Raw genomic sequence first — 60,948 nt, 5'->3', positions numbered from 1 at the left:
AGAACAGCTCTGTTCTTGAGCACATCTTGTGATGTTCTGTTCTATAGACCAGAGACATGGAAGAGTGAAAAGCACACAAGGCACAGGCAAGTAAACAAGATTTGGTACACAGCCTGGTGAAGAACGTGCACACAGAAAAGTTTATGGCACAGTTCAAATGCCAGATTGCCAGCTGACACCCTCAACACACACAGGGTAGGATTTAATGACAATCAAGTTCATTTATGAATTAAAAAAAAATAAAAAACAAACAAACAAAAAAAAACCCCAAGCACCACTCCAGACAAATCTGCCTTTTATATGTCCAGGATGTAATTAAGGATTAGTGATGGGGATGTGGAATTAAATGGATATTGGAGATCAAAAATGCTGACAGAAAACCATCCTCACTCGATGATCCCAAGTGCAGTTTGTTTAAATAAAAGAGTCATCTTGTTTTTACTGCACTGAAGAATGGAAAAACTTCTGCTGTGGGAATTGCTGCTGAGACTGGACACACCAGCAAGGCTGGCCTTGGAGTCTCCACACCATAAATGAAGCAGCATCTCCTGAGATTGCAGGTGGGATTGCAAGTAGGACTGCAGAGAAACAAGCATTTGGAAAAGGATGCTGTGGCCCTTGAGAGGCCAGGTCCTGTGCATTGTGCAGTCTTTGCTTTGTACCTTCCTGCCCATGGGCTGGGAGCCCTGTGTATCCCACGAATCTCACTTCTTATAGAGCTGTGTAAGAGACCAGCTCTGCTCTTGACCTCAGTTCTCACCAGGTCATCCCTGGAGAGTTCCAGGACATCCCCATTTCCCAATCTGACCTCATGTTTGAGCAAACCCGCCTGGTGCCTCAGTTCTGACAGACTGATGTCAGCAGTGGGGGTGGATGGTGAGGAAATGATGCTCCAAGGAGGTGAAAGTCTGCACTCTGACAAGGGGGGGTTAAGTTTTCTTTTCTTACACCACAAAGATGAAAAGCCCTGTTTTGCATATACCAAGGCTGCTTTTGGCTAATGTGCTTGCCAGAGATTTGGATGTTCCCCCAAGCACAATCCCTCCTGAACAGACATTGCTATAGATGAGTTCTCCACAATCACCAGTGCAGATCCTTAAAAGCAAAGAAATCTGTATTTTTCTGCTTGTAGGAATTTTTCTATCCCTTGTGGCTCTTGGTTTTGCAGTAATGTTACATGGAGGAGATTGAAGAAAAATGATTCCTGCCTCCAGAATTTCCCTTTGGGACCCCTGTTAACAAAAAAAGTCTTGTAGTTGTGAAACCTGTTGACTGGCTTTGCTGTGATATAAAACAGGCACCTTCAGTTCTCTGGGTATTCAGTAACAGTGTGAGTGCTTCTGAGATTTGAGATGCTGTCAGCAAAAGCTTTTTTTATATCTGAGCTTCATTTTTTTATAAGAGCTTGCAAAAGCAGCCTATGTATAAGAAGCAATATGGCTATCACCCCTTGAAATTTCAGGGTTAATGTTTACAACTTAAAAACCTAAAATAGCCCTTTGCTGTAAAAACTACATCCCTGGTAGAAGTAAACATTTCTCTGGCTGCGGTGTTCATCTTTGCAAATCTTCCCCTCTGCTGCTGGGGTGATGTACCCTGGACTGCCAAAGATTAATTTCACACTGACTGGAGATTTTCATAACAAACTCATCTTTTCTGTGGTGGATTTGCACCAAGTCTTACTTTGATTTGTTGGGTTGCTTCCCAGCCACAAGGTAAAATGGATGTGTGTCTAGCCATCAGCATTTGTGGGGCAGGGATTGCTTCTGGATTGGGGCTGCAAGCAATTACTGCATGAAGAATATATGTTTATGGTTATATCTAAAACTTTGTGCAGGTGGTCTGAAAGCTTCCTGGATTGTAACTATGGTCACTTCTGCAGTTTACATGCATTCCCAGTGATGCATTTTTCCAGGTTAGATATCAAAGGTTTCTATTTTAGGGAAGAACAAAGTCATTAAGAAAGATACAGGAAACTTCCATTGTTTGCAGTAAAGAATTTTCCTTTCCCCACTCTTTGTTAAATAAGCTTCTGGTGATAAATGGGAACAGTACAAAACTGATGCCTTCCTGAGAAATTGGATCTGTGTGCAGCGTCTGGGAATGCTGGGAGGCAGGGTGTGCACACCGTTGAGGGGAAATCCCGAGGGAAAACCAGCCCAGTCCTTCCACACCCCTTGGTGAGGCCGTGCCTGGCGAGCACCTCTGCCACTCACGGCTTCCTCACCATGCACTGTTCCAGGAAAAGGCTCCCAAAAACTGCCAAAGCCCTGATTTGCCTCGTTGTTGTAACACAGTTCTGCCTCTTCCTTGGCAATTCCAGCTCCTTGTTTGACTTGGCGAAGAAAGAGATTTTCAGGTAAGGGACCTGTTCCTTCACGGCATGCGCTGCCTGGTGCGCGTGCTTGTGCTCACTTTCTGTCTCTGTCTCTCTGTCTGTTTTACCCTGAAACTTGCACTTCTGATCAGAGTTGGGTGGCCACATTACTTTAGCAGAGTATGGTAAGAGTTGGAAGATCCACAGTCAAAAACCTGCCTCTCTTGGCTCAGTATTTTCCAGGGCTTGCTTTTGTAGCTGTCTAAAGCAGCTTTTGCTTCACTAATGCTACGTGTTTTCATACTTTGGCACTACATAGTATTTGATTTTGCTGTTGGCTCCCAGAAGGACCTTATTCAGCTCTAATCCAGATTGCATTGGTGGACAGTGAATTTGATGGGATGGCTTTGAATTTATGGCAAGTTCATCAGCTGATTCCTAACACAAAATATGCTGCAGATGGGGACACCAATGTCATGTAGGCATGATATCTTGATATCTATTTTATGTAAATGGTCAAGTAAATCCTACAGGGATGAGTGTGGCGGGAATTGCAGTGAAATGTCTCCAGCATCACTGGCAGGGAGCACTGCTCCTTGCATGAGCCCTTGCAGACACCTGAGCCTTTCCCAGTCCAGGTATAGCTCGTGGATGTGTTGGTGCTGTGTACAGCAGTCACCACTCCCCAGCCTCCCCAGCACCCTCACCTGCTCCCAGCCCTCCCAGGAAGCTCATATGGCTTGGCTGGCTTGGGCTGGCTCTCAGCTGAATGTCTGGGCTGGTGCTATGGGGGCAGGCAGGAGGTGTGGGGCTGGGAACATCTGCAGCTCTTCTGGAGGTGACGAGTTCAGCTCAGCTCTAGCAGCTTGAGACCATGCTTTGAGGACAGCTGTCAAATCTGGAGAGGTTGGAACCTGCACAAAGGAGGTGGGAGGGAAAGGAGAGAAGGAGGAGGCATAGAGAAGTGAGTTCTCCTTGATCCCAGAGCCCATCAGTGGCAGAGCTGGAACAAGAAGTGGCTCTCCACATTTAGCTGCTCGAAGCCATTTCCTTCTACTGCAGTTTCAGAGAATGGAAATGCCTGTATTTCTACAACTTAAGTAAAACACAACAAGATATGAGCTGTGTGTGGTTGTCTGTGTGGCAGTTCTATTTCTGTACCTTGTATGTCACGCAGAATACACAAAGCAGCATTTTCATGGCTTTATCCTCTATTTGTCCTTGGGCTTTGTAAAAGGGGAGGAAAATGACAGGAAATGTCATTGAGCTTCTGCAGTTGTTTGCCAGCTGGACTCTAGAGCCTGAAATCCACCGTGCTGCTTTGACAGTTTGTCAGGATTTAAGATGCTGGTCAGGACAGCAGGGTCCTGTGTAAGCACCATGAGGGCCTGGCCATGTGGGCCTGACTGCAGGGAGCAAGGCTGGGGATGTCAAGAGCCCTTGGTTTTACATTTTGGTCTCTGGCACAGCATTTGAAGTGTAACAGACTGAGGTGGAATCTGCCCTGCAAGATAGCACAGAGGGAAAGCCTGGAGTGGGGTATGGTTTCTCATATTGAAACTCCTGTTTCATTTGTTCTCTGCACTTTATTTCAAAGTTTTAAACATCATCTTAAAAATACAACAGAAATTCACCAAGAGATTTAAGATCTGCCTGAGCTATCTTACCAAATTTCTCTTTATTCAGAGTGTCCATATAAAATCTTTCCTCCAGTTGGGCAGTAATCAGTGACAGTAGGTTTATACATGAAGCACTATGACAGAAAGCACATGCTGCACACTTGGTTGAAGCTGGCTAATGACTGTGAGAGAGGCAGAGCTGATTGGCCATTCGCTACAAGCTCTCTTTTTTAGCCTCGCGAAGGTTCACCCATTTATCTGATACAAAACAATTTTTAAAAGCCTCCTTAGCTGATAATTTCCTGAACACTTTCAGAGTGGTACAACATCCATCACATTTCAGCAGCAACTGAGCTGCTGTCTGCAGCCTGTTGTCTGCAGAAGTGCTTCTCGTCCCATTTTTCACTTCGGAAGCGATCCGCAGCGCTCCCAAACAAGTGTGTCATGGAGAGGCTGAGCGTGAGGGTGGGATCAGAGAGCCACAGCCCTGGTTCATCCTCAACAGCTTTGCTGTACACAAAAGCTCAGCTGTGGATATTGTTCACCTTCCTTTTTCCTGTTCTACCCTCCAGCCATGTGCAGAGAAAGGGGAATGTTTAGGACAAAACTCCACCACTTCTGCCTTGCTATTTTTTCTGGGTTTCAGCACAGTCTTGTTGCAGGTGGCTCTTCTGCTGTTGGCAGATGTGTCCTCCTGTGACAACCTTGTACCCGCCTGTGCCTCTGAATCAGGCAACAGGGCAGCTGCAGTATTAGAGGCAAGTGCTAAATATGTAGAGATTTTGCATTTTAAAGCTGCACAGTGTCTGCCTTCAGGCACATGTGCCTGGTGAGTGCTGTGTGATGCCCTTGCACTACCTGACCAAGGCAGAGGAGGAGAGAAAGAAGTGCCCTGTGGCCCCAAAAGCTCAAGAGGTGATGTAGGGTAAAGAAGTGAGTTTCACTGTGGCATTCACATTCTCTGAACATGATCCTTTCACCCAGGGTTTTTCTCCTGGGAAGCTGAAAGGCAGCGAGAAGCCTCAGAGAACAACAATTCTTATCTCATTTGCTTCTCCTGTGTTGTGCTCATGTGGAATATGTTTGGAGATTGTTCATCCACAGGTAATTGATTGTTCCATTGCATTCTGCTGGGAGTTGTTTTCACTCAATGGCCAATCAGGCCAAGCTGTGTCAGGGCTCTGGAAAGAGTAAAGAGTTTTCATTATGTTTTTAGCATTCAGTATCTTTTCTGTATTCTTTAGTATAGTATAGTATTCTTTAATATAATATAGTATAATACAGTAATAAATTAGCCTTCTGATATGAATGGAGTCAGATGCATCATCTCTCCCCTTGTCAGGGTTGCCTGAATTTACAATATTTCACTCCTTCTCAGACTCCCTGAATTCTGGGAGATCTTCATGCTCTGTTGCTGAAGGACAGGGCTCTGCTGGCAGAGGGGAGAGGCAGATGGCTGCCTGCATGGTGGGGGCCAGTGCTGAGCCCAGATTCTCCAAACCAACCCTGCAGTGCTCTGGGAACACTGCCAGGGGCCTGCCCAGTGCGTGGCAAAGCTGGGCTGGACTGGTTGGCTGCTACTGCCAGCGTGAATGTTTCATGTGCCAAGTGCTGAGGAGGGAATGTGTGCCTCTGGGATTTGCCTAGTGGGGAGATAAGCAATATTCAGGCTAGAATGGTGCAGGAAGTTGAATAACATTTTGGCATGTTTAAAATGAAATTGCTCTCGAGCACAGAGAGAGGCCTCAGAGTCAAGAGCACTAGAAATGAGCTGAAGGGTGTTCAGTGTTAAGTGTGAGTGATGTATCTGCTTTTCCTTTGATTGCATTCAGGAAATTGAACATTTTCCAGCATGCCCCAGAGACACAACAAGTGAACCCCCAAGAGCAACAGGGCTTAAACTGTTCTGATAATGGGAACTCCAGGAGCATTTTAAAGGTGACTTTGGGAGGACACATCCCCAGACTCAATGATGTGCTGGAGAAGACACCGAAATGGAAAGGAAGGGAGGAGCAGAAGGAAACAATGACACCAGATATGAGCGTTAAGGAAGCAACAGAGAGCATGGCTGTGAAACCAACACCCCAGTTGGAGGGAATCAAGGGGACAACAGTGGAAACAACCCCTGTGGTGCAGGAAAACAAGGGGAAAACCACAGGGAGGCCAGCTCCATGGGTGGAAGAAGCCAAGGAAAAGACAACAGTGAAACCATCCTCTGGGGTGAAGGGAGCCCACAAGAACACATCTGAACACCAAGCAACACCCAAAGCCTCTCCTGAATCAATGAAAACTGTCAGACCTACTCCTCAGGCCACAGCTGTGGCACAGAAGAGGAACCTGAGCTCTGCTAGCTTCACATCTGAGCCCCAGTGGGATTTTGAGGACGAGTACCTGCTGGATAACTCATCCCCACCCTCGGTAGGTGGTTTGGTGCTGATGGTCACCAAGAATGGTGCCTCCCCACTGACCTCCTGGTCTGCTGGCCCCTGGGCATGTGCCCTTTGCAGCTGGGGATGATTTCAGAGCTGGTAGGTCACTCACTGGTGTATGCAGATGCTGGAGGAACCCAGACAAGAAGACCTCTATAAACAACATCTGCATTCACATGAAGACTCAGGTTAATTCAATTTGAGCATCTCTTAATTACTAATGTCCAGGAATGGGGCCTTTGAGAAAGTAGTGAACTCCAGCAAAGGTCTCAGCAAGCAGCTGGGAGAGGTTGTGGTGTCTCATACTGTCTCTGTCCCCCATCCTATGCTGGTAAGTCTTTGTAAAGCTTACCCAGAGCAGTTTTCCCTGGCACCCTTGTTTCTGGAAGGCTTGGAACAGGTGGGTGGGTCACCTTCTCACATGTTGTTCCTCACTCCCAAACCTGATCTGTAATTCTGCAGAGAGAGGGAGTCATTAGGAACATTCTCCTCCTCCTTAATTTCCTGCATGATCTGAGTTTTCCCTTGTTCCCCTGGCACTGATCCAGTCTAGCTCTGGAGGCACAAGGAGAACAAGCCTTGGGCAGTACCTGCTGGAGCAGGATGGGAATGTCCCTGTTTCTGGACATAAAATATGCTGTGAGTGAAATGGTGCCACCATGAAACCCTTGACAGTGTGCTCAGTGTGCTCCTGTGGTGACAGGCAGAATGAGGGCTGTCTCCTCGGGCTGTGACAGGGCTGTCATCCTCCTGCACTGCAGAGAGCCCAGTCCAGCCATGGAGCACTCAGCAAGGCTTTGGCAATGCAAGAGATTTGAGCTGGCCACGAGGGTCCATTTGCTCTCTGTTTTGTCTTTCAGCAGGTGTTTGGGGAAGGTGTCTAAAAAAGTATAGCCCAAATTGGCTCAGCAGAAAATTCAGTGTGGTGGAGCTGTTTGCTTTCCACCTGCACACACAGCCTCACTCTTGCCAGCTGCAGTGAGACCTCCCTTGTAGGATAAGCTGGTTTGGATTCCCTTCTCAGCTGCACATTTCACTGATTTATTTATGACATTGAACAAGTTGTTGCACATTTTTTCTTACCCTTAAGGGGAGTGGCAATGCTGATCTGATTTCATTTGTTCATCAGTGTTTCCTTGGGTGGACTCTTAGGACCTTGTGAGGTCATTATAGCATGTATATATTATTGCAGCATATTTCTCGTGCTTACAGCTTTATTTGATCCATTTAGGTTAGACCTATTACAAGTGTTAATTTGCATCAGCTAATGAGGCCTAAAGCCAGTAAAACATTTTAAACAGTAAAACATTTTAAACATTTAAAACAGTAAAACAGGCCTGTTGTTCTGAAGAGGAAAGTCTCAGAGACTTGGAGTCATCCTGGCTCCCTTGTAGGTGACTTTTCACCTGCTGGGTATGGATGTGGTGCTAAAATTGTGCTTCATGTTCCTGGTGGTGGGGATCACGAGGGAAATGGTACCACTGGAGTTTCTGTGTTTCCTTTTGGTCCTGCCACAGACAGGCACACAAGCACTGCAACTCAGGTTTATCACCTCTACTCATCATCGGTCATTACTGTTTCCTTTCTGTTTTTCTAGACCTGCTCTGAATCAGTGAGGGCCAAGGCTGCCAAGTCTGCCTGGCTGGGGGATCTTTTCCTGCCCAACATCACACTCTTCATGGACAGGAGATACTTCAGTGACAGTGAATGGAACCGCCTGGAGCATTTCATACCCCCCTTTGGCTTCATGGACCTGAATTATTCACGTGAGTCCCTCAGGGCTTCTCAGGATGGGACTTTCAGACTCCTGACAGGAGCCTTATGCTGAGTAGCTGGAGGTTTGCAGCATCTCCCCATCAAAGGCATCAGTCTAGGAGGACCTCATGGTGGAGACTCTGGTGGTTTCACTGTGTCCATCCCAAAGGCTCTTGATAACTCACCACTGTGTTTGCTTCACAGTGGTAAAGGAGGTCATATCCCTGCTGCCCCCAAAGCCCCACCAGCAGCTGCTCCTGGCCAGCCATGACAGCAGCATGCCCCCGTGCATCAGCTGTGCTGTCGTGGGGAATGGAGGAATACTGAATAACTCTGGGATGGGCCAGGAGATTGACTCCCATGACTATGTCTTCAGGTAAGGCTGCCTTCCTTCTCAGAAGGTGCACACTTACTGTGGAGTGGATCACTTCATCTCTTCTGGTATTCCACTCATTCCCAAGTGCCCAAATGATGGATGGCAGGAGATATAAGGCCAAAAATAATTGGAAAGTTACTCAATATCCAAAGCCTGTGGTCACAAATGAGCCTTAAAGAGCCATCTCCACAGCAGGGTGATCCTGCAGATCAGGGTGCCAATCAGATTGGGGCTAGTCTATCCTTCCTCCAGGCTAACACTATCTTTTCCTGTCAGGAATGTGCGTGGGAGGGGTTTCAGTGGTCACCTAACTCTGCTTCTCTGTGTGATTTCCTTCTCCAGGCTGAGCGGGGCTGTAATCAAGGGTTATGAAAAAGATGTGGGAACAAAAACCTCCTTTTATGGATTCACAGCCTACTCCCTGGTTTCCTCTCTTCAGATCTTGGGACACAGAGGGTTCAGCAGCATCCCACGGGATAAAGTGAGTGAGGTCCCTGCTGTGTGCAGGCACAGCTTTAACAGGATTCTGTGTGTCTGTGTGCTTCAGGATGCTGTGTGTCTGTGTGCTTCAGGATGCTGTGTGTCTGTGTGCTTCAGGATGCTGTTTGTCTGTGTGCTTCAGGATGCTGTGTGTCTGTGTGCTTCAGGATGCTGTTTGTCTGTGTGCTTCAGGATGCTGTTTGTCTGTGTGCTTCAGGATGCTGTTTGTCTGTGTGCTTCAGGATGCTGTGTGTCTGTGTGCTTCAGGATGCTGTTTGTCTGTGTGCTGCAGCTCTGCTCGTGCCACGAGGAGCAGAGGAGCTGAGGCAGCCCCTCAGCATCACCCTCAGGGAGGGAACCTGCTCTGCCCTGGCTCAGAGCGAGTGTTTGCAGGGGCAAATTGTGTCAATGCCACCCCAGCCTTGTGTCCCCTTTGAGTCAGGAGCAGGAGTGAAGGCAACACATTAATTCTCTTCAGCAGGCTAATCTGAGTTTATTAGAAACCCATTCTTTTCATACAACGTTCTGATACAGGTGGACTTGACTGGTCACTTAATTAACACCCCTTCAAACCATTGGCTGATTAAGCAGACACCCTTTGGTAAACATCTTATGAGAAAACAACTGTTCAAAACACCAGCTGCAAGATTGTTTTAATTCTTTCTCTCAGCCTTCTCAAAACTCCCCAGAACAATTCCTGGGAAAGTTTATCTGGCTTTCTCTCTGTCACATCCACAGCCTCGTGGCATGGAGCTGCACATCAGATGTCTTCTCCATTCTGCTGCTGTGGGCTGGTTGAGAGCTGCAGACTGAAGATGTGTGCCCAAGAAACTCAGTGAGCCAGGATGTCTGCTTGCATTTTTTTGGAAGGGCTGTTCACTAATGCTCACTTATTTTCTTAGCACGTCAGATACATTCACTTCCTGGAGGGAGCAAGAGACTATGAGTGGCTGGAGGCTCTTCTGCTCAACAAGGACATCAGGAAAGGATTCTTGAACCTCAGTGGGTAAAGCCAGCTACAGCCCCCTCTGCCCTGCAGTGATGAGCTCTCTGTGGGCTCCTTTCCTCTGCCAGTGCCAGGGTAAATCCTCCCTCCCCTGGCAGACTTGCAGGCAGAAATCTCCCCTTTCCTGCACAGCTCTGAGCGCTGCTGTAGTCAATACACCTCCTTTGCAGAGGAAGCTGATTTCAGTGCTGTGTGGCCAGAGCTTAGAGGAAGCTTTGTGACTTCTGGGGATGAACACATGCTGCTGGTGTGGCCTGTTCATGGATGAAGGCCTGGTTTCACTAATTTTTGCCTATACAAACACATGCTTTTGATATTCCTGTCTCTTTTTGTTGCCTTTCCTCCCTGATTTCTTTCTCTGCAATGCACACAGGCTATGGAGGCTTTGTCATAATGTGGGAAATGTTACAGAGTACCTTCACAGCGCTTGTGGTTCTTCTCTTACCACCAAGTGCATCAGGGCTGATCCCTTCCAGCTGGGATGAGCTGTAGGAGCTCCTTTTGAGTCTCCCCACTCCTGTCCTTAGGCAGAAGCCCCGGCAGAAATTTGATGAAGATTTCACAATGGACAAATACCTGGTGACTCACCCTGATTTCCTCAGATACATGAAAAACAGGTGAGCTGTGGGTTGTGTGCTCTAACAGCCTTGTTTCTCCTAGCCAGCACCATCTGTCTGTGTCTCTGGCCTCTCCTCCCAGCTCAGCCCCACCAGCAGCCTGAGCTCAGCTGAAACTCTCTGTGGTGGGTGAACATCCAGAACCTGTGAGCTGGAGAAGCAACAACCATCACACTGTTTGGTTTTCTGCATCCAAAAGAGACCCAGGGCCAATTGCAACTTTAGGTGTAGGAAGAATGTTGCTGAAGTGCCAGAGTAGTTGATCTCTAGTTCAGGACCAGCCTTTCATGTTCCCCCTTGCTTGGCACCTTGGAGGGAGGCTCTGTAAGAGATTTTTCTCTCCAGAGAGTCCTTCTAGAGCTCCTTCAGGAGGTTGGTTGTGCTCTCAAGCACAACAGGCTCTTCTTCAGCATCCCCTTTGCCTGGCCTGCTGCTGCTCTTCTGTGCCTCTCCAATCCTTTCCTCAGCCTGCTGGCCCCTGCCACCATGAGATCTGCCCATCATGGGCCACGGATGACCAAGAGATGGAGGCACAGGAGCTCCTGTAGGGCCCTGCTTTGGCTGCCTGTACCTTTCAGTGTCCTTGAGAGCTGCTGCCTTCCCTGCCAGATGGCCAGCACTCCCTGCCTGCTCTGCCTTGGGCCCCCCCTGACTTGGGCCCTTTCCAGCACCAAGAGGACTCCATGCTATTTTTTCCCAGTGTTTACTCCTACTTTCCTAACAACTCCTGCCATGACCCAGTGCAGCTCCTGGCAGGTTTTGTGACTCCTCTGCACCTTCCCTGTGTCTCCTTTCACTCCTAGATGTGGGTGGGGAGAAGGATATACCAGGAAGCCTCAAAGTCACTTCTGGACGGCAAAGCAAAGAGCAGATCTAAGAGAAGTGGGCTTTTACCTACAAGATCCTTTAATTCATCCCCTCTTTACCCCCCTGGGCTTAGGTTGCAGTGCAGGTGGTGGAGAGTTGTGGGCACACTCGTGGCTTCTCTGAAATGCCTCATATGGTCCCAAGCTGCTGCAAGGAGGGGAGATGTCACATGAGGCACAAGGTGTGCCCTGCTAGAAACACCACAGCCAGCAACTCCTCAGTGCTCTCCTCTCTCCTGCTGCAGGTTTTTAAAGTCTAAAAATTTGGAGAAGCACTACTGGAGGCTGTACAGACCCACAACAGGGGCCTTCCTGCTGCTGACTGCCCTCCACCTCTGTGACCAGGTAAGGGCACAGTGATTCTTGCACCCAGAACTGCCTGGAAGTGAGAACAGGGGACAGAGGAGAGCAAGGGTGGCTGCTGTCTACCTGCAGGGTGTATGGGCCAATGTCAGCTGTGGAGGAGCAGACTGAAGATGAGGAACAGCCCCAAAGTAGCTCCCATAGAGGTGGTGAAGCCTGCTGTGCCAGGGAGGCAGTGAGGGCACAGCAGGATCTCTGGAGCCAGTGCTCACAGTCTGGTCCCTCTGGACCCCACACAGGGTCACCAGAGAAGCCCCAGCTGGCACCTCTGTCCTGTATTTCCCCTGCTCCCTCCATCCCTGGTAGCCCTGCCCAGTGAGCCCTGCATCTTTCCCAGGTCAGTGCCTATGGCTACATCACAGAGGGGCACGAGAAGTACTCGGATCACTACTATGACAAGGACTGGAAAAAGCTGATTTTCTACATTAACCATGACTTCAACCTGGAGAAGCAGCTGTGGAAAAGGCTTCACGATGAGAGTATAATGAAACTTTATCTGAGAACTTGACTGCAGCAAGGGCCACTGCCTGGGAAACCTCAACACCACCTCACTGGGAACAGAAGAGGATCACCAGAGCCAAGGTTAGCTCTGCACTGCCAAGCACATTTCATCCCCACAAAGACATTTCCCTCCTTCAGCAGCTCTGATATTTCACAACACTTCCACAAATGTGTGAATGCTGCAGGCCCAAAGACCAACAAGAAAATGCAGCCTGCCAACAAAATCCCACCTGGCTGTGCTGCAGGACTCTGGCTGGTTGTTGTAGGCATGGGTATTAAAAGAGCAGAATCCAGGATGGATGTGGTCCTTTGTGTAATTTCTCTCTTTGCAAAGAGATGCTCCTCAGGCTGGGGCCACTTCTCTTGTGGGTGGATCCTCTCCATTTGCAGTGCCCATTTTGGAGCTAGGTATTGCCTAAACAAACTCCCTGAAGAGCTGGAATGGATGGAGGTGGAAACACAGATTCTGTTTCAGTTTGACTTAATTTCTTGGGAGGGAGCTGCACTCACTCTGCTCCCTGGAGATAAAAAGGATGGACTGGACACTTCCAGGTGACCAATTTGAGAGAGAATGAATTTCACTTCTGCTACCTAGAGTGGCCTTGCTATGACACTTGCAGAGGAGCACTGCCATCAACTCCAGGGCAGGTAGCTGCTCTCCATGGAGCAGCAGCCCTCCTGTACCTGCTGCCTCTTGCCCCAGGGCTCCCCTGGCTGCACAAAATGTGAATTTCGTGGCATGGACCTGATGTGCCAAGTCCTTGCATAGCTGGACTTTGTCATGCTTGGCTCCCAGCTGTGTTTGTCCTGTTGGGAGGAGAGGTGGAAGCTCTCCAAGCCCAGGGATGGATGCCATGTGTCCTTGCTGCTGAAGGGCCTGTCCCCCACGGTGCTGAGAGGGGCCCAGCTGCAGCCAGCACACCTGGAGTGTGTTGGGCTCCTGGAGGGGGTTTTGTAAGCAAAATAAATGGCACTGCTTTGGCCAAGCTGATCTTTCAGCAGCCCTGTGGGTTGTGGTTATTTAGTGCACCCAGAATTGATGCTTCAAAGGCTCAGATACAGCAGATGGCAAAGTCAGGGAAGTAGAGGAGTGAGGGATAATGAGATTATCTCCACCTGAGGTAATCCACTCTGCACCTGAGGTAATCCACTCTGCAGCTTGTGTGGACACACCTGAGCATCCCCCACCCGTTCACCTTGCAGGGCAGGGATCAGCACCAGCCCAACACCTCCCTGAGGAAGTGGGTGAACACCTGATGAGTCTGCCCCTTGTCCCAGCAACTGCTCTCCAAGTGTATCAGATATTCAAGAGAAATGCATGAAGGGCTGGATGTTTCCCCCATGGCACTGTGCAAAAAGCCACCTCCAGGCTCCCAGCAGGTCCAGAGCAAGTCCCTGGGGTTAACCAGCTGCACACCCACCAGACCTGCTTTGGGTGGGAGTGTTTTTCCATTTTTCTTGGGGCAGCTGTGTCTCCAGGGACTCTCTGGGCTCCAAGGAAGACATTCCAGCCGGGATTGCCAGCAGGGTTGGTCAGGCTTGATTTCCCTTTTCCCTTTTTCCCTGGGCTGCAGAGAGGCCGGGCAGTTTCTCATGTCTCACTGAGCTTGTTTGTGAAGGACAACCACCCACACTGAGAATCTAACTGCAGAATTCAGCTTCTCTGGAGAGGGGGTAGCCTGTGCCTGGCTGCTGTGCCCGCAGCAGCCCAAGGTGCCCATGGGAGCAGGGACTGTCCCCAATGCCTGTAGGAGCAGGGAGCTGTCCCCAAATACCTGTGGAGGCAGGGACTGTCCCAAATGTCTGTAGGAGCAGGGAGCTGTCCCAAATGCCCGTGGGAGCAGGGACTGTCCCCAATGCACGCTGCCTCTGTTGGGAATGATGCAGCCCTGTGGGAATGTCAGGCCCAGAGGGAGCCACGGGCTTTGCAGGTCAGAAATCCTTCCTGAGCAGCAAACAGCCTGGGTGAGGCTGGTCACCATGCAGAGCTGCCTGAGGAGGAACTCCTGCACCAGGAGCTGCGGACCTGCCGGATGCTCAGCTGCTCGCGGTGGCTGTGCTCTCTGTCCCCAGGTGGCCCTGGTGCTGTCCCCTGTCCCCAGGCCCTGCTGGCTCTCCCTGATGGGCTGTGGGTGGGCAGTGAGGCAGTTTTGTTCCTTGCCTGTCCCTCAGGCCACGCCACATTGCTGAGGGTTGCTTAGTGACCGGCTCCACCGGGTATTCTTCCTGCCTGAATAGGGCTTTTCTCTCCCCGACAAGTTGGAAGAAGTTTCTCTTAGACCTTTCCCTTCCCCCTCCTCCTCTTTTGTTCCTCTGTGCTTTGGGAAGCAGGAAGGAGCTGAGTCCCCTGAGCAAGGGTTCCCCAGTGGGTGAGGGGCTTTGGGATGGGCTGGCAGCCCCCAGCCCACGCCTTTCCCTGGAGTTGAGGCTTCCCAGAGGCGAGGGAAGGCAACTCCCCAGGAGGCTTTACCCCAGAGCCTGTTTCCTCCAGCACAGCTGAGTCTGATGTTATCAGGGATAATCTTGGCTGGAGAAGGGCCTTTGCTGTGGCCTGAAGTTTCCCATCCAGCCCAAAGCCACATCCTTCCTGATCCCAGGAAAGTGGCTCTGACCTGATGGTCCCCCCCACTGTGAAATACAAAGCTGTGTTTGTGTCAGGTACACACGGGCAATGTGTGTATTTGTGATTGTGATAGGTGTGGAAATCGACCATGGGACAGTGATAAAGACAAATTCTAATAACAACTGAGAAAAGTAAAGCATGGAAGAAGGCCTTTGAACCTATCCTTTGTTTGCAATTAACCTTTCTAAGTCTTAAGTTGATTTAAGAGCATTTGAATTAAAGCTTTAAGAGTGTTGGTTTTTTTTGACAGGAACTTTCTGCTTGTAGTTAAGCCTTAAAGAGTTTTGCAATAATAACCATTTGAAGTGTAATTTTAGAATATTGCTTTTAGTAAGGATCTTTGAAACTATAGCTTTAGAATGTATAAAAAGGAAACATGCAGCTTGAGAAAGGAAGATGGACATCAACTCAAGGACTAATAGGTTCGACCAAAGGAAGCTGGACATCACTGTTATGAGATTTATAGTCCTTGCAATCAAAAGGTGGACCCACATCTGGAAGCTGGACTTCACCAGATGAAATACTCCTTCCTTCTTTCGGAAACCAGACCACCACCACCTGGGATACATCCTGAGAAAAACTAAATCACAATAGTGTATAGAATTGTGACGTAAAAATTGGGAATAGAAACTGCTGATGAGTAAAAATTGGGAATAGAAACTGCTGAGAAAGCTTATGAGTACCCCTATAAATACCTGTAACCCTCAACTATTGGTGTGCAGTTGGAGGGAAAACTTCCCCCACTGTACCCAGCGCTGTGTTGCTCATACTTTACCATATTAATTAATAAATTGATTGCTGCTTGAATATTGGCCTAGTCAAGCTTCTTACTTATAACCCCACCTCCTCACTCTGCTCCTGTCCCCCTGTGGGCTGGCTGAGGTGTGGCACACACTGGGACACATCCCCTGGGGCACAAGTCCAGCTGTGCCACACCAGAGCCACCTGATCTCGTGCCATCAGGTCCAGCGTGGCCACAGGAAGGTGGCAAGGTTGGAGGTGGCATTTCCCTGCCAACTTCCAGCCTGGCACAAACACGTGGAACAAAGCCTGTGGAGAGCAGCTACAGCTGGAGCACCCTTGGCAAGAGCCAGGATTCAGGAAAGCTCCGAGCAGGGTGAGTGTCCCAGGGTGAGAGCAGCACAGCCAGTGCCACGGCGCAGGGACACCCCAAACCCCAGGTGTCCGTGGTTGGCACGGCACCAAGATTGTCCCCGTGCCACCAGGTGGCAGCTCCTGTTCAGGGATCTGTCCTTGTGCCGGGCTGGCACATCCTGCTGTGCCGCCGTGTCGGTGCTGGGCACAGCCCCGCAGCTCCCTGGGCTGGAAGGGGACCCACGGAGGGGAGCAGAGGTTTGGTCCCTCGCAGTCACAAGGTGAGTGCAAAGGTGTGGCCTCTGCTCCTGCAGCATGGCAGGGAGCTGAAGGCTGCACGAGCAGAGGGGCTGTGGTGGGATCAGGTCTGACATCCCGAGGGATGCTCAGGTGCAGCCACTCCTCCTCCTGCACGGACACAACACCCACAGCCAGCGACCAGGGGATTCCCCACTGCCAGCCAGGAGCTCTGGGGGCTGCAGGATTTAAACAGAGACATTTGATTTGGGGGATAAATAAACCATGGGCCTCAGCATGTGCAGAAGTTGCTGTTTTGTCAGCCCCGCTTTTTTCAAAAGCTCTTGGTGAGTACCATGAACTGTTATTACAGCTGTGCCAGACTCCTCCTGGGGTTCCTCAAGCGTTAACAGCCTTTAAATATTCCCCCCCAGATTGTAGAAACCAAAACCAGTTGTCACCCAGAAGTTCTCATGATGTCACCTTCCTGGCAGGGCTTCAGATTTATTGCTTCATTTCCACCTCTTTCCTCTTTCAGTGTGACTGCTCACCTGTAGAGCAGAGACCACCCTGTGCTGCTGTGTGTTCACAGCTCCTTGGCTGCAGATGAAGCAGGAGGAAGCAGACATGGGGACAGGGATGCATCCTGGGGACAAGTGAGTGGTGCAGAGCCCTTCTGGTCCCTGCTCCTGGTCAGTGCAGCCCTGCTCTCTGGATCCTCTCCGGGCTTGGCCTCGCCAGGAGCTGGGACAAGGTGAGCTCTGCACCATGTCCTGGGGTTTGAGGTACCTTCTAAAGGCGGCAGCCAGCCCCAAACCCAGCCAGGTGCTGGAGGGAGTCACTGTGTGTGCCACACATGGCTCCAAGGCTGCCTCGTGCCAGGGTGCCACATCCATATTGTCACTCCTGTCTAGGGGGGAGCAGAGGCACAGAGCTGGATAACAGCACCCAGCTTTCCCAAGGGACTTGCTCCTCTGGATGTGTGACTCTCCAGCCTCTGTGGCTGGTGGGATGCTGTGGGAGCGTGGCAGAGCTGTGTGCCTGCTCCAGGTCAGCACAAAAAGCTCTGTGCTGGGGCCTCAGCAGGTGCTGTGAATGTTCCTAAGTTGCTGAGAGGTTTGGGGCAGGCCTTGGGGCAGAGGGTGGGAGGTTTGCCCTCCTCGCCTCCTCTGTGTGGACCTTCTCCCTTTCTTGGGGATGTGGTAGCAGGTAAATCCAGTTGGACCAGAAAAACTATTGATAACAGGGGAGGGAGAACAAGATAAAGGAGCAGCCCATGGCTTTGTTGTGGGAAAAGCACCGGCTGACCTGCCAGCAGCCCTCACCTGCAGGTGCTGGAGCAGGGCCCTGCAGGTACACAGCTCCAGGGGCTGCAGCAGGGCTCCTCTGCCAGGCTGAGCAACAGGACCTTGGGTGCTGCAGGGCTTTCCCAGCTTGGTCTGGCCAGCCCTTGGGGTGGGAAATTCTGGAAAGACACTGCTGAGTCCTGGGGACATCCCAAGGCTCCCTCCATCCCTCCCATGGCAGCCACGCAGTGTCAGATGGGGCACACAGGTGGCTGGACAGGGGGCTGGCTCACCCACCCGCAGTCACACATGGTGTCCCCTCTCCCCAGCTTTGGGGACAGAGCCTGGCCTGACTGCAGGGACATGTGGCCTTGAGCAGACCTCAGGGACTGGTTGCTCTGCTAAGAGCAGGGCAGGATGAACTGATATCTGCTCTGCTTGGTCCAGAGATGACATCTTGGTGCAAGACATCTTCTTGGCCCCCCAAGAAGGGGGAAGGCAGTGGTTTGCATCATCACCCTAATTTCTCAGAGGCGTTTCCCAGCTCTGCACCCCTCCTGGCATCGCTCAGAGCCTCCCAGGTTGCCCCCTGCCCCTGGAGAGGGGGTGGCCTTTGAGCTGTGTGTTTGGCTGATCTGGGCCCTGGTCGGTGGCCCAGGGCTGACCAAGGGCTCTGCCATGCTCAGGCACCTGAGGCAAAAGCCAGGCTGGGCCAGCAGGGCCAAGGGCAGTGAGCCAGCACGAGCCAGCCTAAGCCACATCTGCCACTGCTGGTGAGGTCCCAACCTGCCACCTCAGCCTTACCCCAAGAGCCTTCCTGCTTTGGAGAAGGGCAGGAGGGGACTATAGGGTGCCACATCCTGCCACACTGCCACAAAGATCATGGAATCACAGAATCCCTTTGGTTGGGAAAGGCCTCTGGCATCGATTGCAACCTTTGACTGAACACCCCCTTGTCAACTAGACCATGGCAGTGAGTGCCACATCCAGCCTTTCCTTAAACCCCTTCAGGGACAGTGACTCCACTGGGCAGCCCATTCCAATGCCTGACAACCCTTTCTGAGAAGAAATCCAACCTAGACCTCCCCTGGCACAGGACTGTGTCCTCTCATCCTGTCACTGTTTGCCAGGGAGGAGAGATGGATCCCCAGCCGGCTACACCCTCCTGTCAGGGACTTGTAGAGAGTGACAGAGCCTCCTCTTCTCCAGGCTAAACAACTCCCTCAGCTTCTCCTCATAGCATTTGTGTTCCTCTACCAGCTTCGTTGCCCTTCTCTGAGCAGTTTGGCTGCACCCCCGAGCCCCTTTCCCCCCCTGCAGCCTGGGGGTGCGGGCAGGAGGGCAGAGCCCAGTCCTGAGCATCTCTGGTCCCGCAGCCAGCGCCCTGCTGTCACCCTGCTGTCACCCTGCTGTCACCCCCATCTCCAGGCACCCTCCGTGGGGTCACCTCTCCTGCCTTTGGTTGTAGAAACGCCTCAAATCCCCCCCAAAGCGGAGCAGAGGGTGTCAGGGCTGTGCCTGGCCCGTTCCCCGGGCAGGGGAGCTGTGGCCGAGCCGCTCCCGCTGCCCTCCCGCCCCCGGGCCGGGGCCGTGCGTCACCTCCCGGGACATCTGCTGATGAATTTTTCATGCTGCCACGGCCGTGCCCCCGCAGCAGCCATATGGCCCCGTTCTCGGCAGGGACGCAGCTCTGCAATCAGGGACCTGCTCTGTGAGCGCGTTTTTGGCGCTTTCTTAAATGTGCCTCTGACCCGTGCTGAATGAATTTGGATTTATAAATCCTCCAGGCGATTTTTGGAGATCTCATTCTCCCACCTGCACAGTTCATCGTGGCAAAGACCATGAGATTTTCCTCCACCAACCTGTGGCTGGCGGCCAGCTGGTGCAAAATATGTTTATTCTCCTCTTGTGCTCTCTAGCCACGGGGAGGGATTGGGTTCTGTTTCCAAGAAGTAATCACTGGAATAAAAAGCCCAGGCTAAAAATGATACTTGCTGGTTTCCATTGTAATTTCTTTTATGTTCTTTTCCTAATCTTTATTTGGCAACTACCATCCTAAAAGGTTTTTCACACTTATTTAACTTCTAAATTAAGCACCACTTAATTTTGGGGCATAGTCCAAAATGCATTGTAGCTCAAAACAAGTAGAGCAGATGAAGAACTGTGCATCTCATTTTCACCCCGCTGAAAATAAAACCAACAGTAGAAAACCATATATCATGGAAACAGTGAGATGTGAAGAAACCAGCTCCTCCAGCCCTTGAAGCTGCCACTCCACCAGCATTTGCATGATTGGGCCATAAGTGTTTCCAAATGGCGAATTCCTGACTTTCCCCAGGTCATTTCCCCCGGACCACTGGTCATCCATCTGGAGCCAAGCCCTGCCGTGTCCCTTGTGACTGGCTCGAGCAGTTGGTAATAATTAGCTGTGGTTAACGAAGGGCCAGAGTCAAGAGCACGTGAGCCAAGGCTCCGGCTCGCAGGGAGCGCATCCAGCCATGGGCAAGGCAGAGCAAGGCAGACCCTGGGTCACACAGGGTGGGGACAGCTCCAGGCTGGGGGACTCAGAGCAGGACCCCAGACTCAACCACACTCTGCTGGCTCTGTCTTCCAGAAAATGCCTGTAGCCTGAGGACTGGGAGCAGCTGTTAGTGAGAGAGGCAAAAAGCATCAAACCCCTCCATTGATGCACCCCCATTTCTCTGAGCTGCCTTTTGCTACTGGGGTATGTGTGACCCCCTCTCCCTGCCTGTCCTTCCTCAGTTTTAGCTCCAGCTGGGCTCTAAGCCTGATCTCATCCCTGTGTGTCCAAGTGGTCATGGTCTGTCCTGTCCTTCCCTGAGACAGCCCGTGCCCAGCCAGCCTTCCTGCCACAGCTCCCCTGCACAACAGCAGGGAGGGCTCCCTGCAAGTTTGCTTTGAAATCAGCCTGGCCACGATCCCTTTGTGGTGTCCCTGGTCCAGTGTCCTCTGTCCCAGGGGGACAAGGCCAGCAGTGACAGCACTTCCAGCCTCAGGCACTGAGCTGCTCCCATGTTCACACCACAGCCTGGGCACTTCGTGGATTCCAACGTGGTGCCATCCCCAGACAGCCAAAATTCCCAGAGGACCAGGGCTGACAATGGAGGGATCTGCAGTAATGGAAGCAAGTGGAGATTGAAGCAAACTCCTGGTAAAATGTGCTTTGCTTTTATCTTCCTTTGAACCTGTCTGGGCAGGCTGGAAAGGAAGTGGGGAGTGGTTGGAGCTGAGGGAATAAAGGAGTGTTGGGGAAAATGCAGGCACAGTGGGACTCAGGGAGAGGGACAGGGTTTGGGCCCAGGGTTTGGGGCTGAATAATGCAAGAGGGTATTTGTGGAGGGGCTGGAGGTGTGTGAGAGCTTGGACAACACATGAGTGCTCAGGGAGCCACGGGCAAAGGGTTTGGATGGATCAGGGCTCACCAAGTGCTGCTCCCCGAGTCTGGTGACTTCCTAAAAATCCAACCCCCCAAAATCCCTACAGCTCAACTGAAAAGGCTTGTTTGCCTGCTGAGTCCCTTCCCCCACTGCAACAAACATTTTGGTATGCATATCCTTCAGTTCACAGGCTGGTTCTTTCAGAGTTGAACTAAAATAACACCAAGATATTCTTTCAAAAAAGAAACTGGAGCACATCCTCTCTGAAAATACCAAAATAATTCATGCAAAATTTCCCCCAAACCCATTTCTCCTTTCCTCCAACCCAAACTCTTTGTCGAGCTTGCCACAAAACCCTGAAAGGTTTTTTTTGCTGCAAATGCAGGCGATCCATTCAGCCAGAACGTGGCCAGGGACCCAGGGGCAGCACCCCAGCCATGTCCCCCTCCTCTTTAGTGGCAGCCCCCCATCAGTGTCCCCCCTTTTCCCCCACATTTGTCCCCCCTCCTGGCGGGTTCACCGGGGAGCTGTGACACGGTGCTGCTGCCGGGGTACCGACTTCAGAGCCTGCAGTTTCGGAGGAGCACAAAATAAGAATAATAATAAGAAGAAGAAGAAGAAGCATGTCCGGGGACATGCTCGGGGGTGGCACCGCGGGGCCGCCGGGTGTCCGTGCGGTGCAGCCCAAACACGCACGTGTTTGGGTCGGACAAGAAAGTTACAAAAAGGGGAGCCCTGCTTATGAGCCGTGGGTGGGTGGCATGCAAAGGAGGTAAAAAAATAAATAAATAAAAAGAAAGAAAAAAAAAAGAGAAAATCTCAGTTCCCTTCTGGTCTGGGTAAATGTTTAATCCCCAGCTCGGAGAAAATGCAGCTCAAAAGTGCTTTTTTTCTCAGCAAGTCTGAACCAGTCAGCCTGGTGCCTCCTCCCTCCGGCTTACACCCTCCCTCCCACCGCTCCGGAGGAATATCCCAGCCTGCTCCAAAGTGCAGCTGGGCACCCGGGGCAGGACGGAGCCAGCCCGCAGCGGGGTCCGCTCCCACCGCGCCGAGAGAGCAGAGGGGCCGGGAAGTTTGTGTGCCCGGGGCCGGCTGCCACCTCCCGCTCGCCTGCACGGCTCCAGGGGCTGAACTGCCCAGGATGGGGTCCCCGCACTGGAAAAGGCTCTGCCTTCTGCTCCTGGCGGGTTTAACATCCTCCCTGCTCCTCTACGGTCACTACCACGCTACGGTGGAGGCGCCCAGCAGCCAGAGGATCATTGCCAGGTAAGGGGGGACGGGGACGGGAGAGGGCTGGGAGGCAGGGATCTGTAAATCCCGTGCTCTGGGATGGGAGGGGGAATCGGGGTGCCGGCGTGGGCTCCTTGGGGCCGGTGTTCCCAGCTCCGCTCCCGGCCGGTTTGGAATAAGGCTGGCAGCGGGCTCTGTCCCCGCTCCGAGGAGTCCCGGGCACCGGGTCCTGCCCGCGGCCCCAGGCGAGCCCAGCGCTGCCCAGAGCGGACCCACGGCCATGGAGGCTCTGCACTGGGGTGAGCCCCTCCGAGGGCTCAGCGCATCACGGCGCAGCGAAGCCGCTGCTGAGTGCAGGGACGGCCGAGGGTGGGGATCAAACCCGCTCCCGCTGCCGGCCGGAGCCGCCGCGTATTCCCGCCGAGCTGGGGCGGGATCGGAGCCCGCTGATTGTCCTGGGCGAGCAGAACATTCCCGTGGTCCGCACGGAGCTGCACCGACCGGCCCTGGCAGCGGCAGGGCACGGCTGCCCCGGTCTCGCATCGCCCGGACTGCCCACCCCGCTCGCGAACTCAGGGCTGCAGCGTTTCCCAAACTCCAGCAATTTGCAGCTCCCCCTTTGTCTGCCTCCCCTGCATCCTCCAAACCTCCGGGAGCCCTTTCTGAGCCTGCCCCGTGCCCAGCGCAGGGGGTGCAGGGCTGGAAGGAGCCCGCACGGCGCTTGGGCTGCGGGACCAGCCGCCCTGTCCCTGCGAGCATCAGGTGCTGGGCCAGGAGGGAGCTGCGGGTGTCCCCTAGTTCCTCCTGGGCGCTTTTGGGTGCCATCGGTGTGACACAGCCCAGCGGGAACGGGGGATGCTGTGGGACCGGGGCCGGTCCTGCGCAGGGTGGGGTTTGCAGCGGGATTTGCTCAGGGCGCAGCCGGCCGAGCTGCCCTGGGCTTCAGACCTTCTCTCTTCCCCAGCTGGGAGCTCTCCTTGCCCGACAGCGCCGTGCCAAAGGCAGAGGTCCCCTCTCCTGCCGGGCTGGTGGATCAGGAGTATCTGCAGCAGCCCGGGCTGGCTGTTGGCTCCTTCCACCCTCGTCGTGCCGGGGGTGCAGCAGTGCCAGTGCCAGCATTACCAAACACTGCTCGGGGCAGGCACAGCTGGGGTGTGAGCAGCTCCCCACAAAGAGCTTGATGTCCATGGGAGGGGAAACTGAGGCCCATGAGGGCAGCAGAAACGTGCCCATGGCCCACGCTGGAGCTGGGAATGGAAACCAGCCGTGCCCTGGCACAGGGTCTGTGGGTGAGGAGAAAACCCATGGGATGGAAGCAGGGAGCAGGTTTCCCCCCAGCCCATGCCAGGCCTGGACCTGCCACAGCAGCAGGTCACCTTCCTTGGAAAGCCAGCCCAGGCTCCAGCCCCTGACTGATGGGACCAAGGGTCAGCTTGTCCAGCCCCAGAGAGGGGCCCAGGGTGAGGTAACACAGAGCTGACCTGCGCTCCAGAGCCCTCCTGGACTCTCCTCTTGGCTTTAATTCAGCCCCTAAAGCTAAACCCAAACCAGAGTGATGCCTGTTTGCTTCCATTCCCTCTCTTTGGGAAACATGGCACTGCATGAGTGCTGCTTGTCCCGACAGAGCTGTGTCCCTGGAGGGACTGTGCTGCCCTGCTGGGTGAGCCCAGAGCTGGAACTGGGCTGGCCACTTCACAAGGCTGAGGTGCCATCACAGAGCACTCATTTCCTGCTCTGCCAGCGGGGACAGGGGGGTCAGAGTCCTCACCTGGGGGTGCAGGTGACTCGATTTCAGCAGGATGTTTGGGTGAGCAGTGTCTCCGTGCAGAGGTACAGGGGGATGAAGGGGATCAGGAGGAAGCTGATCTCTGATGGATGGTGGCTGCTGCCAGTACCAGGTCACCCCAGGACCCCCACAGCAGTTCCACACAAAGCTGGTGGCCCCATGGGAATGGGCAAATGCCCTGTTCCCTGCAGAGCTGGGATGGAGAGAACCAAATCCCCTGGGGTTCAGGTGGGCACAGCCCTGACCCACTCCCTGCCCATCCATCTCTCCCAAAGCCCACTGGTGAGGGGCTGGCTGCACTTGTGGCTTTATTCTTAGGGCAGATGGGATGAGCACGGAGCTCTGCCCAGCCTTGCTGTGCCACTCCTGCCCTGCACCAGGCAAAGATGCTTCTGGAGCTCAGCCCTTCGTGCTGATACGGAGCAGAGCGGGTTCTTGTTGCTGTTTTGGTTCCCTCAAATGTTTCTGTGGGGCCCTGGGAGTATTTGCTGAAGGTAAGGCTGGAGCGTGAGCTCACAACCCTCAAACACAGCGTTATCTTCCGGAAATGAGGGATGGCCTGGGACCAGAAACGTCATATTTGTGAATGTCACGGTGGTGAGGGAGCGCACCCAGCCTTGGCCGGCTCTGCCGCCACCGCCGCTGCCCGGGCGGCCGCAGCCACTCCTTCCCACAGCCCCATTGTGCATCTGTCGGTCCTGGGCAGCATTGTCATCTTCTGAGTCAACCAAGCAGCACGAGGTGCTTCCCCACATCCTGGCAGGTGACGTCAAAGCGCTCGGCTCCCCGTCACGCCGCCGAGATGCTGTGTGGTGGGGGGCCGGCTGCCCCACGCCCTTCCCAGCAGGGTTTGGGCAGCAGCAATGCTGGAGAGCTGGCTCCAGCACCCACAGCTGGCAAGCGAGTGCAGGGAGGTGCTGGCACTGATTTATCAGTTCAGCACAAAGCCTGGGAGAAGCGATGAGCAGGTGCCACCCGTTGTGTCCGGCCATGGGTGGGGCTGGGCCCGGCTCCCATGGGAGGTCAGCGGGAGCCAGGCTGCCAGGCTGCCTGTGCCCACCTCCCTCCATCCTGGGCACGCCAGGCTGAGCCTCTTGGGGCTCCCCCAGATCCCTGGCAGCTCAGAAAGTACTGCAGCACCCTCGCACTGCCACTGCCCAGGGCTCTGCCTTGTGCTGCAGGCAGGGGGTGAGCCGGGGAAGGGAAAGGGAAGAAAGAGGAGCAGGAGAGCTGGGGAGGGGCTGGGTGGGCACAGATGTGCAGCTGGGGCTTGTGAACCTGGTGGGAAGGGCTGGGGGCTGGGAGAGGCTGCTGGGGTGCAGCTCAAGGCTGGGCATGGTGGGTGAGGGTAACACCCTCAGGGTTTGGTGGGAGCTGCACCTCTGTGGCCAGAAAATGGGTGGGTGGCAAACCCAGGGGCTTTGCACACAGGGACTTCAGAGGAGCCACCCCGGGGTTGGAGCAGCAAGGTTCCCCCAGGCCCTGGTCCATCTGTTGGGGGGTGGCTGGGCAGCTCCCTGGGGCTGGGCAGCTCCCTGCACCCCAGGGCAGCTCACCAGGGCTGAGCACACTCGGGGTGCAGAGCTGTGGGACACTTGTGTGGAGAGCTTTGCCCTGGACGATGTGCTGTCAGTACCAGGGCTGAAAGAGCAGCTTCCAGTGTAACCAGCAGGTCTGGTACAGCCTCTGAGGGCCTTGCCCTTGCTGTGAGCAGACCCTGCACTGCCCCAGCAAGCCAAGGGCTTGGATTAGTTGGATGATGCAGGATAACACCAGAAAGGCCCTGCAGAAAGCTGCAGCTCTGCGTCTCTCTGGGATGGCTCAGTCCCATCTTGGTGGACCCTCTTGAGGATTTTCCTCCCTCCTCTCTCTGCCTGCTCAGCTGGTCTCAGGATGAGCCTCAGGGGTGAGCTGGTGGGGGCCCTGCTGGGCTGACCCCTGGGCTGTTTGGAGCGGTGGGGGCTTTGCAGGGCCCTGCTCCTGCTGGAACCTGATTTCCCATCAGACACCAAGGCAAGACACACAGGCTTGATTCCAAAGCTGCCCTGCTCCACGACTGAGGCTCAGCACCCTCAGCATGCCCTGCCCAGAGCTGGCAGCACTGGCATGGTGCAAGGGAGGTGCTGGGAACAAAACCTGCTTGGTGCTGCCCTTCCTGGGGAGATGCTCCAGCCCCCAGGCAGGATGCTGGGCTATCCCCCCATGTCATGCCATGCCCCCAGAGTGGCACAGAGCAGGGTTTGGGTGGCAGATGGGTTTGGATCTGCTCCTGGGCAGGGCTGTGGGTGCTGCTGGTGTTGACAGGAGCCGTGGCAGGGACAGAAACCCAACTCCCACTGTGCCCCTGTGCCAGGACACGTCGTGCCAGCAGGGCTGGGGGGTGGGGGCGGGGTGAGCTCTGCTCCCCACCTGCCTTTACCTGTGCCCGGGCTCCAGGCAGCGATCCTGTAACAAGGAGCCCTTGTCTCCTCCACAATAGCCCCCTTCTGGCCGCAGCACCTGCCGCCCGGGCTGCCGGGGGCTCTGAAGGGCCTTTCTGTGCGGGGATGAATGGGAGCCTGTTCCCCTCCGGTGGGCTCCCACCTCCTGCTCGCCTGCCCACCCCCAGCCCCAGTGCCCCCCCAGGGGCTGGGTCAGCTCAGCCTGGCCCCGTGGGGCTCAGGGCACCCCAAGTTGCTCAGGGTGGGCAGGCCCTGCTACTAATAGAAGGATCAGGGCATGTCCCAGCTGCTCCCGTGGTAGAGGGTGTCCCATGCACCCCGAGAACCTCCAGACCTCAGCTGCAGATGTCTTCTCCAGCAGAACAACTAAATGTGTCCTGCTGTCCTGTCCAGTTTATTCCAGCCCAGTCCTCTTGACACTCAGGAGTGGTGGGATGGTGGGAAGAGCCAGGGAGGTCTCCACAGGATTCCCAAGGCTGAAAGCTGGGCTGGGTGTGGGTTTTGGTACATGGGAGTCCAGGAGATGGTGGCTGCACAAACCCTTTGTATTTTGCAAATTCTCGTCTCTCCACATGCAGATGGGCACAGCAGCAGTGGAGATAAATGGAGGGGTTGTGGTGGCTCTCACAGGTGGGGATGTCAGGGTGCTCAGTGTCACCTCCTTAGCTGAGCCTTCACTTGTCTTCTCCCAGCTTGCTGCAGCCAGGGCCGCTGGTCCTGGCTCCCTCAGGGACCCCTCAGGGAGCCGGCAGCCGCAGGTGGGCTCTTGGAGGCAGCTTGGAGAGGTAAGGAGGGAAGATGCTCAGCCATCCTGGCAGGAACTGGGAGGCCCCTGCCCACTGTGGGCTTCCCCAGTTCCCAAGCAATGGGTTTTTAACTCTGCCATATGTTTCCCCCATCCCAGTGGGAATTCCTTCAAACCCTCTGCCGAGCTGGAGGAGCCAGAGCCCAGCAGAAAGCAGGTAACCATCAGCACAGCACAGTAATGTCCATGGTGCCCCTCTGTGCTGGATTTTGTTGGTTGAAGGGCTGTGTGGGGAGGCTGAGGAGGAGCAGCATCCTCTGGAGGGGTTTACAGAGGAGCAGCCTTGTCCATCCACACAAGTGATTCTCCCCAGGCCTCCCTGCTGCCATTCCCCAGTGTGGAGGCTGGAGCCAACATCACCACCCCCATCCAACCCTGTGACTCTTGGGCCAGCAGTCCAGGCTGGAGACTCATGGGGATGGACTCAGTCCCCGAGGGGAGCTGTCACTGTTCTGTTCTCATGGAGCAGAGCCCTTTAATGGGTTGCCCACACCTGAAGGTGCTGAACCTTTCATGCCCTCAGGTGACTCTGTGAGCCCAGGTTCTGCCAGCCCCACTGAGCTGGCTGCCAAAGGCTGTTTTGCAGCACAAAACCAAGGCATGAGGCAATGCCCTACCTGGCTGACCCAGCAGAATGTGATGGACAAGGAGCATTTCTGTCCCTGGGTTTGTTCTCACCTTGGTGAGAGCCTGCTGAGGGATGAAGGTGTCACAGGGAAGGCAGACCCAGGCTGGAGATTCAGCAGGGATCCTCCTTCCTCCCTCCCAGCCCAGCCCCTGCCTCCACTCTGTAATGGCCAGAGCAAAGGCAGACCCCAAGTTTCGGGAGATCTTCCGCTTCAACACCCCCGTGCTGATGTGGGACCAGCACTTCACCCTGGAGACCTGGAACAGGCTGAAGACGAGACACGTCCCATATGGCTGGCAAGGCTTGTCCCTCGCAGGTACAGACTGAGCTGGGCTGTGGGGTGGCTTGAGGGGACTGGGGAGCCCAGAAGGGACTGGAGATGTGGACAGGCAAGGAGCCCTGCAGAGGAGCCAGGAATTTCTTCCCACCCCACCTCCCGGGGCACGGGGCGGAGGGTGTGGCTCTTGCTGCATCTTGTGACATTTTCCCTGAATAAAAGCTTCAGTGTGTCCATGATTATTAACTGGGGCCAGAGGAGCTCAGACAACCAGCTCCATTGTTGTGCACGGAGATTGTTTCCCTTCCCACCCCAAACCCACTCTCTGTTTTCCCTGGCAGCTGCCAGCTTCAGTCCCTGGGCTGGGAAGTGCTGGGAACGGCGAGCAGGAGAGAATCAGTGGCATTTGCAGAGATATCATCAGGAGGGCATGTGGCCAGCATAGGCAGCAGCATCTGCAGGGCTGGAGATATCTGGATGCATCCCTGTGCCTTGCACAGCCTTGGGTGGCCACTGTTTGTAGCAGGGCTAGGAGCATGGGGAGATAAGAGATACGAGGAGGTGACACCAAGCTGGGAGAGATGGGCCTGTCTGGTCTCCCCCATCCCACCTGCAGACCTCTCTCCTGCACGGGGGTGGTGTGAGTTTTCTTGGGTGCTGCTCCTGGCTGCGCTGTGCCAGCTCTGTGCATGCTGCTGCTCGTGCTCACGTGGGTTGGCACACACCTTTTCCCTGCTGACTGGTCCCATCCTGCTCCATTCCAGTGGTGGGCAGCACCCTGCAGCTCCTCAACGCCTCGGCCAACCGGCAGCTCTTCGACAGGGCCGCCTTCTCCGGGGGCTGTGTCCGCTGTGCCGTGGTGGGCAACGGCGGCATCCTCAACGGCTCGCGGCAGGGCAAGGCCATCGACAGCCACGACCTGGTCTTCAGGTGAGGGAGAATCCCAGGCAGGATGGGGCCATGGGTGCTGGGAGATGCCAGCCCTGGACACGTGTTCTCTGCTTTTCCTGCAGGCTCAACGGTGCCGTGATCAAGGGCTTCGAGGAGGACGTCGGCACCAAGGTCTCCTTCTACGGCTTCACGGTGAACACCATGAAGAACTCCCTCATCTCCTACGAGGAGTACGGCTTCACCCAGATCCCCCAGGGCAAGGTGAGACCCTGAGGGCTTGTTGGTGACTTGAATCAAGTTGTCCCTTCAGGCTGGGCTTGCTTCTGAGACCTTCTCCCCATCTCGGGAGCCCTCAGTCCTTGCCTGCAAGCATGGGCCGTGTCCCTAAACCCCCTCCAAGTGCCCTGTGTGTGTCCCTGCTGCAGGACCTGAAGTACATCTTCATCCCCTCGGATATCCGGGACTACCTCATGCTGAAATCGGCCATCCAGGGCAACCCAGTGCCTGAGGGCTCAGACAAGGGGGACGAGTGAGTAGCTCCCCAAGATCCCCCCAGCACCCCAGGCATGACTCGCCTGTCCTCTCCCCACATCCGTCCCTCCTGGGATAAACCCCAAGGAGCCCCAGGACTCCCATGACAAAGTTCTGCCCTTCTCCTTGCAGCCCACAGAAGTATTTTGGACTGGAGGCATCTGCAGAGAAGTTCAAGCTGCTGCATCCTGATTTCCTGCAGTACCTGACAGCAAGGTGAGGGTGATGAGCACTGTGGCTGCTGCCTGGCTCTGCTCCAGGCTGGGCTCAGACTGCCTCTCTCCCCCCTCTGCTCTTTCCAGTACAGACCAGTAGCTGCCCAGCACCGAAGTGCAGTCCCAGTCTCCCCCAAACACTGGAACCACCCCTGCCCTGCTGTTTGCACTCAGGGCAGAGGCATCTCTCCCCTGCCATTCCTGTTCACTGCAGCACAGCTCACATTCCCTCCTATGCCTCCCCTCCACCTTGCTCCCATTCCCCTCAACAAATTACATTTTGTCCCAGTCTAACAGGAGCAAAGATAGGGCCCAATGGGATGGTCTTTTCCTGCCTTTCATGAAAGCAGGTGCACAGGCTGGGGTGGCTCCAAACAGCAGAGATGCCTTTCACCAACCTCTGAGCAAATGAGAGCAGCCATCAGAGAGCCCACCTGAGCCCTGGTTTCACTCTGCTCCCGCCTCACTGGGCACTGGTGTCACTGGAGAGGGCTGGGTGGGTGTGGGTCTGGGGGCTGCAGGGCTGTGCCATCCCCACAGCCACCGTGTCCCTGTCAGGTTCCTGCGGTCAGAGCTCCTCAACACCCAGTACAGCTCCCTGTACATGCCCAGCACCGGCGCCCTCATGCTCCTCACCGCGCTCCACACCTGCGACCAGGTAAGGGACTACTGTTCCCCCAGGGAGAAGGGAATCCCCCCTCTGGCTGCTGTGGGGTTCCAGTGTATCCTGGTGGCTGTCCTACATGTCCCCTGTCCCCGAAGGGACTGCTGGTGGTGATGGACCACCCGAGGTGAAGCCTTGACCCTGTCCTCTGCCTGCCCCACCTCCTTCCCCACAGGTGAGTGCCTATGGGTTCATCACAGCCAACTACGAGCAGTTCTCAGACCACTACTACGAGGTGGAGAAGAAACCTCTGGTGTTTTATGCCAACCACGACATGATGCTGGAGGCAGCGCTCTGGAGGAGCCTGCACCGCGCAGGGATCATCACCCTCTACCAGCGCTGAGGCCAGGAGGCTCCCACAGGGCCAAGTCCAAGGACTCTTGAGGCTCTTCTCCTTTCTCCTGAGGGTCACCTTCTCCCTCCTGAGGGCTCTCCCCAGCTGGCCAGCCAGCCCACGGAGCAGGCTTGCTGCACCACAGCCAGCAGTGATGTGAGGGTAACGGGGAAGCTGGTGGAGGAATGTTGCATCTCCTCAGGGAGCAGTGCGATTGAACACGGCCTTTGGGGTAGTCAGAAGCACCACAGCACGTGGCTGTGCCCTGCCAGCCCCATGAATGTGGCTTTGGGGCAGCAGTGGCCCCTAAGGAGAACAGGAGGGGCAGGGTGATGCTGGAAGATGTTGGAAAATGCTCTTCACCCTTAAATGCTCATCACCATGGTGGGACGACAGCAGGCAGGGTAAATTCTTGCACTGGAGCTCAGGTGATAAGAGGTGACATGTCTAGAGAATACCTCTCTCCAGAAAGACTGCCAAGTCCCAGCTCCAGCCAGCTGTGTGTGGACGTGGGCCATGTTCCAGAAGGATCTGTTTGCCTCCCTGGTCAGTGGCACAGGGAGCAGGACAGACACAGTGGGCCCTGCCACTGTCCCCTCATTGAGGTCTGGTGTTTTCTGACAAGGAAGGGGCCCAAGAGCCATCAGCTACAAGGAGGGTCACAGCAGCTCAGCCAGGACACCAGGAACACATCCAAGCTCTGAGCAGCCCAGAGGTGACACTGGCCTCAGCCATGTGTGGCACTGGCTTTGTCAGCCTTTTCGTGCACAGGGACTCTGTGGTGCCTCTGAGAGGCAGCCCCACACCAGGTGGGTCAAAGTGAAGGTCACTCAAATTTCCTTCCCCAAACCCCAAGGGAGGGGAAGGTCCTGAACCCTTCAGTCATACACCGGCACTGCTCAGGGAGACCCACCTGGGAAGGCTTCTCCAGCTGGTGGGGGCTGGAGACAGAGCAGTGTAATCCAAGACACTTTCCCACTTTGTGTAATTACATAAATGTTGAATGATTGTTGTCTCTAACACCTGTTTCCGTTGTTTTGATGAACTGGGTGGGGTGAGACCCCCACCTTTACCTCCCACAGCAGAGGAGCAGTAGCAGGGAGTAGAGACTTCAACTGGGGAACAGCTCCAGAGGCAGACAGGGATGGAAACGAGTTGAAATCATGGAGACTCAAGAGTGTAAGCTCTGAGCACAGCCCTTTTCCACTTGGAATGCTATTTACTGTGTGAGGTTGGTGTATAGAGATGGCAAGATACCCTGGCCCTGAGCCAGGGAACCTCCAAACCCCCCGAAGCTCCAGCAGGCTGCTTCCAGCTGGTTCACAGACTCAGGTTAGGCTCCAAGCCTGTTCCAGATGTAATCTCTAGCCTGGGGCCCATCTTGTGTTCCCACGTCTCAAATTAACCTTTGTTCCCATCAGAACCACCTTACACTGGTACCGCAGCAGCCTGTCAGGCCTGTTCTGTGTTCCCAAACTCAGCAAAACCTTTCGTGACACGACCGTCACATCTCCTGGCCAAGACACTCTGAAACCTCCTCAAACCAGCCCTGGCCAAGCCTCAGGTGACATCAGCAGCACTGTGACACTCAGGGCAAGAGGAGCAGGATGGCGCTGTCACGGTGCTGCAATCCTGCCTGGAATCATCCAGCTCACAGGCACATCAGGAACCAAACACTGGGAACCACAACGTGCCCCTTCCTTTCCTCTCCCAAAAGGGACATTCCCAGCCAAGGGTGGAGCTGGAGTTAACTCCATTTTAAGGACTTATTCATGGCTGTATTCCCAAGCACACCACAAGAACGATTTGGCACCAGACCTTAGCCATACGTTTGTTTACTCCCATGAATTACTTCTGGGACAGAATCTGCAGACACTGAAGTCTTTGTGTTATCAGGTTTGCTGTGAAGGGTAAGCTCACAACTGCCATTTCAGGAAGGGTTTTAATCCAAAACCCTTCATACCTGCACAAAACCATTTCTGTCCAAGAAGAATCAGAATCACTATAGTTAGAAAACACCTTGAAGAGCATGGACTCCAACCTTTACAGAAATAACCAAATAAAACCCAACTTTGACTCATAAGATTTTCCACAACTCATTTTATTCTGGAACAGCAGAAAGCAGGGAACCACTTTTTCCTCCAGCCAACAGTAGATCAGGTCCTGGTGAAAAAAAACCCAAAAAACAATAATATCAGAGCAGCTGCAAAGGTCCTGATTGCACTATTTTAATCTGGAGTACAGGTCTCAGGAGACAAAACCTTGCTCCCACCCAGGCCAATGGCACTAGTACCCAAATCCTTTTTGGTTTTAGTGGTCCCTTACCCATGGTGTGGCTGCAGCAACCACTGAGCAGTGAGGAGGAGCCTGTGGCTACACACAGGTGGCCATTTCACATGACACGTCAGCAGTCATTTGTGACATCCAGTCCAGAACAATCTTCCTTCTAGATCTGTGAGAAACCACAAACTAAGGCTGTAACTGTTTTCCTAAAAAAAGTCCATTCTGAAACAATTCCTGCCCTTCTGATCTCAAAGCACTGAGTAGCTTTTACTTGTCCCATTTATTATCAGGCTGCCTCTCCACTTTCCCTGTTATACCTTGGAAGTGAAAAGCTCCAGGTGCTTGTCCCAGTGCCTGATACTGTCTGGAGACAGCTCTGCTGCCAGAGCACCCAAATGCCTGATTTGTGGTGCCATTCCCTCCCCTTTCACAGTCCTAATGACACTCCCTGTCACCAGCTCTGCTGGCCTGTCAGAAGCTGTTATTGACCTTCTGCAAACAAACCCAAATTCTGTTCAATAAAGCATAAAATCATTTAGCAGAAGGCAGCTGTCAGCTGCCCAAGACAAAGTGCTGTTCCAGCCTGTGTGTTCAGTGACTGTACATCAGGGAAGATAAAAAATGCATTTCTTATCTGCCCTTCAACTTGTCACTGTTTGCACAAGGAACTTGAAAGCTCTTTGCAGTTCTAAACTGTGCTATGACAACAGCAGCTCTGCAGCTGTGCCTGGGACTGCACCTGGCCGCTGTCACACAGCCCAGGGTGGCAGGACAGGGGACAGATTCTGTCACACTGGTGCCACTCACACCTGTGGACTCTTTGCAAGGGGCAGGGGACCCACTAAGGGAAGTTTTTGAGCCTCAGTGGACATTTTTCTCCTCAAGCTGAGTGTCAGACAGGGATAACAACACATCACAGGCTCAGTGTCTGTCCCAGTCCTGGCTTCACAAACCCCTCATGTTCCCCAAAACCACACACAGCACAGACACACAGCTGTTCTCCCTGGGATTTCTCCTGGTAAACCTTCAGAGCTTAGGCTCACCAGGTGACTCAATGTGCCTGCAGGCCTGGCATGTAATCAATGAATTAAAAACAAACAACACACAATACTGAAGAATTCAATTCTCTTACCAGCCTGAAGCCAAACATAGCAGCTGCCCTCTGGCCAAAGGTGTCTTTAGGCAACAGCAGGCACAGGATTCTGCAGGACCTTTTCCTCCTAAATACAAGTTGCAATGAACACTGTTAGCAAAAGTACTTTAAATAAAATCAGTTCTCTTTTCCTCACCTCTCCTGAGAAAAAAACCCAGCACTGGATCACAGAGTGAGAGTTAGACAGAAATTCTCAATTCAAAGACAGGCAACTTTTGTCTCACAAACTTAGCAGAGCAAAACCCTGTCCTCAAGACACAAAGGAGCATGTTTGCCAGGGGGCTGTCTCGTTCACAGACAAGAAACTTTGGGAGGTGGATGCTGTTTAAACCTTTGCTTAGGGAAAAACCCCACCAGCTCTGAGACATTGGTGGTTTGGACCCTTTTAAGCTGTTTCAACCTGACATTCTCCTTATCTTCCAGAAACCTCCCAGCCCAACTTGTTCCCTGCCCACAAGAATAACCCATCCATCCATGGTGTAATTGGTGTATGGGTTTATCTTAAGAAATGTATTAATCAGACCTAGGACAGACACAGGCCCTCAGGTAAAAGATTCCTCGGGGTGTGTCCTTCACAGGATGACCCTTTGGGGCAGGTGAGCTGCACCTCCCCACCCCCAGCAACCTGATGCAAGTTTGAAACTGTCCCAGAGCACCTCCAGGTAGGCAAACAGAGCAATTATTCTGTCACTAGGTCTATTTTTGTGACAGATACAGTTATGAGATGAGCTGTGTCAAGTGTCTCCATAATGGGCTGTCATCCAATCCCTCCTACCTCTCATCCTTTTACTCTGGCTCATCTCTGACCATGCTGACAAGCAGGTGCTCTGCTGGGCACCAACACCAGTAAAATTCCCATTCAATCCATGCTGCTTTTCAGCTTGTGCTCTGTGCCAGCAAAGGGCAGCACACTCGGGTGGCAGCTGTGACAAAAGCTAGAGCTTTTATTGGCTTAATTACATTCATCAGGCTGTTGGGCTTCTATATCCCCTCCCAGGAGCCCCAGGAATTCAGGAGGGTATAATTTGAGACAGCAGAGTGAGTCTTTCTTCCATAACCCCCCTAGAGGAGAAAAAGAAAACCAGACTTTGCCAAGACAGATGCTGCTGTTTCTCACCATTGTGAAGGCACACTGTGGGTAAATCAGCTCCCCAGCCAGGGGAGTGTTTTAACCCCTTCTCGATACGGTGTCATGCTCTGAAACTGAGAAAGGGGACAGAGTTAGTACGGGTACCAAATAATTCCTTTACCTTTGTATCTTTAACACTGAGCCTCAGAGTTACACTTCCACAGAAGAGAGATAAAATTCAGACAGGGATAACCTTTATCATCACTAGCTCAGCTTCCAGAAAAGCTACAGAGTAGAGGACCATCCCAAATCGCAGATCTGTTCTTGCCCTCGTGGCTGTCACGCTCCTCACCCGGGTAGCACCGACGCCCGCGGACACAGGGCCCGCTGAACTCCGCCTCGGGGTGCTGGGAGACAGCCCCGGCTGAGCAGAACCCGCTGCCCATAGAACGCTGAGCACGGCTCGGGCCAGCCCGCGGTTCCTGGCGCAGCCCCGTCACGGCAGGGCCGGAGCCCGCCGGGCCAGAGCCCCCGGCCTTGCTCTCTCCGTCTACCCCGGCGGGGAGAGGGGCCACTATCACGCCCCCCCATGCAGCCCTCGCCGAAGCCTTACGGGCAGTTCCGGCAGCGTACGGGAGTTCCCCGCGCACCGTCCGGCTGTCCCCGCGCCCCTCGAGGCCGCCGTGCCCGCGGATGGCGGCCGATGACGGCCGGGCCCACTCACCACACGCAGCTCCGCCGCCATGCTGGCTCAGAAACCGCGGGGAGAGAGGCGGCCGCGGAGGCTCATGGGAACTGTAGTCCTGGTCCGTGAGGGCGCATGGGAACTGTAGTCCGGCCCACTGCGGAGCGCGGGGGCTGATGGGAAATGTAGTCCCGTCCCTCAGGAGTAAAGAGCGCTCCTGGCCCCGCTCATCCCACTCCTTAATGGTATTTACTAATTATTTATTAATTCTTCATGTCTCCTGTTCATTCGGGAGACACGTATAATTGTTCTTAGTAGGCCAAATGCTCCAAAAGCCTGAACATGCATTATCTTATGGCGGAAGGGGCTAATTAGCTGGAAATCGGGGATTACTCAGAGATTAGTTAGTAAATGTATGCGCTACACTTTGAATGTGCAATGATTCCAGGATGTGCTGTGATTGTCCTTTGCTGTTAAAACCTGACATGAAATCCACAGGATCCTATTTAACTTATACAACAAAATTACAACATATATGAAACTATGGATGATTGTATTTAGCTCGTATACGAAGTCTGTGTGAACATTAGCAAATTGCAAACAGAACCGAAGAGAAGAAACACAAAAACTGCTAACATCTACATTCTTGCCCCAAAGGCTTATCGATGATAAAGAGCCTGGGCGAATGGGAATGGAGAGACAGCAAAGCAGAATCTGAAAGCAGCCAAGCCTGGGTACAGATGCCAACGGCAGTGCCACCCCTGAAATGTCAGGATTCCCCTGAAATGTCAGGATTCCTCTGAAATGTCAGGATTCCTCTGAAATGTCAGGATTCCTGCTCCCCTGGGGCGTTTGGATCAGAGGTGAGCTCACCCAAATTCCCACATTGCCCCTGCTCTCCAGAATGGCCCACGCTGTTTCTTAAAGTTTCTTGCAAAAAGTCAACTATTGTAAATCAAAGGCGACTCTGGCAAAGGGGAGAGAATGATACATCTGATCCTATTGATATCAGAAAGCTAATTAATTACTTGATTATACTATATAGATTCAATCCAAACTGAATCTGCTGAGCACTCCCTCTGCACACACTGCACTGAATCTCGTGACTCTCACTGACAATAAAAACACACACACACACACTCTTGGCCCTGCTAGGCCAAGGAAACAAAACACCCTCACTTTGGATAAACAACCTCCACACTGCATTCTACTTTGGCACAACACAGACACAGCGAATGATAAGAATTGTGTTTTCCCTTTCCCTGAGGTTCAGAGAATGTGAATCTCAGAAATCCTTGAGAAGAATTGTGCTTTGTTTTTCTCTGTGAAAAAGAATGTGGCAACAGTCAAGGGGTTGCAGGAGGCTTTAAAAAAAATTTTGCAAGAAGGCTGTAGAGGGATACCAACGTGCTGTTATATAAATAAGCTGCTCCCAACACCCACAGCTGGCTGTGGTGTCCCCCTGGATGCAGAAACCCCAAATGCTGTCCTGGCTGGGAAGAGCAGCCTGCAGAGAGTCCTGGGCTCTGACTTGAGCGCACAGGAGTCTCCCTGCCTGTCACGAGCCTGTGGATTGAGTGTTTGGCCTGGCAGGAAGGCAGAGGATGGTAGAGAAGAGCAGTAATTAACCCAGCCTTCATTGAAGCAGCCTTTGCTCCGTGAAGATTTGGCTGGCGATCTGCCTGGCTGCTTTTAGCTTCCTAAATAAGCAAATACAACCCATCTAATTCAACAAGATTTAGCCCTTCAAGGCCCCAAGGGAGGCAAGTTTTAAAAAATAAAGCAACTAAAATCCCCCTTAAGCAGACTTCAGATCCCAGAAGGAGAGAAGATGTAACTTGGATGTGCTGAGGGATTTGCCACTATCTTGATTTTTGGGTGGAAGCTGCTCAGCCCACAGAGTCTGTGTGTGCCTATAAAAGGATAAGCTCTGCCAGGTACCAAGTAATGAATGGACTCAACCACTAAAACTCAGGAGAACAGCATGAGCTAAGTGTGCAGTCGATTGGATGTAATAATTCATGTTTGCAGTGCACAGATAATGTTTCCAAGGATATCTGCGAGTCAGAACAAAGACTCTGGGTGAAGAGGGACAGCCATCGCCTCGCCCATGCCCACGCTTTCCTAACTCTCTGCAGATTTGCCCGTGTGGGAATCAAGAGAATTTTCTCAGCTCTTCCCTTTAGAGGGCGACCATGACCCGCAGATCTCCGGCCTGGAACCCTCGCCGGGCGCCGCAGGATGAGGCAGAGCCTCCCCGAGATCACCAGGATGTGGTGGCTTTTCTGAGGCTCTGTGAACCTTCCGAGATGGGGAGGAAGTCGCAGCCTGGTCTGAGGGTTGTGTTTGAACGCACTGTCCTTCCTCAGGCAGCTGCAGTGCTGCTCCCAAGGGCAGTTTGGACATAATTAGGATAGATTTCCTGTGGCCAATCTCCATCAATTATGGTATTTTCTTGCTCCAGTCTCTGAAAGGCTGAACAAGTAAGGAAAGCTATGAAAAGGATCTTCTGCACATGAACTTTTGGGGGCTGCTCTCAATTTCCCTGCAGAGGATTTGGAGGGGACTGCTTCCTCCCATAAATCATGTGAGAGATCAGTATCTGACAGAGGAGGGAAGGATGGAAAAACAAATGAAAATCAATGACAGAACCACTCCATCTTTGGCTGGGCTTTGATCCCATGCTCAGATTGAAGGACAAGGTCATCTCAGTTTTCCACCCATTTCTTCTCTTAGCTGCCTGTAAATCCCTCGAGGGAGAAACTCTCCATGCTTATTGACAGTAATTTGATTTCCTCTTGATTTCCCCTCTGCCTGCCCTGGTCCCACCCTGCAGACAGGGCTCCACAAAGCCTGGAGAAACAAAACATCTGGGGCTTCAGAGATGCTTTGCTGTGGTTATCTCTGACATATGGCCAGGGTGTTTGAACCCATTAAAAGACAGACCCCAGCCCCCTGCCAGGCTGCAGTGCACAGAGCACGAGGAGATGCTGAGGTGCAGGGATTGATGCTTGTTTCTGTCAGAAATGCTGGGTGCCCAACAAAAAACAGCTCCTTAGGGTAAGGCTGGAGATTGCTTGCTGGTATTTCAGGTGTCAGATTTCCAAGAGAAAATATCTATACTATTAATAAAAAAAAAAAAAAAAGCCTGCCACAAGGTCCTAAATCCTGGTGTCAGTTGCTTCAAATCAGCCCCCTGAAATGGCAGAAAGGCTCTTTGGAGCTCAGCAGCAGACAAGCAATGTCTTCCCACACAGGACAAGGCACACTGCAAACAAAACATCCTTCCCTGCTCCTGGCAGCAAAGCTCTTAAGCCTTCATTTAATATTAAATACACGTTTAAACCTAAGCCCATTTCTCAGCATGTCTCGTGTGCTTATGTAGAACTTCAGCAGGCTCAGGAAGGCTCTGCTGTAACTGGAGGCCTGTGCACTGAATAACAAGAGCTTTATGCTCACAGAATATCTGTGCAAACAAGGGATGGCTTCTCTGGGATGGATTCTGCAGGTTGAGAAGAGAAAACGTTCCCCTTTCTCCTGATGGTGCAGAAGAAATTGCAGCTCTGGCCACTCAGCTGTTCCTCCTGCTTCTCCCCCTGTTTGTCACCTGAGCTTTGGGCACAGTGCAATAAAGCCAGTCTCAAGGTGCTGTTTTTTGAGTGCAACACAGAATGGATCTTGAGGAGATTGTGTCAGTGGGATGGAGACAAGCTGATCAACATTTTTGATCCTTCAGGTCTGTGTCCCAGCCAGGCAAAGTGATCATCTTGTCAGAGCCAGCCAGATTCTGTTCCCAGCTCCTTGGAGGAGCAACCAGAGCAGAGAACACACACAAAATGTTCCAATAGCAGTGTGTGCCCAGATAAATCCTGGGGCCAGGCTGATGCATTTGTTGAACAGTAGCAGCAGGAATCCAGCTTCTTCATGGATGAGCATGTTTAATTGAAATACACACCCTCTGAGCATACCCAGAGATAGGAGATGTGTACAGCTACACAAATGCTCCAAAAGGTAGCAGGAAAACTTTAACATTGCAAAGCTACTGAGACCAGGAGAGAGATTTCTTTTTAGGCCAAGTTAGATGAGCAAGGAAAGGAGAGTTGTCCTTGCTTTGGGCAAAGAGATGGATCTTCTCTCTATTTTCTGTGTCAGCCTGAACAATTACTGCTTAGTAAGCAGAAAGGGAATGAGTTGGTATAAAAATACCCAGGTAGCATTAATGGGAAACTTCTCAGGCCCTCTTTTATCAGTGTTTCTGTTTGCTTGGCTTACTTGGCCATTGGTTCAGCCCTCCCCATCTGCACTGTGCTGTAAGCAATATTTCATCTATCAGGCTCGATACCAGAAATATGCTGGGCACACACAGAGCAAACAACATTTTCTTGCAAGTAATTAGCATAAGCTGCACTGAGGTCAAGCAGTTGTGTCAGAGCACAATGCAAATCAACATTTCTTCCTGCTGCAGATGGAAAATGGAGAATTGCAAATGCCATATCTCCAGCTCACCTCTTGCTTCCCACCATTTATTCCAGAGGAAGGAGATAATTGTTTTGAGGTACTTTTGAGAATAGCATCTCTGCTGGTTTCATTACTTAATGGGAAAAAACATGTTTAAATTATGAAAGGTCACATTATTTTGGACCTTTTTGTTAATTTTTCTTGCCCTTGTGCAGGGAAAGCAGGCCAAATGCCTAATTTGACCAAGTCTGAAGGTAAGCTGAGGCTTTTCAAGATGACAGAGGACAGCTGGTTAAAGGACAGTGGTTATCCCTCCTGATGCCTGTAAAAATGTTTCTTGAGAACAGTTTCCCAGTGACATCTGCTTGAAGGAGCCCTGCTGCAGGGCATCAGACCAAGGGCCACCCAGACTCATGTCATTTTTCCAAGAGATGTCCAAAATGAATGCCTAGGGAATGCAGGAGCAGTGATTGCTTAGAATACATCTCCCAGCACCCTTCCAGCCACCAGCCACTTGAGGGGTGCAGATTCTGAGAGCTAGAGGTCAGCTCACTGCCCCTGCTGATGAGTCTGCTCTGGAACAGAGATCTCAGTAACTTTGTTTTCCATGAACTTGCTCAGTGAATCTGTAACAGCCATTCCCTCCTGTGCGGAGGAAAAGGACCAGCTTCCTTTTGTTTGCTCCATGTCTGGCTCCTGGTGGTTTTGTTTGGTGACCCCAAGTTCCTGTACAGGAAGAGACCATAAATGGCCTTTGCTGTCAACCCTCACTGTAAGGCAGAACTCATGGATCTAGTTATCCTAGCCCTGTCTTCAGGCTCACAAGTGTGATTTCTTCAGAGTAGATCAAAGAGGGTAGTGTTGTTTTAAACCATTGTTTTCCTCCAGAATGTGATCTATCCACTTGCAGATGGCTTTTATGGTCTCTAAAGCCTCCCATGGATTAGCCTGAGTTTGACTGTATAAACATTTTCTCTATCCCACATCCTGCTTCCACAGCATGTCTCATATTCACTTCTCTGTCCTTTCACTCAATCCAAACATCCTGCAGAAAGCCTGCAGCTCCCCTGGATAGCCTCCCTCACTCCCTTTCCCCACAGGTTGGAAATAAAGCTCAGCCCAACACAACCCCCAGATTCCTGCCTACAGGGGAGAGGCTCACTTGCCTTTCTTTCTGATCAAGCCACCGCCACACTGCTGCGGTGCTGTTGCTGCAAGGTCGGTGTGTCTTTAGCCGTCTCCCCCTGCACTTCTCGAGTGCTCTCCTCTCTTTGCTCAGCTGTCATCTCCTCGCTGCTGAAGGAGGTGGGCGGGAGAACACGCTCCGCGGGAGACGGCCAATCTTCCGTATCGCCTGTGCTCGGCGATGGGAGCGCTCAGCTGCTTCGGCATCCTCCTCCACCTCTCCTCCCAAGGTCAGCTCCACCGTGGCTGCCTGGGAAGTGCTGCTGGGGGCTTTGGGGGGTCTGTGGGGAGCTGGACATGCACCCCTTTATCCCACAAACCAGGGGCTGCACCCCGCACACTGCAGAGGAGGGAACTGCTGCAGCAGGTCTCAGGGTAACCCCTTCTTCTGTGGGGGGCAGGACTGCGGTTTAGGGGGTCACGGGGGTCCCTTTTGCTGGAGCAGCTGTGGGGCAGGCAAGGTGAGGCAGGGGGAGTCAGGACAGCATGGGTGGCACTGTCGCAAACCACAGCACCTGGTTTTCCAGAAGTTGCATGTGAAGTGCTGCTGACTTGGAGCAGCTGGCAAAAAAACCTGGAAACAACCCCCTTCCACCCCAATCATTATTTAAACAGTCTAAAGGTCTCTGTAAATGTTTAAAACAACGTGGTTGTGAGGGGAAGGAGGAAAGACAAACAAGTTTGCTGTTTCAGCTTTGCAGAAACAGATCTTAATTTTTGGCAGGGTTTTATTCATCCAGAAGATCCAGCTGCTAGCCCGCTTTGGGACACTGCAAATTCACAATCACTTCTCAAACATCTTCTCTCCAGAGGCTGCAGTTGGGCATGGGCACCACCTTTGATGTCTGTGTTTGGTCAGGGCCTCATGCCATAGGATCCCGGTTCATGGCCAGGGCACCTCAGCCAGGGGTCAGTAGCTGTGAGTACTCACTCCCAGTGATGTTTTGCTTTCCCACACTGAAGATTTATGGTGGCCAAAGCTCAGCAGGAGCCAGGGAGCTCAAAGTAGCAAGGTGCTGTGGGCTGGCTGACTGCTGGGGTACCTTTCCCACATGTGAGCAGGGCAGGAATCAGGAGCCCCCCTGTTCCCTGACCTCTCCCAGGTCCAGCCCACTGCCCTTCCTTCCTCATCTGTCTTAGCAGCACTGCCAGCACCACAGCAAAAACCCTATGTAATTCCTGTTTATATACACAGCTGGCAACATGACTTCAACTAATTCAGCTTTTTGCGGTTGAAGAGCTGGAGCTGCATCCTGGTTTGGCTCCAGGGTGAGAGGGAATTGGTCTGAAGCAATTGTGGGCTGCTGGAGATCCATGACTGCTCTGCAGCCTCCCTGCAGATTGGTGCCCTGGGTCCCAGATCCCAAACCCTGGAGCATCAGTCCTGGAGCAGGACCATTATCTGCATGGGCTTTCAGGGAAAGGAGTGCATCCTGCTCAGCATGAGGGACACTTTGGACTGGGGAAAAAGAGGGTTTATCTATAAGGAAGACATATGAGAAACAGGTCTCTGGGGAGCAGGGGAGGACTGTACTCCCCACCAACTTGTCTGAGGTCTCAGCTTGTCCCCAGCATCCAGTCAGGGCTTGCTTCTGCCCAGTCCTACCTGCTCTGCTCCTGTCCAGCCAGGGAAGGACTTTGTGCTTATGGTCAGTCTTGTGTTGCCCTGGTGTCCTTCTGGCCCAATCCTGCTCAGCCCCATGCCCAGCTGTGGGGCATAGATCCCCTCAGCACCCAGGGCTGGGTGGCTGCTCTCTGCTCTGAGTAGTTTTGTCCAGTGTGTGCAACCTGTAATGCTATAGAGATGTGCTCTGCTCTCCTGTACTTGCTCTACAGCCTCTAGAATGACACTCCTGCCTCAGCTGTTCATTCTGACAATGGTGCTGGGCTGTGATCTGAAGATGCTGTTTCCAAAGAAGCTCAAGTACCTGCTGGGTGGCTAAAAAAGCCTTGCTGCTGCAGAGGTGTGGGTGGCTGTTCCTCTGTAGATATGGGAGGAGGATGTAAATGATGGTTCCTCATACAGCCAGTCCCAGCCTGGCTCTTGCTGCTTCTGTTTCTGGAGTGACCTGATCCAAAACAGAAAGACTGAGCTCAGCTGTGCTGGCTTAGCTCTTGAGCAGGGCTGCTCCTGTTGCCTGGGACTTCATGTAGTTTGAGGGGGAAAACTCTGATGCTATTTTCAACCAAAGCCTGAAGAGTGATGTGATGGACCAGCTGCTTGTGTGCTGTCCTGCCTCCCTGGAGTCCTCTTCTACTCAAATCAGTAACTGCCCACAGACAGCACCAGGAAAAGCTGTTGCTGGGGTCTCCTTTGCTTTTCTAACTTCAGCCAGCTCCTGTGCAGAGCCTACACTGAGATAAAAGAGACTGACACAGTGTGAAACCTTCCTCCTCTTCAGCAGATGGTGTTTGTGACAGTGGACTTTGCTTGTGTTGTTGTAGCAGAACGGCCTGGGCTAGCCAAGAAACAGAAAGAGAAGCTGCAGTCTAGGCTTGCTGGAACTGGCTTGTTGTGTAAACCTGGCCTGAAAGCCTGGATCACAAAGGAATTCTTGATTTTTCAAGGATTGGCCTTCTCTGTCATCTCCAGCTTACAAGCTAAAGCGCTGTCTTGACTTGCCTGCAGTCAGCATCTCCAGTCTCTGAAGCACTCCTGGCAATCTCCCGGGAATCTCAGTGAGCAGGGAGGTGATGCGTGTTGCAATGTGAACTTCACGTTACCTTCACAGAAAAACTTAATGCATCTTAAGTGGGGCTAACCTGGTGTTGCTGCCTCAGGCTTTAGCAGATCAGCACTGCGCCTGTCCTAGCTGTGAACTCTACATGCTTCATGCCTAAAAATCCTCATGGTCAGAGAAACTGCCCTGACTTGAGTGAACCAGAGGTGCTGCTGACAGAGCCTGTTCCTGCATATCCTGCTAAAATCATCACTGAGAAGGTGAAGCTGAACCTCCATCAGACTCATTTCTGTCAGACTGAGACTGCTGAGCACTAACTGCAGTGGATGATTTCAAGATAAGCCTCAGTCTCAGTCAGGGTGAACAAGAAAAACATATTGCCTTCATATTGTCTGAAGGCTGCCTTCTGCACCATGACTGAGGGTGGAACCCTGTTATCAGCAAGGAGCAGGTGTCAGCTGGCATAAGCCCTCCAAGAAACTGGCTTGCCAATATTTCTGTCCTTATTCCATCTATCACATTCAACATGTGAGTGAACACAGAGCAAGTGTTGTTCCTTCAGCTGAAAGGGGCAAGAAGCCAAGTGCTTTGAGGCTGCTTGTGTGTCTCAGCAGGTTCCAGGCCTCCAGAAACATTTCTCAATTTTCTTCTGGCTGTTTCTGACCATCTCCCTTCTCCCAACCCTCCCAAACCACAGCAATCTATGAAGAAATTGGTGAGCATGGCAGGAAGACTATTGCAGGCTCCATCCCACATCTGGTTAATACCTGGGAGAGACACTAACCTTCATGGGGAAAGGGTTATGTTCATCTGGGAGCTCTGCTTTTTGAGCACACAGAAATCCCATGGACGCAGATCCACACTCAGCCCATGCAACCCCTTGTGTGCTTCCCTCCTTGCCAATCTGACACTGATAGCACCAGATTTCCTCACACCACTTGGGGACAAACTTCTCTTAGCCCTGACAAGCCTAAAAAACTCTTTCACAGCAAGCCAGGTGTGAACTTCATGTGCTCTATATCAGCACCACCTACCTGCCTCTACCCTGCCTGGTTACAATAGTGACAACAGGCTTGGGCAGGTAGGAGGACACTGGACACAGTTGGATTTGAATGCTGGGGGTCAGCCAGAGTGCACTGTTCCCCACAGCACCGCTTTCAGCTAAAGATCAGATCTCTCTTCACCTCCTCTTTGACTCAAAGCTCTCAAAGTGGTGCCGTATGGATGTGATCACGATGTTCATTAGTCTCTGTCTGAGCCCCCTCATGCTGCAAAATCCCTGGAGGGGTTGGGCTGGAGTGGGATGAGGTTTGCTGTGGCTGAGATCTGGTGTGTTTTCCCCTGGGGTTTCAAGAAGTTTTGTTCCACCCATGAAAAGTGCCAGGCGTCAGGGGAAGATTTGTTTCTTGGCAGCTGTTCCCGTTTTGCTCCAGAAAACCGATGCTGTGCTAGGAATGCACCGTGACTAAGATGCCTCTGGGCTGCTCAGGTCAAATAGCAGCAACAGGGGAAACGGGGGACAGGAGAGCAGTTCTGCTCAGCAGAGAGCAAACAGGAGGGCTGAGCCCTTTCATTCCCCTTTCATCCTTCCCTGAGCCAAATACCTCAGGAGCTGAGTAGCTTGAGGGAGAGGAGGAAGCTGGGGTTAGCAGGCTGCTTCCTCCCACCTCTGGCAGCCCTGGAGCACAGGCATGCACCCTTGGCTCTGCCTGTTGCTGCACTGGGAAGCTTTGACACTGTCAGTCTCATTGCTTTTGAGGTGGTGTCTGATCCCTGTGGAGAACAGACCATGCTCTCTCCATTTGTTTTGCTGAGGGCTCAGGAAAGCTTTCAAGATCAGAGGTTTAAACGAGGGGTGTGACAAGCAACGACAGTTTGGGAAAAACACAAGCAGCAAAAGGTTTTGGTACTGTCAGAGAACATGACAGGCAAGTTCACAGCCCCTGCAGGCCTTTGCCTTCCTGTTTTCTTTTGCCAAACGGAGAAAGCAATCCTGTGTGGTGACCTTGTGGCGGGCAGGGCAGAGCTGGAGATGCTGAGAGCAAAGCAGAAAGCCTAGACAGGGACTGGGATGGGGAGATGTTCTGCAAGGGCTAGAGAAGATGCTGTGGGGCATCTGGAAACTCAGCTCCTCCAGCGTGCTCAGCTCTGTCCTCTGCACCCTGGATTCTGAAATTGCTCTCAGGGCATCTCTTCCTGCTGCCTAGAGGCTGCCAGGGTTGATTGGAACCTCTGGGGCTGGAGAGTGGGGGGTGAGAGGAGCCCAAAACTTGTCTTCTTGCCCTCCAGCAGTTGAAGATGCCAGGAATGGTAATGGAGCCAGTGAGTCCTGGGTGGGTGCAGCGTGGGGGCATAGCCCTGATGCTCCAGCCCCTCAGCGCCACTGCAAAATGGTCGTCCCATCAAAACACATCTTGCCTTGTTCCCGGACTAAAAGAAGGGGTTTTGTGATAAAAAGCTGCAGCTGGTCTTTCTAATCTTCCACCAGCATCTGCATTAACTGTCAAGACAGTGATTTCCTTGATGCTGAGCAATTTTTTTCTGTGCACGCATCCAGCTAATCAATTAAGTTTCTCAGCAGCTTCCTCCAGCATTCAGGCTTGGAGGGTGGAAGGAATTTGTTATTCTAGGCACTGTTGGAGAGGCATGAACTGTACTAAAAGCAAATTGGTTGCGCTTTCCAAGCACTGACACTCTTCACTCACAGCTTGTCTTGCTGATCCTCCTCCTCTGCCTCCTCCCTGCTCTCCTGAGCAGCTCTGGGTGCAGCCCTGGTCCCACCAGCTCACACGGGGCTGGCCTGAGGCACATCTGCTCAGCACAAGCTGTTCCCAGCTGTGATGGGGATGGGTTTTTGAAACACTCATTGTCCCAGGCAGAGGCATGGGTGTCTTCCTTGGGGCAGGGCCTTCCTACAGCAGGTCAGTTTGGCTGTCCAAGGGCTGAATAATGGTGCTTTGTCTCTGACCTGCTTTCCCAGCCGCAGCTGGTACAAGGTGGCAAGACTGGGTACACACCTCTGTCATGGGGACATGCCAAGGTAGCTTGGTTTGTCCCTCAGCTAAAAAAATAATCTCTCTTGATGCTTTTATTCTTTTTCCCTGCTTGTTTTCCTCTTTCTTTTGTTGCTCTTTGCCCTGCCTAGGTGTGGTCCTCAGCATAAGGGATGCAGATGCCATGGGATATATTCACATCCGTCCCTGGAACCTTGGGCTTCACCGAGCTGAGCACGGGGCTGAGAAAGGGAAGGGCAAAGATCCAGCAGAGTGGGTGGAGGCACCAGGAAATATGGGAAATTTGGGGTGATCTTGGGAAGATTTATGGATGGTTGAGAAGAATCTTCTGCCAGACTGGATACACCCTGGCTCTCTTCTAGTGGGAATGGGGATGTTTTTCATGAGTGTTTAGCAATGCAATGGCTCAAACATGGGAGCGGCAGGGATGCTGGGGTCAGGAGGGCTGCAGAGGTCTGTTAGGAGCACAGCCAGTTGTGTAAAACTCCTCACTCCCCACTCTCTGGCCTGTCAGGACATACGCACACATCCTCCCAGGCCAAGGAAAACTTGGCCCCAGCAGAGCAGAGCCGGTGGCTGGCGAGGAGGGGTGGCCACAGCCTGAGCCCAGCCTGGCCTGGAGATGAGCAGTTTCCCATTAAGTGCAGCCTGGCAGCCTCAGGAAAGCCTGCTCAGAGGCTTCCCTGCAGATTTGCTGCCCAACATGTCATCCTGCTTGGAAATCTCAGCACAGAGTATAAGGAGAAACTGGGTGAAGAAAATAAGCCATGCCTTTGGAGGGTTATCTTTATCAACAGGAGGATTTCAGCCACCTTCAGTCCTGTTGCAGCCAATGACATTTCTTCTGTAGGTGAAACCCCATAGATGTCCTGCTTGGCAACTGATTTGGTGAACAAGGCAAGAGAACTCAGGACCCCTGCTGCCAGTCTTCTTTCCAAGCTGTTACACAATACTATTCTGGGGTTAACAAACCAAAAACATCTGGGAATAATCAAAGCTATTTAGGCTCTGAGAAATCATGGCTGGAGAAAGTTTGAAGGAAGCAACTTGAAAGCTCAGCACTGTTAAAAACAATCTGGAAGCCCTGAAAATTAAAACTAGGGTAACATCTACAAAGAGCGAGGAAGTATCAAAAGAAGGATCTAATATCCTCGGAGGAGCAGAAAGGAGCCGGAATGAATTGTAATGCTTGAGCTTCTAAGCTACAGGGCATTAAAAAATTGCTTCAGAACAAACAGATCTGCCTTTCCTGTGGTTTCCACTGGCATGAGAGCAGAGGGAAAGACCAGGGGTCTGGCTTAAAAGCAGCTTGGGGATTGGAAGTGTGATTTAAAAACAGATAATTGCAATCTCCAAAAGCCTGGTAATGGTGGTGCAGAGCCCACAGCAATACCTGCCAGGGCTGGATCAGGGGGGAATCAGGGCACACAGCAGAGATTTGGGGCCCAATGGCATCCCTGGCAGGGGGGCATCAGCAAGAATACAGCTGGCAAAAGGAGGAATGTAAGCTGCAGGCTTTGCTTTGCAAGGGGCAGGATGTGTGCTTGGCTGACTGATGGCATCGCCAGCACAGGTCTGGCTCCTGGGGGATGTCCCTCATGGAGGGTGGCAGGGCTGTGTTTCCTGTCTCTCACTGCAGGGCACATGCTCAGGTCTCTTCTGGCATGGGAGCTCAAACAATCCTGGGGTCATCCTGGTGGATAACCCAGGGCTGGCAGCTGGAAACAGTGTCTGTGGGGTGTGCAGCTCTGTGTGCCTGCTGAGCTACCTGCAGCACTGACCCTGCTCCTTCTGCAGGAGCCTGGAGGCTGCTTCCCTGGAGTGACTCAGGGAGACAGGCCTCATCGATGGAAATCCCCTCTTTTAGCATCACAGGAATCAGTCTGTCCCTGGGAAATCTCACTGCTGCTGATTTATAGAAGCTTTCATCTTGGAAGGCCTCTCTCAGTGCCTTCCATTCCCTCTCATATCACTTTACATCTCCTTCCATTCCTGCCTCTGGCTGGGTAGAGGGTACAAGGCTCCAATATCTCCAAGAGATGGAAAAGTATCTTGGGTGTAGGGAGGGTGAACACACTGCAGGAAGGACAATGGCACAGCCAGCCACCACAGGAGCTGTAGAAATTGCTAAAGATTTGGGGACTCCAGATTTACTGCATCTTCTGTGGCAATCTGGCCTCCCCAGCATCCTTGTAAATGAGAAACCACATAAGCCTCACACTCTATTATTGCTTTAGAGCATTAGAATCCCTCATTTAGGATAAACATTCTCATCTCCAGCAGAGCATGAATAACATTAAATGAGATAGTTAAAATGTTTCAGGCCAATTATAGCCCTGGTGTAACTTCGGCAGAGTTACACCAGGGATTAATTTGATCCGGAGAGCTCTGCCTCCTGTTCCAAACTGGGATTCCAGCACGGGTAATTACATCCTGCCTCTCTGCGCTTCCTCTGGAGTTTTAATTGGGTTGAATGGACTCAACTTCTGCTCTTTTCCTCAGAAAGCCATGAAATTTCCAAACTGCTGCATGAGCTGAGGGAGCTGTGCTGCTTCTCTGCCGTGCAAGTGCGGGCCGGGTCTTCCCCTGGTGTGGGTGCACAGCAGCCTGCACCCCACTGTACCTTCTGCTGGTAAACCCACCACTCCAATCCCGTGTTGGGGGTCCAGCCACCCATCCCAGCCTGGATCCCAGAGCAGGACCCCTGTGCACTGAGACAGGCAGCTGGACCATCTCCCCCTTCCACTTCCCAGCCCTCTTAGTAAATCAGCGTTAATGAGGGACATTTGACCCTCTCTTTCCCTGAACAGCCTCATAAAGCATTTTTGTTCCATGAGATAGTTAAGAAACTTGAACCAATTTCCTCTACTTGCTTCTACTGTAGTTTTTTGGTTGATTTTTTTTTTCTTTTGAGAAAATGAAAAGTTACAGGCCACACACAGCCTTTAGGATGCCTCAGGAGTGGGAGCAGAGGAAAGGCAGCAGGGTCTGATGTGGAGGGGATGGAGCAGACAGGGCAGTTAAGATGAGGTGACCTCAGTCCTGGTCCACTTGGTTTGTCAGAGAGACCACGTGTGCAACTGAGACAAGAGGGTCAGAGCTGGGAAAGTGCACATGCTGGCTGTGATTAGGAATTTAATTTGGGAAGGAATTGAATTCTGAGGCATTATCTCACTGAGCTGTAGCAATACAGAGCTATACATCCTCCATGGCCAGCTGTATACAGGGGCAACAGCAGAAGGAAGGGTGCTGGGAACAGTCTCCCTCGCAGATTTCCAGGACTTTCTGCTGCTGTGTGGTCCACTTCCCTTCTCAGAGAGAAATGATGAAAACAGACAGTCTGATAAACCCTGGGGAGTGGGGCCCATCAAGGCCCCACAGCTTCCCCCCGTCCTCCAGGCTGTGTGGGACTGCTGGTCCCACACCACCTCCACCCCCGAGCTGAGGGTACTCCCCTCAGTGTTTCATTTCCCCTTTTGGTTTTTCCCAAACTGTATATTACTGGGAACAGAGACGGAAAGGAGAAGAGCAGAGATGTCACAATCCTTCCTTCCTCCTCAGTGGGACCACGACACAGGGACCATGTCCATCAGCATCCCTCAGAAAAACACTGGTGACACCATTCCTGACCTGTGAGGGCTGCCACCACCCCTTCTGTGTTTCTCATGAAGTGGAGAGTGGTTTTGGCCAGCAGAGAGGACACAATGAACAAATTAATCAAATTCCCGCTCCCACCCACCAAAGGCCTTCCGGGACCATCCCAAATCTTGGTGCAAACAGCAAACAGCTCGCCATGGCCAGTGAGCCTTGCACAGCCGCTGGCTACAGGCACTCACCCGCCCTGAGCTCAGCTGCTGGCTGTGGCTGGCTGAGTAAATAAAGAACATTTCTCACAAAATACACCCTCCCAAAGGTCCCCAGGCAGAGGGTTGGCCTTTCCATGGCTCGGGAAACCTTCATCCCCCAAATCTACCACTCTGCCCTGCAGCTGATGTAGCAAGTGCTGGTTGCACACCCAGGTTTGCAGGGCAGTGACCCTGTCCTAGCAGCACTGTGACATTTGCAGGCACCATTCCATCTGGCCCCATGTTGTCCTTTCTGGGAGTTTTTGAGTGCTAGTCCAGATGGGGAGAGAGGTCAGAGTTATTGATGGAAAGGTCCAGACTGGAATCTGGATTTTCACTAAGCCCAGAATGACTGTGCCTGCGCTAACCCTGCAGATCAGGGCTCCAGTGGGCTCCCCTCAATGAGGCTCTGCTCCACTCTGGGGGTCTCATAGCCCCAGCATGTACCCATTGTTCTTGGAGCTCCTCTCCATCCTGTTTCTGACCTTGCAGATTTTCCTTGTTCATTTCTGCCCACCCAGACTGAACAGCACCTCTGCAGCTAAGCCCTTGAACTTTATTTTCCCTTAAATCAATACATAAAAGCCATTCTACAGCAATACCAGCATGTCAGGGGAATCCAGGTGATTCATATCACCAGAAGAGCTGATTCTGCTTTTGAGGCTCAATCCTGGTAAGCTTTTGTCTTTTCAGATTCCAATCTTTTCTGTGCTGCCTTCAGCACATCATTGTATTCATCCCCTGACCCCCCCCCCCTTCCTGGCATTATTGACTCTGTATCTTGCTTTTAATCTGCCATAAAATGAAGGTAGCTCCAGGTAAAACCAGTTTTATTCCTCCTGATCATAAAACCTCTTTTGCCAAAAAGAAGAAAGAAAAATATTGAACATGAGTTGAGGATGAAGAAGCTTAATTTAAAATCTTACAGGGAAAAAAATCTATTAGGAAAACTCTATAGACATTTGTAAAATTTTCAGTATGGAGAACCAAGCTGCTGGGTGCTCTTGTCCATGTGTCTGGCCTTACCTCTGAGGCAGGGAGGTGACCCTACAGCTGCAGGATGGGGAGAGGGTGCTGACATCAACCTGAACATCCTGGGCAGGAGACACATCCCAGGTTTCTTCCCCACCATCAGCCTCTCTCCTTCCCCCATTCCTGTGGCAGGCTCTCATAAGGAGCAAACCACCTGGTTTGGGTGCAAACTGGGTATATTTGGCAATGAAAATTCATGCCAGCCATGAGAGGCCAGCACAACAGTGCCTGTGGAAAAAGATTGAGCTTGTGACTGCTTCACTCACCAAAAAACCAAAGACCTGTGTCCTTCTGTCTAATACCTATTTGCAAAAGCTTTGGGAGTTGCTTTTCCAGTTAGCTTGAAGCTGATGTTTGTGAGCCCACCACTCCCAATGACTGATCAGCACACCCCAGTAGACTTTTCCCATCAGAGCATTTATTTTTACAGCAGGACACTGAGTCCTCAAACAAACGAAGGCTTGCACAAGAAATCGTCTGCCTCAGTTTGGCAGCAAACAGGAATATTTCTCTTTATTCTAAACCCAAATTTTTGTGGCTAAATAGAGCCAAAAATATAACTCACCCCGCTACTTCTCCCAGACACAAGTCATCTCTGAATGCCGAAAGCAACTCTTCCCCTGCCACAAATGGACCAAATAAACTCAGCACGAGACTGGTGCTTAGGAGAAGCTGATGTGCCTCTAATGCTGTCATCTACAGTGAGCTGTGTGCACACTGATCTTTTATTAATGGATTTATATCCATGGGAAAGCTGCAGGGCACGTGAGAGCCCCATGGCTGGGAGCAGGATCCCTGATCGCTCTGTGCCCACGGCTGGGGCTACTGGCCACCACCCAGGCAAATCTCAGACAGGCAAATCTCCTTCCTGGCCCAGCATTTAGCCCAGAGCCTGGCCCTCCCTGGCTGGGGGAGGACAGCTGGGTGGTGTGGGTTTGTTGCTGTCACGGGGTGTTTTGTGAGGGTTTCAGCAGGTGCCGAGGCTGGGATGTGCTCGGTGCCGGCTGCAGAGCGCAGGGGAGCTGCAGGACAAGAAGGAGTCCTGGTTAATTGGTGAATTGTGGTTAATTGTTTTTTGAGAGCTGAGGTTAGAAGACTCTGGGGAGCTGCCTGCAGGGCATAGTGAGTCCCTGAGCTGCCCTGGGCATTCACTGGTGCCCAGGGAGGGAATTAGGAAAGAGAACTCTGGCCCCAGTTTCTCCCTATAGCCCAATCCAGTGTCCCTGCACCCTTGACATGAAGATTCCCTCCCAGAGCCAAGGCAGTGGTGTGTGAGTGACCCACACATGGACACCCCAGAGCCAGCCCTGAAGCCCTGGGGTCACTAAGCAGGACACAAAGCCACATCAGTCCTAAATCCCACACAGAATCCCAGTATGGCTGAGGCTGGAGGGGACCTTAAAGACCATCTTATTCCAGCCCTCTTCTTCAGGTTCTTCAAAGCCCCATCCCACCCATCCATCAACACTTGCAGGGGTGTGGCATCCACATCCTCTCTGGGCAACCTGCACCCACCCCTTGCGCCCCATCCCAGCTGGATCACCCTGGCTCTGCTGCTTTTTCTGTCCCTGTGAGATGCTCCTGGCACCCAGGCAGAAATGGCTGTGTGAGCCCTCACCTGGGAAATGAAATGCTATTGAAAGTAATGGGAAAGTGAGGTTTTCACTTCCAATCCAGCCATTCCAGATTTAATTTCCTTTCACCAGAGCGAGACTTTTCTTGAGACTTCACAACCTCACCAGTAGGCAGGAAAACCGATACATCCTGCTGAAACACAAAAAAAAAATCACTATTAAAATACTTGAAGGTTAAATCCCGGCTTTCAGTATGTCCTGCCCCCAATTTCCTCAGAGCTGCATCATCCCAGATAAATGCTGCATCCCACCTGCCTTTGCTCCGAAGCGCTGTTACGTGGCGTGAGGGTCAGAGCCAGCCTCTCTCCTGATCTCCTCCTCTCCCTCCGAGTGCCTGGGGACAGAGGAGATGGGGTGAGCTGTGGGCAGTGGTGCTGATTGAAGCCCCTCTCTAAAGGGAAGTGATAACTTGCTCTAGTAAAGGGCATTTTTGCACTGAAGAGCAGAGCCTTCAGTAACAGCAAGCCCTCCTTTTCCCCACGTCCCCCTGGCTCTGAAGAGCATCCTGCAGCAGCAGGGATGAATCTCCCTTACAGGGGACCAAACAGCTCAGCTCCAGTCCCACATGGAATTGCTGCAGCACAGTTTAGCCTGAAATATGCTGATTTTATCCAACAATTCTTTTCTTCTTCCTTTTTATTTCCCAGGAAATAAATAAATCATGCAAGTCTTCCATCACCCACTCTCCATACAGCTGTCCCTGTACCACGGCCCATGCTTCCCCTGGGCTTTGGAACTGGGTCAGTGAGCAACATCCAGCACTGCTTCTTCCCACTGAAATTCATAGAAAGCAGATATGGCCCCTGGCTGCTTTGGAGCAACTTTGCCTTTTTAGCACAAATCTCCTGCAGCCTGGGGTGGGCTGGAGGAGCAGGCCATGCCCAAGCACAGCCCTCAGAGGGACCAGGGGATCTGCCAGCAGCACTTCCCTGCATCCCTCTGCCGCATTGGTGCTCATGGCTTTGCATGTTTGCTACCTGGTGGGGAATGGATGTCTTTGAACTTCCATCCCCTGCCCAACTTGGCTGAAATAAGCCAGCAGGCTCAAAAGCCATCAGGGGGAGCAGGCATGGACACACACACACAAAGCAGGGGCACTTACTGCTGGGGAAACCAGGCAAAAGAGGGAGCAGCTTCATCCTGTGATTGTGCCCCTGCTCTTCTGACAGTTTATTCTCTGCTCTGTCATATCTCATGGTAAAAGGGAATTTTTTCTTAATGGGTTGGGGAGCAAATCTTGGGACAGAGCTTGTCTCATCACAGGGAACACAGCTGAAGCAAGTCCAGGGACCTCCTTAAGCTCCCAAAGCAGCCCTGCAGAGACCAGAGAGGTGGGTAAAATCTATCCCTACCTCCAGATACTGTTGGCTTCTCCACTTGTGCTCCTTTGTAGTGCTGGAATTTGGGGTCACTTTCAGTAACTCGCTCCAAAATCAGAAGGAAAAGCCAGAGACGCTCTCTGAGTCACTGGCATGTTGTTACCAAGGACACTAAGGTTCCTGATTTTGAAGAAGAGATTAATTACATTCTACAAATAGACATTTTATCTGCACTGAAGAGCAGCAAGAGCAAGTTCTTTTAGCGTGGCTCATTATGTATCAGCAGGTAGTATTGTGACAGATGTAGGAATGCAGTCGTATTGTCACTGGGGTTTAATCATCAGAGAGCTGTCTTCCCCAGGTCAGCTCCCTGTGAGGATTTGTAATATTTACATAGCACTTGGGGCTGGCTTCTCTATTGCTGGAGTCTGTATTCACTCGTCAGTCTCTCATTATGCATGTGCCAGTATTAATTGCATTTAGAAATGAGATTCTAAAGCAGAAGTGAGAGCTATTTAGACCTCCATTCAGCTTGAAAGACAGCAGCCTTCTGTGTGACAGCTCTCGAGATGTTCTTGTGCTCAGCTCTCTCCCCAGCTGAAAAGCAGGTGTTGGAGAGAGTTGGTGTCAGAGCCACTGTATCAGCACTGCCTTTTGTGCATGCCCAGACATTTATATAACCGACAGGATAATGACTCCGCAGAAGTGGCACAGAATTGACCCTTCTGGTACTGGATTGAAAACAGCCAGGGAGGGAGTGGATCTGCTCAGCTGCTGTGCAGATATGGAGGGAAAGCAATGCTGAGCCCTATCTCCTGTGGAAAGAAGAGGGGTGTTCCCTTGCTGCTGGGTTTGGGGGTTATTCATCAGCTCTCCTGTGCCTGCAGCACTCTGGGGCTGTGTTTGTGGCCTTGCTAACGTATTTAAAGTGTACAGAAATTTGGCTGACGCTTGGCTGTGCCTGCCTGCTGCGCTCTGATTGCTCCAGCCTGGAGAAGCAGAGCTGTGTGCCACCACTGCCAGCTGCCAGCCGTGCCTGGCCAGTGGAAATGAGGAGGTCATGTCCTGCTTCCCAGAGGGAAATAATCTGGAAGGTTGATCTAGATGATGCCAGGCTACCAGCTCTGTTTTCCCCAGCCAGAAGTGCAGAGGGTCTGTTCTTGTCTTGCAGCACAGTGTGTGGGATACAGCAAGGATGTTCTAGGAGGAGATCAGCACAGGCATTAAACAGTCCCTCTCTCCATGGCCCTGGCTCCCAATCACAGGAGAACAACCCCTCTGGGGATTCATGTTCAGCCTTTTAGGAGGGGTCTCAAAAAACCCACATTTCACTTCCCAAAGCACCTCCTTTGTTTTGCCATAGTCCAGCACTGCTCCTCCAAACCTCACACCTCTCCAAGAGCTCTTCATGGAGGACATCTCACAGACCTGGCTGTTTCCAGGTGTCTCCTTTGTGTGACCTGTGCCTCTTTGGGTGCTCCTGTACTCCCTTGGGTGCTCAGTCCCCTGCATTACCCCGTGCTAGACTGGCACCAAGACCAAACCCTGTGTTCTGCATCTCTACCTCCCCAAACCCAGGAGCAGGCTGTGAGCAGCTCCTGCCAGGAAGAGACTGGAGGGGAGGAACATGAGAAAGGCAAACAGAGCAGACATCCATAGCCAGCTCTGGCCCCCAGCCAGGGTCTTCTCCTTAAATATCACACAAAACAAAGAATAAATCACTGCTTGTGAGGAAATCCAAGCACAAGGAGTCCCTCTTGACCTTCCTGTCTCTTGACAGCAGGTTAGTCCAGGATAGTGTTCCAGTTTGTTTTTCAACTCCTGCAAGGGGTGGGGATAGCAGGCCCCAAAGCTGGGATGCTGGGAGGAATCCCTTCAAACCTCTCCTTCTGAGATGTGGCAGCTCCAGTGGCCAACACTAATCCATGGCTGAGCCCCCCAGCTCTGAGAGGGTTGGCCAAGGACAACCTGTGCCATTCCTGGCAGCCCCAAGGTATATAAATAGAAGACAGGGACGTGAAGGAGGTCAAGTGAGCAGGGGATTTCACATAATCTGATCTTGCCTGTGCTGTTCATTTGTGTCCTTTGCACAGGGTGCACGCCCTGCTTCGCACACGGGCACGTCAGAGGCAGAGGGTTGATCCTTCACCGAGCCAGGTTTATCCTGTGGAACGTGTGGGCTCCTGACTTCTTCTTCACATGTGCCATTTCACGGGGATGTCTTTAATCCAGCAGTCATCCAGAACAGTGCAAACATGGAAAATCCTGGTCTTTGTTGCTCTGTGTGGTCCTGGCGTCCAAGCAGCCTAAGCTTGGTCGTCTAGCTGGTCAAAATCCAGTTGGATCAGCACAGTACTTGGGGTCTGGTGCCTCAGGTGTGTTCCTGGCCTTGAGGATGCTGCCTGCCCTTCATGAGGTCCACTGTGCCTCGGTCTCCTGCACCACTTCTCCCCAGGCCCTGCCCAGCAGCACATTTTTTCTCTTGCTTCTGCTGCTTTTCTTTTCCAAGACATGAAAGTCTGGAAACAGAATCTCTCTTGGTGTAAAGCTGTCAGTGGAACAGCTCTGATTTATGCCAACACCAAGCAAGGTGAATAGATGAATGTCCAAAATAGATCAAGTAGAAAAGCTGTTAATAGCCACTGGTCTTTAATGGTAAGAGCAATTAATCACCAAAAGAACTAATCTAGGAGTGTACAGCTTTTCTATGGGCTGCATCCAGACCAGGTGCCTGTCTGAAGACTGCAGCAGGGCTTGGAGGACGTTTTTCCATCCAGCTCTGACTCTCCCTCATGCTCCCAGGTCCATGCTGTGATGGGAGCTCTTGTGCTCATTCCAGCTTTTTGCTGCTGGTGCAGGCACCAGGCACATTCTCTCTCTGTGCTCTGCTGTGCTGCTGCTGCTGATGCTGATGGTGGTGGTGGTGGTGAAGCCAGTTGGGTGAAAGGACTGACCAGGCTACAGGCCTGCAGTTTAAATGTGGTGGAAGGAGTGCAGATCCTGCCTTGAGTGGAAGTAGCCAGGGCAGGACCGTGCCTGTCTCAGCCCCAGCCTTTTCAGCTCCAGGCTCCTTTCTATCTCCTCATGCATGGATTTGTGCTTTGTTCACTGCTTGCTCCCAAGAAGCTGACCCTGCACTCAGCTCCCAGGGCAGGGTTTGTGCTGCAGCTGGATCTGCCTGTCCAGGGCTGGGGCACTGGCCTGTCTGCACACTGCCAGCTCTTTGTCATCATTCCAGGTCACTTGTTCCCCAGCCACCTACCTGCCCATTTCTCCATCCCAAGGGATGGACCTGCAGTCTGCCAGCCTTGCTAGCCATCCCTGCACCCTCTGCCCAGAGACAGCCCCCACCTCTGCAGCTCATTTGCTCAGACACTTAATGAGTGTTTTATCCAGCCAGGGCTGCAGGTAGCACAGGGAAACCCAGGGGCACAGAGGCCAGGAGATGCCTTCCCTGCTTTGAGACTTGTTTCTACCTCCCCTGACTTAATCGGCTCATTAAGTGCCAATTTGACCTCCCCACTTTCAGATGTCTCCAGTCTCCACTGGTAAATAGATTTGTGTGTCTCCAGCAGAAACCTCCCGAGCTGAGCCTGGCATTGGAGCAGGCGCAAGGAGCGAGGGCGATGCTCGGGCTCGCCGTGAGCACGGCCCTGCTGCCACCGAGCTGAAGCCAAGCGAGTGCTGGACAGGAGCAGGACGGAGCAGGAGCTCCTCCCAAAAGACACGGGGAGCTGCAGGTGGCGGAAGCCGCAGCCGCCGGCACCGTGCCCGTGGCGCAGCGGGGATGCACCGAGCAGGAGGTGACCCTGCCCTCCTGTCGCAGCTTTGTCATTGCCTCGGTGTGGGACTGCAGCAAGTCCCTTCCCATCTGCTCCCTGCCTTCGCCCTGGAGCCAGGATGAGCGTGAGCGTGTGTGAGCACGGAGCACGGCGCAACAGGGTGTGGGGTGGTGGCTGCTGGCTGTCCTCGGAGCCCACATGCAGCTGGGGCTCTCAAGCTTTCCACACAGCCAGACACTCATCCAACCTCCCAGAGCGGCAAGGGTGGAGTGGGATCTCCCCAGGGCTGTTTCACGCCAGTTGAGTGTCAATGTCAGCCTGGTAATGCCCCCACAGCTGAAGTCGCTGCTCAATCTCCTCCCAAGCTGAGGCATGAAGACAGTCAGGCAGCCAGGCTGCAGGACTGCTCCGTTTGGGAAACACCTTGATCAGTGCACGTAAAAGCATCCCAGTGGTTTATCCCTGGCCCTTCACACCAGACAAACAGGAGGACCAGTCCTGCATTTCCATTTCCTCCTTACTGGCACTGGTGCATCACAGAAGGCTCCTCTCTACCCAGCTCGAGCGAAGGTCTCCGGGTGTCATCCAGAGAACCAAAACCAGCAGGAACCCAAATATCTCCATGAATCTCCATAGGGTGAGGAGTGAGATCCTCCATCCCAGCCCCCCCCCCCCACCCCCCACCCTTCCATCCCCAGCCCCAGAGCCCTGAGGGGACAGGAGGGGGACAGGAGAGCACGTACGGTTCCACTTTGTTGCAGAAGCGGCGCCGCAGCAGGAGGACCAGTGGACCCAGGATCAGGATGGTGGTGCACATGGTGCTTCCTCCATCACCACCACAGCCCTTCACATCCCTCTGGAGGCACTGCTCAGCCCAGGGCTATCACCCGTGCCTGGCTGGCCTGCCACCCCAGCTCATGGGCACCTCTCCCCAGCAGCCACCTGAAAGATTTCAGGGAGGGTTTTAGGAGGAATTAAGGCAGGATCAGATGTATTTAAGAGGCAGCAAATGAGGACGCTCTCCTCTGACCTCTGGATGGGAGGGAGCCCTGGAGCTGGTCTGTGACGCCTTGAGCATTTAATTGGTTTTGGTGTGTGGTGCTCCTGTCCTGGTTGGTCCCAGCCCTGCACCTTGGCCGGGTGGGTGCTGGGGGTGACGTGTCATGGACCAGACCAGTTCCCACTTCATCCACCCCATGGCACCCCCAGTCTGTCTTCCTGCCCCCAGCAGCCCCACACCACCAGGGCTGGGTTTTCCCCTCTTCTCCCCCTTTCCCGTGTGCCTCCCTCCCCGCTGTGCCCTGTAGGAGTGACAGTGGGTAGCACAGTCAGGATGGATGGAGATGAGAGATCTCTGGAGCCAGGTCTGGAACTTGCAGTTTATTGCAAAGGGCCTGGGTGCAGGGGCCCTGCTTGGAGCTGCCAGCTGCAGCTTGGAGCAGGCCCCAAAGAGGAGCCTGAAAGAGAGAGAGAGAGAGAAGAAAAAAAGCAAGAGGGAAAGAGAGCAAGATTCCCATTACAATACAATAAATCTTCTTCTGTGTTGAATATTCTAATTCTCACTAACCAATCTAGTACAAGATACAAATCCTACAGCATTTACATACAGCCTATAAGAATCATTACATTACCATCCTGTGTTAAATTTTAAACCCTAAAAACTCCTCTTTGGGCCCTTCTGCCAAGCTAGCAGGGTCTACTCTGACCCTTGGAGCTGCCTGCAAGCAGAGGGTGTTGTTCCATCACAAGGGGATTACCTTCAGCCAGCCACACCATTGTTTTCCAGTTGTTCAGTAACGAAGGTATCTCAAAGCTGCTTTCAATCTTATAGTTTCTATATTCCCAAAACCTTTTACCAGGCAATCATATTTATAAGGCTTTCCTGTTTCATCTCCCCTTCTGTGCCCACCTTGCCCTGCTCCTCTCTTTCCCTCCAGCTCCTCCATCCCTCCTCCTGCCAGACCTGCCTCAACCCGCTCCCCCCCTTCCTGGCTCCAGTAATCTGACAGGCTCAGACCTGCTGTAATTCCCTGTGGAC

At 52.6% G+C, this 60,948-nt stretch overlaps 2 protein-coding genes and 1 long non-coding RNA gene across 3 annotated transcripts; 2 read left to right on the top strand and 1 right to left on the bottom strand.

The window, feature by feature from the left end:
• Positions 1-2,228: 2,228 nt before the first annotated feature.
• ST6GALNAC1 (ST6 N-acetylgalactosaminide alpha-2,6-sialyltransferase 1) lies at positions 2,229-15,677 on the top strand (the record flags this gene model as incomplete). The annotated part of the gene is made up of 9 exons (XM_084218551.1): positions 2,229-2,359; positions 5,769-6,354; positions 7,963-8,131; positions 8,325-8,496; positions 8,839-8,977; positions 9,879-9,982; positions 10,510-10,599; positions 11,711-11,810; positions 12,166-15,677. The coding sequence occupies 9 exons, from the start codon at positions 2,229-2,231 to the stop codon at positions 12,334-12,336; spliced, it is 1,662 nt and encodes a 553-aa protein (XP_084074677.1). The 3' UTR covers positions 12,337-15,677.
• Positions 15,678-22,109: 6,432 nt separating this feature from the next.
• ST6GALNAC2 (ST6 N-acetylgalactosaminide alpha-2,6-sialyltransferase 2) lies at positions 22,110-30,779 on the top strand (the record flags this gene model as incomplete). The annotated part of the gene is made up of 10 exons (XM_084218239.1): positions 22,110-22,234; positions 27,118-27,210; positions 27,330-27,387; positions 28,000-28,174; positions 28,900-29,065; positions 29,149-29,287; positions 29,452-29,555; positions 29,690-29,773; positions 30,331-30,430; positions 30,612-30,779. 10 exons carry the CDS (start codon positions 22,110-22,112, stop codon positions 30,777-30,779), a joined length of 1,212 nt encoding a protein of 403 aa, XP_084074365.1.
• A 2,079-nt stretch (positions 30,780-32,858) lies between these two features.
• LOC311161005 lies at positions 32,859-36,034 on the bottom strand. The gene is made up of 5 exons (XR_014616616.1): positions 36,000-36,034; positions 35,324-35,409; positions 34,186-34,273; positions 33,096-33,222; positions 32,859-32,933 (listed from the first exon to the last, which is right to left on the bottom strand). It is a non-coding gene; the product is annotated as an uncharacterized lncRNA (long non-coding RNA).
• Between the last annotated feature and the right edge of the window lie 24,914 nt (positions 36,035-60,948).

The sequence above is a fragment of the Fringilla coelebs genome, assembly GCF_963513975.1.
Source record: "Fringilla coelebs genome assembly, chromosome: 19".
Taxonomy (NCBI): Eukaryota; Metazoa; Chordata; class Aves; order Passeriformes; family Fringillidae; genus Fringilla; species Fringilla coelebs.
The sequence above is the reverse complement of the archived record's forward strand: the minus strand, read 5'-3'. Positions and strand labels throughout refer to the sequence as shown.